We start from the raw sequence: 72089 nt of genomic DNA on the forward strand, positions 1-72089 counted from the left end.
TATTAATACTGTATGATATTCTACTAGTTAATAACTTAATCAAAAGTTAGATTATTCAATAATATATAGACATTTTATAAAGTGTACGAAGATTTTTGTGAAATAAAATTTCCGACACTTTTTAGTTTTTGATTTTTAAAAAATTAAGTTTTAATATTTTTTAAAAACTTTTCATGTAGTTTTGTTAAAAATTGATCATAGATCTTATAATTAAATACCTGTTCCGAAATATTAATTCTAATCAATGAATTGAGGTCTATTTCGTTGAAAGTCGTAGGTGTACGAAGACTTTTGGGAGCCACTGTATATAAAACTCAAAGGTGACTGACTGACTGACATAGTGATCTATCAACGCACAGCCCAAACCACTGGACGGATCGGGCTGAAATTTGGCATGCAGGTAGATGTTATGACATAGTCATCCGCTAAGAAAGAATTTTGATAAATTCTACCCCCAAGGGGATAAAAGTTTGTTTACCGAAGCACTCATGCAAAAACAGAGTCAAAGGGCAAAACGAAAATCAAAGTGAAAGCCTTGCTTGAATTAGTTACTCAAGTTTTATTTATCAGCGAATTGAAAATGGCAACAGATAAAATTTTAACTCGTTAAAAGTTTTCAGGCATATTTTGGATTGCATTTGCTTTGTTTCGGTTTAGTTGTTTTGGTTATAGACTCTGTATTTGGCATTTGTTAGGGACATTTCGATAATTGGGAATCTGGCGCGGTCGTCTCCTTTTTTGGTGTAAATAACTTTATTTAGGTAACCCTGTTGATTTATAGTAACCCTATGTCAATAGATGTTTCCGGTATCTTTGTTTAGCTTCACAAAGAAAAATACCTCTCGATCAGGAGCTGGAGCCAAAAATTGACGCCAATGAAGAGAGATCGCCAGATTCCCAATTATCGAAATCTTCTCAATTTGTTTTGTTTTCGTTTGGTTTAAGTATAGGTTTTGACTGTTCGACTTTTTAAAAATGGCTAAAGAAAATCTGAACGTTAATGGAGAAGTTGAAGAATGTACTGTCGTCCCTATTGTTGGTGACGGTGCATGTTTGTTTCGTGTTTTCTCTTATTTAATGTACGGAACACAAGATAGAGCGATGGAGGTGCGTTCAGAAATTGTCAGATATGTGGTTAATGACTGGAGCAAGTTTTCAATTATGACCTACGACAGGAATGGTGATAACTACTTAAATACCTGACGAATATTTTGCTGATATGATGAAAAATGCTACTTATGGCGGACTTAGTGAGTTAATAGCAGCAGAATTAATATTCCCGTTTAAGTTTGAGTGCTTAGTTACTACGTTTCAAGAATTACTGTCTAAAGTTTATCCAGACAGTATTTATATACATGACAGGCCTATTCAATGGTTATGTGAGCGTGCCATACTCACTCCAAAGAACGATCGAGCAGCAACTATCAACGATATCCTGCTCATGTCGATTGAGGGCGAGGAAAAGGTCTATACTTTGATTGATATTGTGGTTAATACAGATGACGCTATTAATTACCCTGTAGAATTTTTAAATTCATTGAAACCGCCAGGTTTGCCTTATCATAAGCTTATTCTGCGTGTGGGCACTCCAATTATGCTGTTGCGAAATTTAAAACCACCAAAACTTTGTAACGGTACGAGACTGCAAGTGAAAGCGTTACATCGCAATATAGTGGAAGCCATTGTATTAACTGGGTGTGCGAAAGGGAAAACTGTTTTGTCCGTTCTCGAAAGCGAAGACTACCACTCAGGACAGATTCCATTTCAAAAAGGGGCGATAGGTTGAGGATGGGCACTCACCGCTCGCAGTTGCTGTTTTTCAACACGTTATTTTGCACCTTTTACTTCCGGGTTTCCCTCCCAATTTTGATAAATCACAGCAGACCTGACGCATGCGCAAATTGGCGCTAAGTCTCGGTTTAGGAAAACGAGCAGTATTTATACCACGAATCCCATTAATACCGAATGCAGGGTTCATACTCTATTTGGATCGAAAAATTCCATGACTTTTTCATGACTTCGTTATACGAAGAGAATAGCACCATTTAATCTCAATTTTGGTAATATTTGGAAATGAGTATTAGCAAAAGGTCTATATGAATGCCACAGCCTCATTGAAGCACTTACTCGTAATGGAAAAAATGTAAATGCACACTTAAAAAACGAAACTGTTCTTATTTATCTTCATCATATAAATTTAAGTAAAGTAAAAATGCAGTGAAGCGAATATGATGATGCTTAAATGTCTGATATTTTTTAAAAAACAGGCAGAATGATATAGAAGGGGACAAAGGTTGAATGAGTCATCACTAAGTTTCAATAAATTTGCTTCAAAAGTTGCTTTAAGTGCAACAGTGCCTTAAATCATCCATGTAACTTGACAGTATTTTGGTTCTTTAAAGTAAAGCAACATAGTTTAGTTCTTTATGTTTCTAAACCAGATCTTTCTTGAAAAAACCATTTAGTAATGAATCAATCTTCTTATTCAAAAGTATATTTGTTTTGTTTACAAATTTGCATATTTTCAATTGTATATAAATTAATAGGTTCATAAATTCCAGAACACGTTTAATTCCCGACATTGAACGTAGCTGTGGGTCGCATGGATTAGTTTTGCTTGCCGTATGTTGGGCAGTACTGTTTTAGAGTATTAGAATTCCTCTTTTTTCTGTATTCTATCGCCTGACTTAAGATTTTTATTTTCTAAAACATTCAACAAATTAAGATAAACTCTGATAAATTTAATAATAAAGTCCTTACGAGTGATGCAATCGAACTCGCATGCAACTGAATTGCTTTTTTTTTTTTGAGTGGGCGTGGCAAAACTAAGAACGTGAAATTTTGCTGCTACAAAATATGAAACATAAGAAGTGTTGAAAATAACAGAAAATTCAAAATAAGGGATGTCCAGGCAGTAAAATCACATCGCAAAAAATGGCAAGCGGCTGCGACACAAGTGGATGCAATGAGATTTCAAAATTCAGATTTGATTTTTGAATCGTTCAATTTTCCACTTTTAATAGCTCTTATGTGCTATACTGTTAAATCACTCAAGATTTCTAATGCTCCTTTAGCTACTGTTCCTTTCTCTTTGTCCAAGACATTTTTCCATGACGTGAAATAAATTTCCATGACTTTCAATGAAAATTTTAATTTTCCATGACTTTTCCAGGTCCGAATTTCTGTCATTTTTTTTCCATGATCCGTACGAACCCTGGAATGATATCCCGTTCGAATTTAAACGATTACAGTTTCCCCCTAAAAGTCTGCTTTGCCATGACAATAAACAAGTCTCAGGGGCAAACCCTCAAATTTGCGGGTATTGACTTGAGAGAACATAGCTTCTCTCGTCATAGACAGTTTTATGTTGCTTGCTTACGAGTAAGTTCACCCAGTAGCTTGATAGTTTTAGCGCCTAATGACAGATTAATTAATATTATGTACAAGGAAGTTTTGTGAGCCCTATTTTTTACACACGCTAAACAAAAGTAAAGCCGGAAAACCTATACCTAATTAATAATACTTGCGGGCAAAAGCTAATTTTTTCATATAAATGCTCCGTAATAAAGGGAAAAACCTCTATACGTGTCTAAAACTTTAAGCAGTTGACACTAAAATTTAATCCTTGTTCCTCTCTAGGATTTATGCTTGCTTCAGAGAAGCCTTGATTTAAAATTTTCATTACGATTGATTTTAACGTTACTGTTGCAAGGCAACACAATTTGTAACAATGGGTTTTATATTTAAACATTTAATTCGCAACTCCAATAAACTATAGGGAGCACTGCAGGCATGTTCCCGTAAGAACGCTTACAAAAAGGTTGCCATTTTTTTTGCCGCATCCTGTAAAAAATATACGTTAAAGCTAATATAGGATTGCACTAAACACGCACAAGCGACTGCGGCACGAAAAAAAAAATCTTGAGAGGTTATGAGGCGGGGCAGTTAAAAGCTTTTTTTTTTTTTTTTTGTAAAATAGGGCTACAAATTCGAATTTTAACGTTAATGATTTCTAAAAAATCCTGAATGTGACCTCAAATTCAGAACAGATCGCTACCGCTAAATATCCCCCTTCATTTCAAAGATACATGCTTAGGAAATAATGCAAGCTAAGCTCATTTATTAGGAATGTTTAGCTTTTATTGTAGTGAAATAAATCAATTCATAGAGTAGAAAATCATTTTTCAATCTATTTACAATTCTGAAAAGTACGAGCCGCCTATGGGGAGGAGTAATAAGAATTTTTTTTTTTCAAGATTGGTCCAGTGACTCGTTTACGAACGTAATAAGTATCGACTACATCCAAAAAACAGAATTCAGTCTGCTTTTGTTGACCCTAGAAGGTTTAATGTCATTGGAAAAAGAGGGTGTAAAAAGAAGTTTAAAATGAGATTTCGGCACTTGTCAAGTTAAAATGGGTGCATATATCTACATTCAGTTAATTATCGCCCGATTATTTATTTTTCTTCCTAAGTGCGAAAAGCCGCAGACAATAACAATTTTACAGTAATTGAGTCTCAATTTGATTGAAATTGAACTGCACTACAATAATTTGACAGTAAATACAGTAGCTATGTCAGAAAAATTATTGAATATGATTAAATTGAAGAAAGCTGTGGTAAATGGTCATTTTTTCGTAACTGTGTCTTAATCTACAAGTAAGGTTTGCTTCGTTTCGAAAGTTAGTTTTCTGGACTTGAGATGTGAATCAAGTTATTTTATCCGCTTGCGTCAATTGAACAATCTGCGATGTGAACAAATCTTCATCACGAGTTTTAAAAAAGTCTCAAGATGTTTTTTTGAGCATTAGGATTACTGAAAATTAATGGAGAACACAAGGCTTTGAAATAGAAAAAAATACTTTATTAACTACAAATAACTCAATTTCAATTTCTTCTGTTGGTAAAGCAATTTCCTCTTTCTGAAACGAAGCAGAAAGGAATTCTTTTCATGAAAAGTCAAGTTCATACTTACCTATTTTAACTTACTAGATAATTGAAGAGTCGAAATTAAAAAATTTTTTGAACAAATAAGCAGGTCATTTTACATTTGCAGCATAACTTTTTGGACCTTCGTATAAGTTTTTACATAGTTGAATTTTCTAATTAAAAACGACACGTTTTCCCCTGATAAAAGTTAGGAGAGAGAAATCACAAAAAAACCCCTCATAAATTACTTTTTTACAGATTAGCTTCAGAAAATCTTCATTTCCAGGATTTTTAAAGACTTAGAGAAAATACAACGTCGTTCAAAATTAGAACATTACTGCCGTGAGCAGGTGAAGGGCAGCAACTGTAAATGTTTCATTTCTTTTGTCGATTGAATTTAAGTTCTGTTGTAAAAGCTTGTTGTAAAATTTCTGCTGAAAGAACAGTCAAATTTCCCAATTGTTAGTTAGTACTGAATCCAAAACTAGTTTCTTCAAATATTTTAAAAAGTCATTTCTGCAGGTACTGTCCCACTGCAAATTACGTATTTGAATAATGTGTCAAATTTAATAAACGCAATAATTTTTAAAAAAAAGATGCGCAAGTTATTAAAATTATGTAGAACACTCATTACAGCATTTTTAGCACTTTGGCGGACGACAAAGCATTGGTTTGCCAAGACGTTGGTTTTCAGACAAAATCCTGGTGTCCTGGCTAGTTTACTTCACGTCCCAGTGTAAAAGATAAATTATGGTTATAGAAAACCAAAAACGTCTAATCAACTAAGAAGAATTATTGAGGGTAATTAGTCGTTTGTAACATTTACTTGAAAAATCAATATCGGATCAACTTCTGGGGTTTTTTACAACTAGATTAAAACCAAAACACTTCCTAAACAGCCCTAACCAATGAAAACTGCATGTAAATATTGTTAAAATTTTTATTTCTCATACTTCTTACTAAATAACAAATAAATATTAACGTGTAGGAAATAAAATGTGTAAATTTATCTGTTTGTGTCATTATTACCCCTGGTTAGGGTCATTTCTTCACAGCATTCAGAATGAACTACCCTTACCATATGGAACACTCTTGAAAACCAGCCTGGAGTGTGCTCTTTTGAGTACTCACTACGCAGAGGGGAGGGGGGATTCCAGTGTCCCTGTTTAACATTTCAGAAATCTGGCAAGCCTGGTTAAGCACATCTGAATAAATTATGCATAATTTAGCAATCGAAAGCATTTTATTCAGATAGGAAATAGGAAGCTGAAGAGGGGGGGGGGGGCTGATAATAAAAATTTAAATATTTAAGATAGTGAACATTTCAGTTGAAATCGAATTGGAGTAGATGACAGTTGCTATGCTATGATTAAAAGTTTTACTTTTGAACAATGGTTTCCAAACTTTATACACCTGCACCATTTTCTTCATACAAAAAGTGTCCCTCCCTCCTCCAATTTTATGCACAGGCACACAGAAGTTAACTTAATGGGTTATCATAGGTTACCACATTTTATTAAAATAGAATAGATGCACAAACCTTAATTTATTCTTATAATATGAGCATCAACAATTTTACCAACTAACGAAAAATATTGTACAGAATTACAGAAAAATAGATATTAAAAATACTATATTCATGTGATGGTTAAGTTTGCTTTTTGAGAGCTATTTTTTTCAACTATGAAGCCTCTGAAATCATATTGACGCATTTATAATTATCCATACAATTCACAACAAAACTTTCGGATACTACGATTTTCCGGTTTTGCTGCCATCCTGCTTCAGTTTCTTCCATTTTAACATGATTTTTAAGATTAACTGCTTTACCTTTAGCTGCTGTTCTAGGGAAAATTTATTCCTACACGAAAACAAATGATAAGCTAAGAGAAAGTTTAAAATAAGTGAACACTGAAAATATGTTCTGTATTCTTATTTAAAAAAATAAATTTTTTTCATAATTCCTGAAAAGAAAATTTGTAATTATATACAGATCATACATTATATATCAGGTGTAATATTTTAATATTCCTAAATATCAACTTTTTGCAAAAAGAGCATTCATTGATACAGATGCACAGTAAAATATACTTTTGGAAAACTAGATTAAAATTTCAACAATGGTAATTTTGACACTAACTCAGGACTCACACAGCTCTAAAAAAAAATTTAGGCCCTATTTTTGAAAATCTGAAAATTCACTTCAAAAAAAAGTTTGAAGTTCAACATAAAAATGTTTTTTTTTTTTTTTTTAATACATAAAAAGATTTAACATGCTAAGTTTCTTTGAACCCAAGCCTGATCAAATTCGCTATACTTTCCCTTTGTTTAATTTTACACGGTATGAAACAACTAAAATAGTTTTAACATTTTTTTTTTTTTTTTAAATAAGGCCGATTTTAGGTATTAAATAAAACACCTTCCAACTAAAATATTTGCGGAATTCAAAAGGATTGAAATCTCAAGCAAGGCATGCTATTTCTTGCGGAGTACTCTGGCATGTTTATGGCATACCTGCCAACCTCCGAGAAAAAAAATCCGGAAGATTTTTTTGTTTTTATCCACAAGATTTTAACACAAAATAAAATCAAACAGGACACCTACCCTCTTTACATTTAACAATATATTAGTTATGAATTTCATATCAATTGAAATTACTTTCGTTTAGTAAATATTACTTTTATTGCTTTCTTTAAAAGTTTGGAAATAACATTTGTTACTCATCTTAAAAAAAGAACGAAGCAAAAACAGCTCGAATTGAGAGAATGAGAAGATAATTGGCGCCGAAATTGTGCCCCTAGTTGCCCGCCGCGACGCTTGCTTTGATTGGATCCCGATGAAGTCATGCGCTGTATCACTCAGTGATGACATAATCTTGCCTCGCTTCTTCTCGTGCCATTCTCTTACGGCAACCTTTCCTTGGCTACTTGGCCTAAAACACGGTGCCGCGTTCCACAAAAGTATCGTTAGCGCCAAAATTGGCGAGATAATTAGTTTTCCTACAAAACGTGAAAAATCCGGAAGATTTTGCTCATAACCGGAAAAACGGAAAAGGACATAAAAATCCGTAAAACTTCCGGGAAATCCGGAAGGGTTGGCAGGTATGTTATGGTATAAATTGTGGTTGCTGAAATAGGGGAGGAGGAGGGACTATAGGAAAAGAGGGGATTTTTCCTCTCCAGGTTTGTAAGAAATATAGGATTGCTAGGAGACTTGAAAAAGGAGACGAGGAACATTTTTCAAAAGAAACACAAAAAGGAGGAATTCCAGCAAAATCCTGAAAAAACTCATCCCTGTGGACAAAATTTAGAACATTAAGGACTATTCCACTCATTAAACATAATTTTCAATAAAAAATAAATTTAAAAAAAAAAAGTGGCTGAAATATAAAATATGATTAAACAACGTTTGAATGCAAATTAATCGCAGACATTTGTTTTGAGATTACAAGGAATTCCTTTTTCAATGTCGGAAAAGATAAAGAGCCAATTCAGGATTTTATTATACATCTTGCAGTGTATCTGCTACATTTAGAAATTGGAAAACCATAACTTTCCTTAACTCACGGGAAACAATTCCTCCATAAGAAACATTTTCCGCAAGAATCGCAATGTTCTGTAAATATAAAAGTGCAGCCATCTGATCTATGCATTTACACATGTTTCTAAAAATAAAAATTAAAGCAAAATGTAACAAATTGAGCTAATACTATATCTTAAAAATAATTATTAAAACAATGACTAGTGATTAACGTGAAATAATTAGTTTAAAAATTAAATATTTTGCTACCTAGTAAACACCACTATAAATCTATATATATATATATATATATATTTTTTTATCTTAGAATAGATTAAAATAATGTTAGACACATAACTAATTTATGTCCAAGTGGTAAAATCACATTGTAAAAAAAATAACGAGTTATATTGAAACGGATTTTGTAATGTGTAAAAAATTGGGGCTGATGTGTAAAAGCATAACAAACAGCCAAAATGGGTGAATTTGACAACTAATCTGAAAACCTAGTGTAACACATTACGAGTTAAAAAATAAGCATAGAATCATAAAATGTAATGAATATTTAAAGGATTAAAAATATGAAATTTTAGTACTTGTATTTGAAAACAGTTTGCCACCTCTAACTGCATCCTTCCTAACAATATTTAGTTTGAGGGAGGGATAGGTATTCGATTTTTTTCCATCTATTTTTGATTTTACAATAGTAATAAAATTTTCAATTTTATGCACTGTTTCATATACTGAGCTGCCTAAAGTTTGAAGATTCTAGAAATGCTAAAGACCAAGAAGATATCTGAAGTTCTGTTTCTTTAAGAGTATATGCCGTAAAAAAAGGGGGACACTACTTTACCACACAAAAAATACCAGTACAAATGATAAAATTAAAAAAAAAAATTATGGTTTTTATCTTTTTTTAAAAAATCTTGTTAGAAGTGCTATACTTACCTCACAATTAAGTACACAATTTAAGCAAACTTAAGTCAAACAAAACTTTGAAACACACATCTACTGCATTCTAAAAAAATCTTAAGATTATCTAATAGAAAGTATAGATAAGAAAGTAGAAGAAAAAGAATTTGGAAAGAAAGACCACACCAACTAGAAAAATCTTAAATTCTTTTAAGATTCTTTTAAAAATAATTAAATTCTTTTTTAAAGATACTATTTAAAAAAAAAAGATAATTATGGGGAAAAGAAGGTGTATTAGAAATTTTTAGAAATCAATATTAAACCACCAAAAGAAAAGTATCCTATCAGTTTAATGGTTAATTTTTGAATGCTTAGAGAATAATTAGTGAAATCGAAAACCCTTTCTATAATAACATAAATCTAACGATTTTGGAAAAAAGTTAGGGAACAAAAAAAAAGGTTGAAAATGCTCACTTGATGTTTGGTTACTGAGTGAAGCAAACATCAAAGAGTTTTCATTTCATTCAGACCTTCATAATACTTCTGTCTTCAACTTCAAAAAAACTTCATTCTTTTTTTCAAGTCTTCCTTTTCAACTTCTCAAACTACCCAAATGCCATTTCTTTCCCATTCAAATTTTCTTTCAAAAAATTAAAGCTTCTCTATTTTACTTCAGTTTTCGATTGTGCAAAATCTTAAAACCTGAATTTTCTGCTTCATAGCAATTTTGAAATTCTTCATTATGAAGAAAATTACTCTTCATATTTCTTCTTTAATCCAGTGCCCTTAGAAATTCAAAACAAAAACAAAGATCAATATCAACTCACAACTTTATTTAGTCAAGTGAAAGATAAATCTTGTTCATTACACAAATAACAATAAAAAATAAACAAGTTCCTACACCAACATTATGCAATGAAACAAAAATACAAATTTAAATTGCATGGACTATAGCATAATACATTTTAAAATGAGTTTATCTGAATGAATTTGCATATATGTACACACTATTAAACTGGAAAAAAAAGTAAAATGGAACAATCACAGTGAATACAACAATGCTAGTTAAATGAAAAGTACATTATCAAATGGCCATTAGCCTGACATCTAATCTAAATATGTTTATGAGATAATGCATGTCAGTTCTCTCCCTAAGTCCATCAGTAGTACCCGTACTTACGGGGAGAATAGGAGCGAGATCTTGATCTAGAGTATCTATGCTTGCTGCTATAATATGGTGAGGGTGAATGACCTCTGTAACTTCCTCCTCCATCTCTATGGCCAGCAAATTTGGGACTGAAATAAATAATTTTAATATTAATTTCAAATAACATATTTACAGGAAAGAAGTGAAACACAAAACAAAATTAAAATTTTAGACTAACTTTACCTCCGTTGAAAAATAGTAGATACCGTGATTTGGAGATGTCGGCAAATCACAGAATTCCACTAATTAGAGGAATTGTTTAACTCCAGAGGATGGTTTAAAAGGTTATCAGTTTTTATCACTTGATTAGTCAAGAGGAACTGCTTTTTCTTCTGTTTATTTTTATTACTGGTTGTTTGAATGCAGGTTATCTGCTACATTCAGAGTTCTAAAATCCACGACTTCTGTATTTCAGTATGGAAATTGCCAAGAGTATTGGGGGGGGGGGGGGGAGACTCAACAGAAGATCTGTTCCACAACAGCAAATTTCGAGCAGAACAAATTCTATTTTCCCAGGGCAAAGGTGATAAATACAAGGGCTGGGTTTGTACTCAATTTCAGAAATAAAATGAAGGAGTTTTGAAGGAGTAAAATGAGATTTTGAAAGAGTACTAATGGGCTATCCTTAAATGAAGTCTCATTTCCCCCCGTCATATTTGAACCCCTTCTCCTTTGTCACAAAGTGTCACACTTAATCTAACTTCTCATTTCATGTCATGTTTTTTACAAATATATTGTTACAATAAATGATGTCACTTTGTCACCCTCTCTCTTCCCCTTGTCACTATTTCATGAACTCGTCTCCCCCTCAAGACATGACATCACTTATCAGACATGTGACACACTGAGGAAAAAAATACTGAAATACCACAACGTCATGACATACTTTCATAAATCAAATAAAGTAACTGATATAACCAGAGTGGATAATACCAGGGTGTATTAATTTTTTCAAAACAATAAAAAGAGCTTAGGAAAGTTAGTTACAGTAAAACCCCTCCTAACGGACACCCCTCTTATGCGGACAATTTTTAATTCCCCAGTTCCAATGCAAATATCATTATTAAATCCCTGTCTTGCGGACACCTCTTTATTGCGGACAAAAAAAATTGTACCGTTAGTGTCCGCATTAGAGGGATTTTACTATATTAATTTGATACACTAATAATCACTGAAAAGATTATTAACAAAGCTAATCTATACCCTTCTTAAAACTATTGGAAAATTTCAGGCATTACTGCACCGAGGTAAATTTTTTTTAAATATTGATACATATTTTTCAAATCAAATTTAGTAAAGATGACAGAAAAATAGGGGAAAATAAACTCATCTTACATAAGATGAAAATCAAATGGATTTTTTTCAATTAAAAAACAGAATTTTAAAAAAAAAACTGATTTTTAAAAAAAGTTCAACTATAGTTAATAAAATAGAGCTGGTAAGTAAACATTGATAGTAAAAATCTGTAAATAAAATCTTATTTGCAAGCCATACAAATTACAATTCATAAGTATTACGTTCCATGTGTCATCATCCACTTCTGGAGCATAGGATTGGAATCCATCCAACACTGTTGAAATTTAAAAAAAAAAAAAAATCTTTTATCAAATAAAGGTTCCTATTGGCAAGAAATTCAAAAAAATTAGGCAATCAAGTTCAAAATTGCTGCAAGAGTATGTTCAATGCACAACTGAATTTTTTTTTTTTTTTTTTACCTTTTCTCGAAAGGATCTCTTTCCCCACTTAATTCAAAAGATAGTATTTGCATTTGATCAATTACAGCTTGGGATTATGCAGATGCTCTAACTACTCAAGCTGCCCATTCGTTAAGTAGAGAATGGGCTCATGCGCATTAAGCATCACTTTACAGATTGGAATCAAGTTAAACAAATCACAGCGCAGGAAAATGCTGCACCCGTTGGTTACGTAGCTGCATGCACGGAAAGTATTTTTTTGACGGGAAAAAAAAATATAAAATAACGGATTTTCACCAAAATGAAAGTTTTGCTTTTCAAAATTACCGAAGATGCGAAATTCCGTTAAAACACAGAAAAATCACACGTCTGCTCTTGTGGATGACCCTTTTTACAATATCATTACAACGATTTACTAAACAATTGTTTTTTTTTTAACACAATCACTTTATATAGTACATCAACTTATGTATTTTTAAATATTTAAATAATAATTAGACAAACTGGCTTTTGCTGCTGAGAATATGGTGGAGGGAAAAGCAACAATCATAATACTTGCGGAAATAGCCTTGCACTATTTAAGCATGTTTTACTTAACTTCTGAAATGTCTTAGTCATCTAATATTTTCACCTTTAATTTTTACAACTTCTATGCTCAATTTGTAAATCACATCTTTGAAAAATATATATATATATATATATACACACGAAATTACTGCATCAAAATTGTCCTTATACCATTACCCTTGTGTCGAATTATTTTACGTCACTATCGTAGAGGAAAATTATGTAGTCTTGAACTAAAAACAAAGTAGTTTTGAAGAAGTTAAAACTAAAAATGAAGGAGTTTGAAGGGCCCTTCAAAAAAATTTACTGAATGAAGGAGTATTAGAGGAGTTTTGAAGGAGCGTACGAACACTCCTTCTGTAAACACCACTTACAGCTTTCCACTGCATTCAATGGATTTAAATACAGTCAAACCTTTCATTCGAACACTGTTAAAACAAATGCTGCTAAGACAAACTACAATAAACTATGTTCAGTAAGTTACTGCCCTATAGTCAGGGCTAAGGCAGAAATACATGAAAAAATCTGCAGTCATCGGCTGGAATTGACTGAGCTGGCGGTGTTTTTCATACAATAAACTAGTATGTTGCGGCCATCACGAAACTTTTTTCTATTTCTTTCTTATGAATTCTGATCCCTCCCCATGCTTGATGAAAAAGCAATATTCCCTGCAAAAATAAAATTATGCACACAAACACTTGACGACCGTCCCAATTTCCGAATTAACGCAAAAGCAAAAATTATAAAAGCCTTGCTTGAATCAATTACAAATATTTTACTAGTTAACAAACAAAAGATGACAACAGTTTAAAATTTTAAATCATTTAAAAATAATATTTCAGGTCATTTCCAATAATTTAAATAACGCGAAATACGCCGACGACAGTCTATTACGATTTATCTTTCTTATTGTTGCATTAATAATGCTATTTTTATTCGCACAAAAAAAAAATGAAAAAATCAGTCCCTCTTGGAGTGATTGGCGCCAAAATTGAACCAACACCTGTTTTCATTTAGGTACACATTTCTTCCAAAACATAGCTTTACTTCTTGAGATATGGCGGTTGCTATAATAAAGAAAGAACGTTTTATTGCAAGACCCCCTTTTCAGCTATTGACACCAAAATAGAATCGGCTCTTATAACTGCTAAGGGTTTTTGTCGATACATTTTTGTTTGATTCCGTTTATTATTTTTTGAGGAGATGTAGCAGTCACAATTGATGACAAAAAACATTCCATTGCTCCAACCTCCCTTGGAGGAATACACACCAAAAACCAATGAGCACAAGTTCATATAGGGACTTACATGTGTACCAAATTTCGTTCAATTTCATTGAGTAGTTTTTGCTGTAGAACAGCCACAAAAAATTGGTCACACACATACAGACATTTTCCAAAAATGGTCGAAATGGACTCAACACACCTCAAAACATTTGAATCTGTCAAAATTCACACAAATCCAATACTTTCTTCTATATATTAGATATAGAAGAAAGTAAAAAAGATCACCTTCCTGTTGAGTTTAAATAACGTTACTGCTTTTAAGATAAAACAAACACTAAATGAAAAAAGTATTATGTACATGCCTAACAAGCACTATCAGGAGCCAGGGTTGGCAAGGTTTTTGACACTACAGTAAAAGCCACAGTAAATACTGTGGTTTTTACCGCCCTATCCAAAACTACATTTTGAGAGAAACTATTTTGTGAGAAAATACCAAAAACAGAATCAAATGTCAAAGTTATGTTTTACATTGAATATTTATTCAATGTTAACACTCCAGTATAAATATATAATTCATGCAGCTGATTCTAATCTAGTTACCTAGAAGTGGAATTCTTCATTAAAAAAATTCAATTTGTACGCATGTAAAAATAATAATGATTATTATTATTTTTTCATAAAAGTAAACAAATTTTTTGATATTTAGGCAAATGTAAAAATGAAAGTGTTTAAAATATAGTGCAATAATTAATTTGGAATGTAATAAATGACAATTTTTGAACTGATGGAAAAATATATATATATTTGAGTCTTTTACAGCTTTATGAAGATTTTCTTCTTGACTATGGTGCCATTTTAAGATCTAAAACTAAATTACCACCAAACTACTTTAGAAAAATACCATAATAATAAATTGTTTCTAAAAATTATCAAGCTTCTCTAATTTGTTTATTGTAATTACATAATATATTATTTTTAAAATATGAATTTAAAAAAAAATTGCACTAGTTTTAAAATAAATGTATACCTAATCATCAATTTATTGTTCTTTAATCTATGATTTAAAAGAGAGTTTTTGTTAAAACATCATGTAAAACTTAGATGCAGAGAAATTAAAGCTTTTTCTTTGCACCTAAATATTACCTATTTAATAAAATTCCTTTGTATTATAAATGGAACTGAAATTCATCGTCTTGGCAGTGTTGTGAATGTCTTTTAAAGACACAACTAGCTGTTATATAAGAAAGTTTTTATGTAATAGTTGTTAATTTTTTTTTTTTTTTTTTTTTTGAGTTAAATATTTTTAAACGAACATTTTGGAGATAAGTATTATCGTATAGGGTAACGGCACCAGTAACAGACATTGCTCTCAGGTTAATTCAATTTTCTGAGCCTTTTAATGTATTTAGATTTTTAAAACTATTTTCCTCTCATGCAGCTACAACTCATATACCGTTTGACTGCTTCTAGTTTCTCTGAATTAGTTTATTCTATTTTTCTCTGCTCAATTCCAAAAAAGGGGCCGAACCGCAGTGACAGACACCGAAAACAGATAACCAGTAACAGATAGGATAAGGAAAGGATGAGTAATGGATAAAAAAAATTCCCCTTCTCTTCAAAATTTGGAAAATTTCTTTATTTTTAGATCTAAAACTTTATTAAATTCAAATGAACATGAAACACTGACAGACCTCGTGGTAGCTGTTCATAACCTTCCACTACTGCCACGTAAATACGAACTGGCTCATTAAATTCATTCTGATAACACTAGATAGTTGCATCGTATTCATGGGTCACAGCAACGTCAGTTTTACCTGCCTATCATTCTTATTTAAATCCAAACTTATGCCTGTCCGTTACTGGTACTGGTGCTGTTACCCTTCTCGTTAATTAAAACTTTTTTTTAAATTTATGCATTAAGAATATTGGAGTAAATACAAACTGATTTGCTCAGATTCCTTTAGCTAAGCATACTTTTGGACAGTTTAAAACACTTTCGGACAGATTTGGACCGTAAAAACCACCTGTCCTGAACCAGTTTTGGACAGTCTAAAACCTAACCCTGAAAAAATAAGCAAAAGAAAACTTACTATGTGGGTTTCCCCATGTATATTCCAGGAGTTGGAGTATGAGCTCTTTTTGTAATTGAAAAATCTACTCTTATTTTTCGCCCATCTATTTCCTGGCCATTGCAACGCTCTTTTGCCTAAAAATTGAAATAGAGAACAAATTAGGGGGAAAAGTAACTGCGTAAGATTACTAATAAATATAGAATATTAAATGATAGTATATACCATTTTTGCATCATCTGTTTCTTCAAAATAAACAAAAGCAAATCCTCTTGATCTTCCACTCTGAAAATACATAAGAACAATGAAAAAATATCTCTCTTAAAAAAGATGATTTCTTAAAACTACAGAATGTTTTAGTTTAATAACATGCCTTCATACATAGTCATTACAAAGCAATGGTAAATAAGCATAATCAGGAGAAATGAAAAAAATTTTCTAGCCTTTTACAAAATAGGAAGCTCTGTATTCCCGAAAAAATTTTCACTGAAAAATCGACCTTGATTTCCATTTTGCTCATCCCCGAATGAATGTTTTTTTTTTTTTGGACCCGACCACATGTGCATATTATAAAAGGATCGCTGGTGAAAATTAATTAAATTAGGTTAGTACATTTGCTTGAAGAAAATTATCAATATATTAATTGGGAGTTTAATCCCTTACTTGTACAAATGTTAAGATTCATGTCAGAAAACTAGAAAAATGCAAACTGTAAATTTATTACTATAATGGCATTTAATTTTCAATCGTGAGATCAAAGATAAATTGGTTTTTATTATTGCAGATATGAGAAACTAAGATGCATCAAGTTGAACAGAAATCTCCATAAAAATGGAGACTGATGGTGCTGATTATTATCCAGATTGATCGGTGTTGCACATCATATCAATTGCACACAAATAAGTATCTTGATTAAAATAACATTGAAATAATTTGTTTTGAGAACTATTTTCGTTTTTTTCTTTTCCTTTTTGCCTGGCGGCCATTCCTAACTAAGAATACCGAATACTTTCTCTAAGACATCTTTGTCTCTTGCCGGCACGCTAACTGAAATTTTCACAGATACATACATTATCACGTGGAAAACAAAACGGCAAGTAACGCTATCGTTTTTCTTGAATTGGATGAATTCAAATGTGACAGGTGGAAAGCACCGCCTTCGCGTTTAACTTCGATTACACCAACGTCACATCCAGTGTAGTGCTGACATCTGTTCATGCAATGAGAAACAGTTCTATTTCACACAAGTGTTAAAAGACCGACCGTAAAGCATCTATACCCAAGAATGTATAGATGCCCAAAATATCCATTTTGACAATTTAGGAGTTAATTACAACAAGCTTTTTTGTGACGCCTGTATGTACATTGCATAACTCAAGAACGGTATGTCCTTGAAAGTAGAAATTTGGTATGTATACTCCTAGTGGGGTCTAGTTGGGCACCTCCCCTTTGGGTTGCATTTGAATGTTCCAAAGGGGGTCTTTTCCACCTTTTTGGGGGGAAATCAGTCAAACTCAAGTGGTGTTATAAATTGGCAAACACTTGGCAATATATCACCAGTGTTTAGCTCACCAAGTTTTGTCACCAACTTGGTGATTTTTTTTTAAAAATCTGGTTTCAATTTGGCCACTGTTGCGTGATATTTAGAGAGTGGACTATTGAATTGCATTAAAACTGCCAATAATGGGGAAATAACATAAAATTGGTGTAAAAGGAAGTCATGTGATGCAAACATCAGCTCGTTTATAGCTATAGTAGGGTCTGTATAAATCCGAGTCTCGAAAGTTTGAGGTTCTGATTAATTTGAAGTGCATAATTTATATACAGGGTGTTCCGTTTTTAACCTGCAAGACCTTTATTTTCGCAACTGTTATTCCTAGGTGTATACTTCCAGTTGCAAAAATGTACAAAATCTGATGCAAAGTTAAGATATTGAAAGTTTGAAGCAAAAATAAAAATGAGTCAAAAAATAAAAAAAAAGGGGCCTTAGGTCCCCTAACTTATATTTAGGGAAATAATCTCCATTGAAAGATATTAACAAAAAAAACTTGACATTTTTGCTACCAAACTCACGGAGATATTCCTTTTTAAAGTTTTACGGGACCATACAAAAGATAAGAATGGAACTTTCCGTCTTTTCAGAAGAATAACAGGTCGGCAAAGTAAGAAAAACAAGGTATTGATCTTTTTCATTGCTATTCAAAAATAAACGCAAATGTTATGCCATGATATGCAAAAACACTACTATCAAACTATTTGTGTTGGAATTATTTCCTTAAATATAAGTTAGGGGACATGAAACTCGTATAAAAAGTTAAATTTTGTATTTTTTGACTTATTTTTATTTTCACTTCAAACTTTTAATATCTTAACTCTGCATCTGATTCTGAACATTTTTGCAATTGGAAATATACATCTAGAATTAATGGTTGCGAAAATAAAGGTCTTGCAGGTTAAAACGGAGCACCCAGTATCTCGTCGCCTCAGGGCAATAGTAAGGTATCTGAGCGTTATTTCTGAGATTAGATATCTTCCTGTTGCTCTGAGGCGACGCTATATCCAATTACATTTTTCAGTTCTAAACAAATATTTTCAATAAAATCTGAAACGAGAAACAGAAAACCCCCTTCAAAACGCTTCTGACAATTTGTCGGCCGATTCTTATGTAAAATGATCCCTTGAATCCGAATATGACCTCCGTTTTTTCCCCTATACGTACCAATTTTTTTTAAAGGCCCCCCAAGTCTTTTCCAATTTTAATTAATTTCAGAGAAGTTTTTTCTTTTGGAGCCCTTTCTCCGATTCAGAGACTTTTTTAATTTCGAAGGGGGAAAAGAGCATTACAATAACCGTAAACATTACTCTGAATGACTAGTGATGTGCAAAGCTCAAAATCTTAGGCATATGAAGCAAAAAAAAAACTTGCCCCCCCCCCCTCCCTTTAAATTAAAAAGAGGGAGAGTGCTTTTCTACAAAAATCGGTTCGTGTAGGAGGAAAACGGAGATCATATTCAGGGGGTCAATTTGCAGAGGTATCGAATCAGCCAAATATACTTAGACGCATTTGAGCTTTTTTTTTTGCTGTACAATGTATTGGGGGGGGGGGCATGTTTTTTATTTTGCTACATGTGCACAAGATTTTGAGCTTTTCACATCTCTAGTCATACAGAATAATGTTTACAGTTATTGTTATACTCTTATACCCCTCCAAATAAAAAAATGGTTCTGAATCAGAGGAGGGGGGGGGGGTTCTAAAAAGGAGCATAATGGGGGGGATAGGTGGTCGTATTTGGAAACAAGGGGTTCATTTCAGATAAGAATCAGTCAAAAGAATGTTTTTTTGAATGAAGACCTGAGATTCACAACTTGTATGCAATGTGCAACATTCATTTTTTTTTTAAAATTTTACATTGCGAAAGTTTTTTTGGAGTCCCCCCTTTTTGCGATTGGTGTCCATGATCTTTAACTTCTCTTGCCCAAAAAAATATGTTACCAGTTAATATAAAGCTCTTTTCATCTCAAAAAATAAATAATAATAAGTGCTCTAAAAGTAAGGAAAATTGAAAAAACTTGGGGGTGCCTTTAAAAATTGGTATGTATAAGGGGGAAAACAGAGGTCATATTCAGGGGGTCATTTTACATGAGAAACATCCAACGAGATGTCAGAAGCATTTAAGGATTGTTTTTGCCGCACAGTGTTATGCATTTCTAAATTAAACATTAAATTTATCCCTATCAAAATATTTCTTCTAAAAAAACGGTACAAAATAAAACGAATAACTCTTTTAAGTATTCTTTTTTTTTACCTGAGCATCATAAACCACTTGAACATCTTCGATGGGACCATATTTTCCGAACACCTCTCGAAGTTCTCGTTCTTGCGTATATAAGCTGAGTCCAAAAACGCCAAGACATCTACTTGGTTCCGGGTTGTCCTGCTTTGTAAATTAAGATCACATGGTATACTAACCCAATGTTAATAATGAAAGTTGACAATTCAAATACAAAGCACATTATATGGCTACTAGCAAAAATACCCGGCATTGCCTGGGCCAGTGATAATTATGAGAAACAACCATTATTTGCTTTCTGTTTTCAGGGAAAGAATTTAAAACACACCTTTTTGACGTGATAAAAAATAGAGCTTCTTCCTCACTCATAAAACTAAAATAGGAATAAATATAAAGAACAAAATAGTATTTATTTAGAAACAAAAGACAGACATTTAAAAGCCTATATAAAGAATTTCCAAAATATGAAATTAAACTTCATATGTTAAAAAAATTTATCATTATTATTTTTTTGCAAAAAGAAAAATTAATGGAAATTTTTGTGCTCTTTATGGATTTGCCTAATTTAGTTGGTGGATTATTTTACATAGTAAAGATCCTTTTAATGGTGATATTTTGTTTACATGGTAAAAGCCGAGAAATATTGGCTTCAAAAACAGCGACAGATGAAAAAATTTCCAAACGGATCAGCTATTGAAATCGTTGCAAAAAGTTTGGCAGGATTTCTAGAAGTAGATTGTATAATGAATAAGTGTCCAATCAGCACATTATGAATTACCTTAAAGTTCCGTTTAAATAGAAAATAAGCAGCCAAATCCATTTATTATTTGCCAATATTACTTAGAGATTTGACTTGAGAAAAACCTTGAACAGGCATACGAAACGCAAAAATATTCAACAATTCAACAGTTCTAGCTGTCAACTGGGAGTTGAGAATGGGTGGTGACAGGAACTGTGAAAAAAAGTTCCCTGACTTTTCCCTGATTAAGTTCACCAAATTTCCCTGATTTACGTTACCAATGATAATGGTTTTCTTTCTTTGCTCTACTTGAAATCCATTGTATGTTTGTATAAAATGCAGTATTTTAAACGTTTTAAGTTGTTGAATTAAAGATATATTTTTAAAAGATGCTACTTTTTAAATAAAATTAAAAAAAAAAAACATATTAAGTCAATTTTTTTTGGGGGGGAAAACCTACAAAATAGTATATTAAATTTTTCTATATGGAAAGAATATAGAAAATTAAAATAAAAACTTTACTTCCAGAAACCACTTAGCATAAGAACTTTAAGAAGAATAGAAGTAATGTAGTTATTCTTATATAACTGACATATTTATGCAAAAAAGATGAAACCATTTGACATCCATTCATAGGGAGCTTTTCTCTAATCAAGAACATAGGTTTTAAATGAATGAATACAGCATTTGAACAATAAAAAAAAAATAAAGATATTTACTTAAGTACACAAGTTAACTCTATTTCAAATGATTTCAGTATGTAGCGAAAAAAATCTTAGATTGCTTTTGTAACAAGCAACTTTGAAATGATAGAAAAAAAAAAAAGAAAAAAGCAATTAGGTAATTTCAAAACATATAAAAGAAGAATACAACTAGGTTATAAAATAAAAGTATCATTTAAGACTGAAGAAAAGAAAACCTTTATGATCTGTGGTGACTGCAAATAGTATAACGGCAATAAAAAGTTTTTTTGATTGAAAGTTTAATTTTAGCAATTAAATTAAAAACACGAAGCAATAACTTTTAATCTTTTGTAGTATTAATTCAAAAACCAAAGACTTCTTCTTGAAATTGCGATTACAGTATGCTAATTACTTCGAGACAATGGAATAAAGGCAAAGGACCTAAGGCATTAATGAAGGCTTCCTCTTTGCCTGTAGGGTTGTTTATTTTACGTAGCATTGAAAGCGTGAAAGGAAATTTCAAGCTAGGTAAAATAAACAACCTAACAGACACAGAAGCAATCTTAGGAAGTTCATCCTGTGGTTAATAAGTAAGATTCAATATTTTGACGTTTAGGAAAAAAGATGTGCAAATATGCGGCAGCGTATAGTTGCACCTCATTAATTTTACTCTTTATTTTTTGAACAGATAATTGGCGGAAAATGCATAGGGAATTAGAGAACTTAATTTTGTAAAGCAAAAGAAAAAAATTTTTTTTTGATAAAATCAATTTTCCCTGATTTTTTGTTATTTTTTCAAAATTCCCTGACTTTTCCCTGATTAATAAAGTTCCCTGATTTTTCCCTGATCTGTCGCCACCCTGTGAGATGATACACGAATTAATGAATTGGGTTTATGAAAGCCTTCGAACATGGCACTAAAAAGCTTATAAATCGTTTTTTATACAACTTAGAACCAGTGGAAAAATCAGCGATTTCAATGGACACATAATGTTAATACGTGCAAGTATGTGTTCACCTCCATATTCGGACATTTACACAAAAATTAAAACTTAAATTGGAATAAAAAAGGAACTATTAATCTGAAACTGGTCGATAAACCTTCATAGTATCAAAAAGAACAAATGGTGAAAGTCACAGCCAAATATGCTGGGTAGTTTCCGAGATCTTAGGGAACACACCCACACATTTACCAATATCCATTTTTATGTATACAGATGACAAAAACTATTGATTCAGGATGTGCAACAATGAAATTAGACAGGGTTCATACTCTATTTGGATGAAAAATTCCATGACTTTTCCAAGACTTTTTCATGACTTCATAAAATTTTATGACCTTGTTACACGAAGAGAATAGTTCTATTTAATGTCAAACTTGCCAATTTTCGGAAATAGGCATTAGAAAAACTTTTACGTGAGTACCACTACTCCATCGAAGCACTTACTTGTGACTGAAAAAATATCAGTGCACATTGCGGAAATTAATAAATTACCTCACTAATAATATAACTCATCCAAGCGCGTACTGGTGCTTGTGATTAAAAAATGTTAATGCACACCATAGAAACTAATTATAAACTGTTCTTATTTGTCCTTAATATATAAATTTACTTAGTAAAAATATTGCTCTTAGGTGTCAACAGTGCATACTAACCGTCCATGTAACTTGACAGTATTTCGTTCTCTAAAGCAAAGCCACGTTTTTCCGTAAATTTATTTACATAAACCAGATATTTCAGCTGGCCACATGAATCAGTTTCGGGAGCCATATGTTGGGCATCACTGTTTTAGAGTAGTAGAATTCCCCTATTTTAATGTTCTATCCCCTGACAAAAGTATTGATTTTCTGAAACCTTCAACAAATTAAGATAAGCTCTGATAAATTAAATAATGGAAAATAAAACTGTAACCATCTTTACAAATGTTTCAGAAAATTAAGTTCAAAATATAATGTTTTGATTTTTTCCAAATTTTAGGGTTAATTTAAGATTTTGTTTGACTCAGGGTTCATACTCTATTTGAATGAAAAAAATCCATGACTTTTCCAAGACTTTTTCATGACTTCAATAAAAATTCTCATGACATTGTTCGCAAAGAGAATAGCACTATTTAATCTCCAACTTGCAAATTTTTGAAAATGAACTTTAGCAAAACATCTACATGAATGCCACAGCCTCATTGAAGCACTTACTCGTAATGTAAAAATATAAGTGTACTCTTAAAAAACTATTCTTATTTGTCTTCATCATTTAAATTCAAGTGAAGTTTCAGTGTTCAACAGTGCATTGAATCATCCACCTAACTTGACAGTATTTTGGTTCTTTAAAGCCACATGGTTTAGTTCTTCATGTTTCTAAACCAGACATTTTATTTTTGAAAAAACCATTCAGTACTGAATCAATCTTCTGATTCAGTACTGAATGTTTTGTTTACTTATTTGCACATTTTCAAATGCATATAAATTAATAGATTCAGAAACTCCAGAACATGTGTGATTTCTGACATTGAACGTAGCAGTGGGTCGCATGGATTAGTTCTGCGGGACGTATGTTGGGTACTACTGTTTTAGAGTATTAAAATTCCCTATTTTCTGTATTCTATCACCTGACTAAAGATCTAAAATCTTCAACAAATTAAGATAAACTGTGATAAATTTAATAACAAAGCTCTTACGAGTGATGGAATCGAACTCGGATGCAATTAAATTGCTTTTTTTGAGTGGGCGTGGCAAATCCAAGAATGTGCAAGTTCGCTACTACAGATCATAAAACATAAGAAATGTTGAAAATAACAGTAGTTCAAACTAAGAGATGTCCAAATAGTAAAAAAAGGCAAGCAGCTGCGATACAATGATTTTTCAAAATTCAGATTTAATTTTGGGATCTTTCAATTTGCCACTTTTAATAGCTTTTATGTGCTATACTGTTAAATCACTCAAGATTTCTAACGCTCTTTTAGTTACTGTTACTTTATCTCTGTCCAGGACATTTTTCCATGACCTGAAATAAATTTCCAAGATTTTCAATGGAAATTTCAATTTTCCATGACTTTTCCAGGTCTGAAATTTGCTTATTTTTTTTCCATGACTTTCCAAGATTTCCATGACCCGTACGAACCCTGTTGACTACAAACAGGTAGCCTGACCATAGTTTTTTTACATCACGGGTTCTCAAACTGACTGCTGCAGGGAAAGGTGAGATAGAAAGGTCCACGACATCAATACATACAGTGAAGCACCGGTTATACGTTTTTATCAATTATATGTTTTTTAAATTGGTCCCTGAAGAGTCTAATACGTATTAACCCGTACCTATTACACGTTTTTTCATGTGTATGCTTTTTTCATACAGTCCCTTCAGAAGCACATAAATGGTACTTCACTGTATAAACAGAGATAGGCTAGGGTGCTGTGAGAAAATTCTAATTCTTCAAAAGGGTGCCATGAATCGAAAAAGTTTGAGAACCCGTTTTATATAACAACTGTGTACCCAAATTGAATAGATATTTTATCCCTTATGGCTAGGATTCCTAAACTAGATGCCGTAAAAAAAAAGAGGAGTGGCACAAAGAGTCCATGGTATTAATGTGTATGTATATGGAAAGAAAAGGGGGAGCCATGAGAAAATCCCAATTCTTCAAAGGTGCCACGAACTGAAAAAGTCTCGGAACCCCTGCCTTGTAGCATTCATTACAATCTTCAAGAACTTTCACAAAGAAAGAATCAAAACAAGAGCATTGATTTTTCAATACCAGCAAACTTGGGGAAAATCTTGATGCGTAAAATCATTATTATATTTCATTAAGTAATGCTATAGCTTAATACATTCTACCAACTTCTCATTGTGCACTTTTATTTTGATTTTTGAAAAAACTTCTAGGTTTTTTTTAATACCTTTGTCACTTTCAAAATTACCAAATAAGTTTCCAATGCAAAAAAATTCTCAGACTCACAACAATTCTTTGATTTGAAATTAGTGTTGCATTAAAAATATTTAGCCTATTATTTAATATTTAGCCCTAAATTATTAGTTAAAAATATAGCCCACACATTTGCTTTTTCAATCTGTCTCCTCCCAGGATTTTACATTTTTTTTAAAGTAGCATAAGTATTTCTGAACATTAAATTAAGCTGAAGCTACAATTTTACACATGCTAATAAATGAGATGTGATAATTTATCTGACAGAAGAAAAGGGTACTGAAAATAATCCATTCTTCCATAAAAAATTTCAATCCTCATGTAAATGAAAGCAGATTTATTACAAGATCTGTAGTAAATATTCTTCCTTTGAATATTACAGATATTATAACTGAACTTTTAAAAAATAAACTAAAAATGTAGCAAGTCTTATCTTAGTTAAAAGCAAAGTAAAAACAGTGGTCTTTAGAAGTTCTAATCCACAAGGACAATTAGAAATTTTTAGAAGTTTTAACTTACAATGTGATATCAGTGCATCAATAATACAAAATAAATTTAAGATTCATATCAAATACAAACCCTGTTTCCAACGTGTCTTCTTCGACTAGACATGGGTGATCTATTATATCTAGAAGAATAACGACCTCCTCCTCCACCTCCTTTTCCACCACCATATTTATAATACCTATCATCATAGTATGAGTGTCTAGGGCTGTATTGTGGTGAGTATGAACGTCGAGGAGAATATGAACGGCTGTAAAGTAATTTAAAAAACATTAAACATTGTCGAGAAAAGTACATTTAATGATTTGACTTTATGACAAAAGTACAATTAGACTTACCTTCTGCTACGGCTTCTGGAGCTTGGGGAAGGGAAAAAAAAGTTACAGTTAAAACAAATGCAAATATATAATAAACACACAGGAATATTTGAGGAAAACAATAGAAAATTTAGGAATTATTAAATGAGGCTAATATAAAGTACACTTCTGCTAAATTCTTACAGCAATGACTAAATTATATTAAGGATTTAATCCTTAATGTATTATTTTTTATGTTTGTGATTCTATTTTAAAAGTATCTGAACAAACATCTTATTTAAATTCAAAAATAAATGAAAATTCAAACCTATTATTTTCAAAATCTGTTCTTTCCTGAAAAACAGCAGCTACCAAAAATATATTGAGTAAATATTATTTCAAAAAAAAAAGTCCTACTAAGCTAACTTATTATGAATCTACTTTCGAATTTCAAAATAATTGTAACAAGTGTAGGATGCAAAAAGACTGAAAGCGTAAATTGAGCTAGCAATTTTCTGCTAAGCAGATGGTGAGTGATTACATGTCTAAATATTATATTTTTCCTTTTTTTTTTTTTTTTTTTTTTGCATTTGGCTCTATTTTTAAGTTTGTCCACAACCATTTTACTTGAATTAAAAAAAAAAAAACTAATGGAAAATTAAACAAGCGACTATTTGGATCTTTTCTGAAAAATATGAAATATATATATATATATATATATATATTAATAAGCCAAACAAAATATTATTTTTTAAAAGAGCTTTTTTAACTGGCACATAATAAAATAACTTTCAAATTTAAAACTAACTGAAATAAAAGCTGGATGCAAAAATAATGGATATGTGCATTTAAGGCTGCAAGTCTGTGTGAGAGAGCTTTTCCCTTCTTGGCTTCCTGAGAAAGGCAAGAGAAAACATGAGACTACACATTAGGGTGGGCCGGAAAAACTTTTTTTGGAAATCGGTTTTTGGATAGTGCGGAAAAGTTGCTATATGGGCCCGTTATTACCCATAAAAAATTTCGCTAAATTTGTTTAATATTTAGCCGACGCTATTTGACCTCAAAAAACGGAAAAAAATGGCAAAAATGCACTTTTTTCAAAAAAAAAAAAAAAAAAAAAAAAAGAGGGGGGGGGGGTCGAAAATAAAAGTTTGAAGCTATTTTCAGCAATTATTAGAAGTATCTGTCAGTGAATTAGTTGAAATCCTCAAAGATTTTTATACATTTCGTAGAATATTTAGCTACGCTCCTTTAAGACTAAAACATTGGAAAAATGAAAAAAAAAATAAATAAATAAATAAATAAATAAAAGTAGTTTCGAAATAAGTAAGTACTGAAATGTTACGCAATAAGTTACTTAGAACAGTGAAAATTCAATCAATTTTATGCGATATTTGTACGCCAATTTTAAAAAATGCACACACTCAAATAAAAAATATTTACATAAGATGCTAATTTTTTAATCTTCGGTTCCAATTGTTTCTCTTGGATAATAAATGGCGCTCAACTACTTCTATTATTCCTAAGATTATTTTATAATTATTTTATATATATTTGACAAATAGAGCGCTTGAGTATTAAAAAAATGTGAATCCTCTGAAGTCCTTTAAACTGATTAATGAATTGAACGCAAGTATTCTTCTTTTTCTCAAGCCATTTCTTCCTCTCGACTTTATAACCCTTTTAAGAGACAAAACCCCTCGACAAGAACAGGGTTCATACCCTTTAGGCAGAAAAAAATTCAAGCACTTTTCAAGTACTTTTCAAGGTAAAAAATTTTGTTTTCAAGGCAATATCATAAATTTGTACTAAAAATATTGTATGCAGATTTCATTTACTACAAACACATAGAAATAAGGCAATAATACAAAAAAGTATAGGGAAACAAAATTGCTTTTTCTACAACGAGAGACGCTTTGATGAAAGATCTACTGCGTTGAAAGTTTTTCTGAAAATGTTTGAAAAGTTTGGTCATAAAGAGAAGCAGATACCAAGAGGTTTAATTTTGAGGTTTTTCAAAGGTTGCAGCAGTTAGATGTTTGTATATTTTCTAGAATCAGCAAATTAATACTTAAAAAAAAAACCTTTCATAAGTGCTTTTAACTTTTATGGGAAGAAACTAAAATACCCAAGTTCAATGGCATTGCCAGAGAGGAGTTTTTGAAGTCACTCCCCCCCCCCCCCCGGTTTCAAAATTTATTTCCAATAGTCTATAAAGTGGTTTATTACAATATGAGGGCGGTTAGGACAAAAACACTAACCAGAAAGTTATTTCAGTTTGCACTATTAAGTTCTAAAAATATTAGGTTTGCAAATCATTTATAAGTATGCAAATCAATTATTCGTATGTATTTATTAGCTGTTCAGCCAATAAGGCATTTCAACTGTCCTCGAGTAAATTTAAAAATTAGGAAGTAAGATAAGTTAATGAAAGTCCACAGTCCAGTCTCTACACCTCAAAATATATAAAAGCAGCTTAAGCAGTGATAAATACTCTGAATGTAAACTTGAGCCTATTCAGCTTTCATTGATAAACTTGCAATAGACAATAAATGTGAAAGTTCAGATTTATAGAGCCATATTTCGAAATTGAAAAGATTCACAAGAAGTTGACATATATTATGACAAAAGTAGTTTTATTTTGGGAAAAAAAAAGGGTTATTGTTGAAATTAGAATTTAAATTTAGAAAAGCAATAATATTCAGGTGTAATTGTAATTTGTGAGTTCATAAAAAATTACCTGAAAGTTTCAAAGAGCAAAATGGGGCAAGGGGGGGGGGAATAATTTTTAAAACTAAGACCCTGTTACTTGAATATACATATGTACAACAATAACTTTTGCTATGCATACAATTCATAAAATAGTTTATTAAGTCAAAATATTCTGCATAGAAATACCATGCCCAGTGCCTGTTGATAACCAGCAGCAGGCACTGGGCCTAGCTAGGCTGGTACTGGTCAATTTATTAGATCCAAATGAAGATGAATGACCCTCCTTAAGCTATCTACCCCTTTGCTGATTAAAGCCTCTTTCAGTAAGCTCCAAGTACCCACAACCTTAATAAAGTAGTAATTTTGAACATTTGAGGAAAAGGGGAAAATTGGAGATATAGGGAGGTAAAAGCATAAAAACGAGCACTACTGGATTTCATGTGAATAATCATAACACAACCACCCCTGTTATACACCTTATTTATTTTAGCAGACATAAAAAAATGATGTACTTATAAATAAAATTATATAAATCAACTTTATATTTAAAATACAAACTTTAAGTTAATTTGTTAGGTGCTCAACTGCTGAAATTAAAATTTTTTTTTTTTAATCTGTTATGACCAAAAATTAGGTAAAGATAATCATTCAAAATTGCAAAAATAAATAAGCAAATAATTAAACAAGACCAAGGTAATAAATTCTTTAACTCTTTAGTTATTAAAATAAAAAATAAAATAAGCTAATCTGATGTAGCAGTGTCAAAATAACTACTAATTGCCAAAAACATAAAAATATTTACAAAATGCAAAGGGATTGAAATCTCATACAAGGGAAGCAAATTTTCGCGAATTAAGTTTAATGTTGTCATGTTTCCCATAAAATAAACTTATATTTTACTGAAATTAAACATAAAATATGCTAATCTACGGTAGCAAATATGAAAATAACATCCGATTAGTGAATATATTTAAATATTTGCAAGATGCAAAAAGATTGAAATTTCAAACACGAGAAGCAATTTTTCGCAAAGTCTGAGCTCGTTCGACGTGGCATGTTTCCCATGAAATAAATTTATTTGTTTTTTATTAAAATTAAACAAAAAATATACTAATCTAAGGTAGCATGTGCGAAACTAACATTTGATTAGCCAAAATATTTAAATATTTGCAGGATGTAAAAAGATTGAAATTTCAAACACAAGAGCAATTTTCCGCGAAACCCGAGTAAGTTCAATGTTGTCATGGTTTCCAAATTAATTTCTTTGTTAATTAATGAAATTAAACAAAAAATAAACTAATCTAAGGTACCATATGTCAAAATATCTTTCGGTTGTAAAAAACATCAAAATATTTACAAGATGAAAAAGGATTGAAATCCCAAACACGGAAGCAATTTTTCGCGATGTTGCATACTGAACACATGTTCAGAAAATTGCATTGGTGAAATACTTTTTTAAAACTTCTAAGCACAATTCGTTGATTTTTGAGAGAATTTAAGCACTAAGAAACTTTTTCAAGGTTTTAAAACTTTTTCAAGGTTTTCAAGCACTTGAAAATGAACTTTTTTTTTTCAAGCACTTTTCAAGGTTTTTCAAGGGCGTACGAACCCTGAAGAAATGCTGTAATTCTACTCCTCCACAGCTGGGAATTAAACAATTAAAGGGGTCCTCTCTTGTGTCTAATGTCCACAATGAGTTGCCACTGAGGAATCTTATACTGGAATTGGACGGTTGCACAAAGTGGCCACATTCATATTCTGGAGCTATCGAACAACTTCTTAGAGATTGTGAAAAAAATCCGGTGGTCAAATTTGATAAAATTGACTGCAATCTTCTGGTTTTGGACATGGAAGATATAAAAAATTTAAGTACTGAACAACAATATTTGTATAGAATCTGTCTTGCCGTAAAAGATGGTAGTTGTCCTTCAAGCGTGGCTGACAGTAGCCCAGGCAAACTCAGTCAGTCATGCGCGATGGCTGACAACTACAAACCGTTTGTTACGCTTGTATATAGGCACTCCAACTCCATCAGAAAACCTTACAATGCTTGTAAAGTATGTAATTTTAGTTTATGCTCCAATGTGGTTTGAGATAAAAATGAAACCGAACTGCCAGTACCGCGCCCAACATTTTTGGAAAATGATTTCTCTTGCAAGGCAGTTTCCAGACAACGTTAAGGAGATAATTTTCAAAGTTCTCTCAAGTAATGCATATTTCGCTCATCCTGAACAGCTACTGTTGGCTCGGATGGTGTACGATTTTTTGAGCGTCCTAAACTCAATTTTGAAGCCGTTGATTATGTTGATTTAGTTGATTGGGCAAACTGTGTTGTAACAGAGCCACCTATTACAATGCATCTAAAAGACCAACAATGGAAAGAAATGTGCAAAGAACATTCTACAGAGTTTACTTTCGAGAAATTTCCCTGTCACACGCAAGCTGTGAAACGTTGTGTGAAACTAATAACTGAAGCTGCAATAAGAGTTCGTGGTGAAACTGTACGAGATGGATACATTCGTGCTAAACTTCAAGCTAGGAAAGAACTTCCATCTTTGATAACAAGGGACAATATTATTCCAAAAAATAATATTCATTATGCATGAGGTATTATAAATCAAATTTGAAGATTTCTTTTTTAAAATTTTATTATCCATATATGTAGTTCTCGAAAATGTATGACACTATTGCGTGATAATAATTACTATGATTAATGACGCTATTTAATTATTTAGTCTATGATTTAATTTTGAAAAATAATTTTCACATTGGTTTTTAAAGAAATTCAATATTTTTTCATTTTTCTCCAATTTTTGATGTCAGAAAGGAGCGGTTAAATGCTCATTAAAATCAATGAAACATTTTATGGGCTCGAACTGACTCATTATATAACATTTTCGGCGCATTCCAGCAAAATATTTGGAATTTAGTTTTTTAAAAAAAATTTCGATAAAAATTCATTTTTCTCTTTTTTTTTTCGGTTTTTCAGTGTCAAATAGCGCCGGCTAGATATTTTTTAATATCCAAGAAATTTTTTGTGAGTGCTAACTAGCTCACTACGCAACTTTTGCGCGCTATCGAAAAATTGATTTCGAAAAAAAAATTTTTTCGGCTTATTTCGGCCCACCCTACTACACATGATCTATTGATGCTTCCTATCCAACTGGCTTACTCGGCTGGAATGTGAGGACAAGAGGGGTAACTCTCTTGTAGAAATCATAGTTTTTAGACTAGACATCAAAATTTTCAAGGACTTCATGTGCCTTTCAAGTACTTTTGAGGGCCCTTGAAAATTGAAATGAAATTCAAGGACTTTTCAAGACCATGGTAACCTCGGATTTGAGACCAAAATCTTACAATATTTAAAAATCAATTTTAATTACTTTTGATTGACCATAATAAAATCAAAAAAATAGTTGTAGAAATCAAAATATGATTGAAATCATTCTATATTAAATTAACTAATGAGTTGTGCTACACCATTTTTGATGAAATATGGTATGTAATATGTACTAACCTTCTGTACTCCAAAAGTTTTTTTTTTTTTTTGCTTGGCACATTAGTAAAATTTGCCATTTGACCTTTCTGAGAACTCGACTAATTTAGTTGGTATGAGTAGAAATATCAAATAAGGCTTAGTACATAAGAAATTGAACCTGTCTAGGAAAATTTTAAGTTTAAAAAAGTTGTTGCAAATGAAAAAAATTCCTTACTATCTACGATGTCTAGGAGAACGAGATCTTGATTTACTGTAGTGCCTGTATCGATGGCTGCCGCCTCTGGAATGGCTTCTAAACAAAAATACAAAACATGAAATATAGATACAAATGACTCAAATTCAATTACAAGCAACAAATAAAGCTGTAATACACAGCACTTACAAAAACTTTTCAAATTTCAACTAATTTAAAGAAGATACTATGAGAATTACACTTAGTATATGCACTAAACAAAATTTCAAACACTATTGTTAAAAATTTGATCTAGATTTAATTTTTTCATTCATTAGTTCTTCAAAAAAAAATCTTATGCATAAAATTAGCATGAATAAATTTAATGACAAAAATTCGAGTCCAAAAAGGATCTTTAGTGAAGTAAGGATTTCTTAAATTAAGCTAGTGTATAGGATACCAGATTCAGCATTCAGAAATCAGACAAGACTTGACATTCAGAATTATTACTATTAATACTTTCAGAAATGATAATTTTAAAAAGAAAGAAAATTAAATCAACCTGTTTCATAAATGATCAGACATATATGATTATCATACTCAAGCATGAAATTTGTTAGTTTTGGTGGTCATGATCAATTTACCGCAGTGTTTTTTACCGAAATTCTAATCAGTGAAAAATCCCATCTTAGGGAATTTCTCTGTTCAGGAGATTTTTAATTCACTAAGGATTACAGGAGAAGGTATCAAGTCTCCCAAATAAATCAGCAGAGTTGACAGCTATTGCTTTTTATTAATAAAAAGGAAAGTATTTTCACTTCAAATTAACTTGCGTTATGAATTTGAGAACCACAAAAAAGACAAAAGTTTGTTCAAATATTGGTTCTAGTTTCACTTTCAGTACTTTTATATTTATATAAGAACTTGAAGAAAAATCTTTTATATCTTGTATCAGTAGCATTTTATTGAAGTGATGCATTCATAACTTTTTTGCATGGAACATTAAAGGATATCAGGGTTCGTACTCAATTTCAGAAATTAAATGGAATTTTGGAGGAGTACATACTAATGGGCTGTCCTTAAATGGTGTCGCTTTTTTTCCCCCAACATCTTTGACCTCTACCCTCTTTGTCACAAAGTTTCACACTTCATCTTACTCCTCATCTTTTGTCACATGTCATTTTTATAAATATATTGTTATAATAACTGTGTGATGTCACTTCTTGTCATCCTCTCTTCCCCTTGTCACAATTTCGTGAACCAGTCCCTCAAGGCATGACATCACTTGTGGATGACCCATTTTACAATATAACTGCCATTTGCTAAACAATTATGTTTTTAACACAATCACTTAATATAGTACATCTGCCTATGTATCTTTAAGTAATAATTAGAGAAACCGACTTTTGCAGCCGAGAGTGTGGTGGAAGGAAATGCAATAATCATAAAACTTAAAAAATAGTCAAGCACCCATTTAAGCATGGTTTACTTCAGTTATGAAATGTCTTAGTCATTAATAATATTTTCACCCCTTCATCACCCTTATACCTTCTCCCTTGTAACAAAGTTAAGTTGTCGATCAAAATATATATTTCAAGTTACTGTCATAGAGGAAGACTATGTAGTTTTCAACCAAAAAAGGAGTTTAAACCAAAATGAAGGAGTTTGAAGGGCCCTCCAAAAAAATTTCCCAAATGAAAGAGCAATGGAGGAGTTTTGAAGGAGCGTACGAACCCTGGATATTAAAGCACCGTTTATATGTTTCTTTTTTATACATTTTTTAAATTGGTCTCTGCAGAGTATAATACATTTAACATTATGTGTTCACAATAATATCAACATATTAAATAATGTAACTTAATGTCAACATGTAACAACTATGTTTTTTCTGTTTTATGCTTTTTTCATACAGACCCTTCAAAAAACGTATAAACGGTGCTTCACTGTATTTATTTAGGCATCTAAAAAAGGATAAATTTTAGTTAGACCTAAATTTGAAATTTGCAAAAATAGATTATAAAAAAAATTAACTCTTTAATGAAAAATACTTCAGCTCAGGTTTAAAAAAAAAAAAAAAAAAAAAAAAAAAAAACCATTCTCCAATTATAAAAACACACATTATCTTAAATGACCTATCCATTAAGTCATTTTTCACAGGATGTAGAAGGAATATGTACATTCTGGGATTCTGGCATTGATTTTACCCTTTATACAATGACATAATACAACATGAATGCATTGCCTATGAATTTAGTGCCACATAAGCCTCATTGGAACTACAGATAGGCATCTCTTAACCCCTTCAAGAAAACCAGTTTTAACTTCATCCATTATAATGGGCCATATATGTATAGGCAGGGTTCGAAAATACAGTAGCCCCTCGTTATATCGCTCATTTGGATATATCCCTCTTTTCTTTTGTCTCCGGAAATATTAAAGCTTAAAATAAGAAATAAAAACTTTGCTTTAAGTTTGAAACCATTTCTGAAAACATATGGTATTGCTCAGAGAAGGTATCTTTCTTCTTTATTTTGTCATTGAACAAAAGCAAGCTGTTCTTTTGAATTCGCTGGAAAAGCAGCAGCACTTCCTGTCATCCGAATGTACATACCAGAGCAGTATATTTCAGTTTCAAGTTTATAAACTACTTGACATCTTTTGTATTGATACATTGCTTTTATAATGGGTGAGAGACATCAAGCAGGTGTCATACTAGCCCATGTAGAACAGAAAAAGAGCCCTTCTTTTAGCACAGAAAAGATTTTTGCTTGGTTGCACAAACCAGGTTTTGCATCAAAGAAAGGAAGAATGATCTGGACGGGCAAAATAGTTTTCTGTAAACAATGTGACCTCAAGTCAAACAGATTAGAAAGTCTATTGGGAATAAGAGGGTATTGAAATGCTCATTGCTCACTCTTATCTCAAGGTAACTCAGAAAGATTGTCTTCATTTGCCATTTGATGTTTTAAACTTTCTGACAGTGAAAATTTACTTAAATTTCAATCTTGTTTAAATATTAATAGGTGTGATAGTATATTCGTGAACTACATCGAAACATTAGAAAATCATTTCAAAAAGAACGAATGCTAATTTACTTGTGTGTTGGACTTATGACTACTTTTAATGACCTCCGTTATACCACTCTTTCGGATATATCGCTCTTTTTCGTCCCCCGAAAAGCGTGATATAACGAGGGGTTACTGTATCATGATTTCGAAAATATCAGATATTTTGATATATATCTGATATTTTCAATCTGCACAAACAAAAGTCTTCAAAATAGTAAATGCATCCACAAATCACTCTTTATTTTCTTACATTATTAGAACAATATGTAGACTTAAAATTAATGTTTCTTTCATTATTTATAACCTAATATTTCACTTACACTTTTATCAATTTTAATAGGGTTAATTTAGAATTGTTTCACTCATTTTTCTTCTGTTAGCTACTTTTACAGTTATATGATTCAGAAATAAAAAAAATGCATTAGTAAATGCACAGTCATAAGACATTTTATTTTTTTCTGACCAACATTTAACTAGACACTCATAGTATGAATTAAAATTATTACTTTACTAAAAATTTTATGAATATAAAATACTAAATGAAGGAATAATATATTACTTTTATTAATGATGTAATAATACATCATAAAAATATAGTACATCTTTTTGGTTATTTTTAATAAAAAATAAACAATATTACTATGTTTAATATGATTTTTAAATTAAAAATAATGTAGTTGAAGAAAAATATCAAAAATATCATTTTCAAAATAATTATTGGATATATATTGCAATATATATCATGATATATATCGGCCAACCCTGTGTATAGGACTGGAGAATTTTGTTCCCAAGTCAGAGAAGTGGCATCATGAATCATACCTCAACTTTCTTTTTCCATTTTAAGTCACTCACATTATATTATAAAAGGCTAAAATTCATGGAAGGGTCGCGAGATTCCCGCCAAAATATTTCAAAAACTCTTCTTTAAAAGAATCCCCAGCTGGAAGACAGCTGCCAATGAAAGATTCAAAAATCTTCCTTGAAATTGAAACGCTTTTAATTGTCAGTAAGCAAATTGGGAAAATTGTACAAAAAACACAACAAATCAAAAACTTTTCCAATTGGAATGCATAAACAGCAGCAACATTTTTCTGCTCATCCCCTCCCCACTTCCTTCCTTAAAATTGACAACATTTTAACAAACTACTCCAGAACTAAATGAGTTCAATGCAAAAATCTATTCTTAAACAAATTCAATAGGGAGTAAACAGCTTTACGGTTTTTACAGGTGAACTGCCAATAAACAAAAATGGCAGATTCACTCTTGAATAATTATTACCTTCATTAAAATTTCACTACTGGATGCCCCTCAAACACTGGCAAAACTACTGAAGAATGAACTGCTCATTTTTCTCTGATAAAATGAGTTTTTCAGAACCAAAGATAGAATCAATTTTTATAATTTCCAAAGGCTAGAAATTTGCCAAATGATAGATATCTCACTCCTGCATAATACATGAGAAATTTTACTTACTTATTTAAGATAAAATAGAATCTGAGTTTGTTTATTTTCTTTTCTTAATACAAAACATGTATAAAATATGAAGATCATAACAAAAAAGGAAAGAAAAACAAACATTTCTTCAACTCAAAGCGATCTTTAAAACTATCCATGCTCGTAACTTTAAAAACATGCTTATTTCTAATTAGGCTATATAAGGCCAAGTAAATGTAACAATACATCACTAACCTTTGATGTTCATTTTCAACTTCATCAGGATTTTCATTGTTTCTACTACACAAGAAAAAAGTTCATATACAATTCTTTAGGGGAATATATAAACGAAAAATATTAATTTAAAGCGCAATAATTGTAATTACATATGGCTCAAAAATGAATTAAGTTGCACCATCTCAGGGGGAAGAAATACAAAAAAAAAGCTAACTTGATCCCATTAAACGCATTAATAAGAAATTAGTCTAATAATCAAGCTCATATACCTGCCAACTTCTTCAAGCAGAGAAAAAAAAAAACTGGAAAATATTTTACAAAAAAAAAAAAAAAAAAAACCCACAGGATTTTTTTATTTTTTTTATTTTAAAAACAGCTATGTAATTTGGAGGTTAAAAGCTTACAAATTACAAATGAAAATAACAAAGTCAATCTCATATCTGCATATATATTTCAGAGGACCATAACTCGGATTTTAAAGCCCATAAAGCAGATTAGGGAAAAAAGATTTTAGTTTTTTCCCTAAAATCATTTAGGGAAAAAGGGTTCAGTGTAAATTTTTGCGCTGAAGGTTTATTTCAAAGTAAAAACAGAGTTACACACTCAAACTTGCTTATAATGATCCCTGATTTAATGGAAAAAAATCAGAAATATTTAATTAGAACAATGTTAAGTTTATAGGAGCATAACTTGCTTTCGACAAGCAAATCCAGTTTAAAGCAAGTATCTTTTCTAGTTTACAAATGTTTTAATTGACTTCCAGCTGAATCATCTCTTGGGAAAATTCCTTTAGGATTTTTAAGACAGCCAAAAGTTAGTGGTAAGTGAGAGATCCTATTTCTAATAATAAATTCAAAGAGAAATTTCAAATCAATTTGCCATACTTGAAAAACAACACACATCAAACTATAAGATAGGGATCAGAAATTTAGTTTACTTTAGCAGTAAGCCTTTTTTTAAGCCTGTTTGAATTAACAAGGTCTGACAGTATTTGAAATATTAAATATTTGTTGATGACAATGTTATCACTTCAAGAATGTTGTGGCTGGGCTTAAATTGCATCTTATGCAGATGAAAAAAATATACAATGGAAGCAATGACTAATGACTATCATGACAAATGTGAAGCTGCACCACAAGTCTCTATAGCTTTTTATGTGCAGAAAAACTTCCAAGGTTTTTCGAAGCCAGAGGTGCAAATGACAATATTGAGTCAAAAGACACCCGAGAAAGAGACAAATAAGACAGTTCAAAGCCAAGAACGGGTCCAGTAATTTTTCAAGGAAGGACGGTTGATTTTTTAGCTTACCTATATATTTAATTAAAACATGGGAGGGGGGGTGGCACAACATTTTTTTTTCCTATCGGGGAAAATCTCCATACTCTTTTTTCCTAACATTACCAAAAATCGTCTGATATTTTATCTTTGAACTTCAACTCTAAAAAATGTCTCAGAAGGAGATTCGAATTTGAACAGTATTGCTTTCCTTAAGGTCGTCAAATATGGCCTACATTTGCGTTTTTGAGACTTCAACTGGGAAAATTTGCTGGTGCGGGGTCCCTTAAGGGAGGTGCAATCACCCCTCCTTTGTATCCCTCCTTGTTCAAAAGCAAATTAGCCACCTTATTTGGTACTGACAGAACTGATCATGATTGGCAAGTTTTCACCATCCAGGAAAAACCATGGGAAAAAACAAGTCCCCCCCCCCCCCCACTCAGCAAATGGGCTTCAGGCTAGATAGGAAGGTTTTTTGCAAAAGTTGTCTTCGTCAAAAAAAGAGTTGGCAGGCATTACAATGTTTTTTTTTTTTTTTTTTCAAATCATACTTAAAAACTTGACAAAGTAAATATATTAATTAATCTTACATTCAAATCAACTTATTAATCAAAACAATAAGGTCAGCCCATTAGATTTCTTGAATATTGAAAATCTGATCTGCCATGACAAAAAGACCCACTAGAGAAATCTTTGTGGCAGCAGTGATGAGATAATTGCTTAAAATTTAAATATAGGGTTAGACCTTGGGAGAAGAAATAAATCAAGGAGTTCAGAAAAAACTTCAAAGAATCTATAAAACTAAGTTTTTATGATGAAAAAAAAAAGGTAGGGATGGGGGGAAACTGATCTTATTGGGATTCAGGCGACGAATCAGCAAGAAATGTATTAGAAGCATTTGAGTTTTTTTTTGTCATGCATTGTTATTAGTTTATTTTGATATTAATCACCATTTTTGCATAAATCCTCTAGTATGAGGAAAAAAAAATTCTTGCAAAATTAGAATTAAATATCTGCAGAACCCTTGATTTTCATGCAGATAAAAATTTGTTCCAATGTTCCAAAGTAGGGGAGACTTCAAATGAAATTTGGTTGTCATCACTGGATAATGCTTTTATTAAATACAAAAATTTCAAAGCAATATAAATATAGCAAATGCAAAGCACATTACAGATTGGCAAACTTTCAATGCAAATAAAATGTTAGTTTGAACTGCAACTTTTTAAGCAGATGTTATTTTGGCTTGGCTCTGGCAAATTTTTTTTAATCGGCTATGCGTCTCCAGTTCACATGCAAAGAAATTATCTATATATTCTTCGTTTATATTACATTAAAAATTTCTGCTTGCATTAAACTTATGCTGTACATAGAAACTTTAATAAAGATAAATGTTTTCAGATAGGCAATACTAAAAACCAGAAAAATAATTAATGAAATAAAGTTTTAATACACCATGTTTTGTACATGAACGAAAAAAAAAAAAGATAAAATAATTGCTCTTTGCTTCATGTAGATTAAAAACCTCAGTTTCAGAATTTCTGACGGATTCTCTGGAAAATTTGCGATTGTAATTTTTTAATAGCTATCAAAATACTTGTAATATTTAAAAGGAAAAACATGGCACGTATGTACTACATAACTATAAGTAAGCAGGATAGCTAATAATGAGAAAACTTACACCTCAGTTCATATACTATTTGCAGAGTGATAAAATTGTTAAATCATAAATGCGTCAATTCTCTGTTGTCAATGTTCCCCTATTCTCTTACCCCCCAATCCTCTATTCTCATACTTTCCAGGAAAAAAGGGTGAAGGGCTACATGCAAATGTCTCCATACCTGGTTCTGCTACAAAATTTTCCAATGGAAAAGCATCAATTAAACCTTGCTTCTGTGGCAAAAATTTCGACATAGCGAGGGGTTCCGAAAAATAAATTTTGAAATAACTATAGAAAAAACCCTTGAGAGTTTTATGCAAAATGCAGGGGGAAAACTTTTTTCGAGACATCAAGGGTTTCGAGATAAGGAGGTTTGAGATATCAAGGTTTGAATGTATCATTTTAAAGTTCACTAATATTTTAATAGCCATTAAAAACTTATAATCAAATTTAACAGGCAATCTGTAAGAAATTCTGAAATTGTAAATGTACATGAAGCAAAGAAATTATTTGATACTAAAAACATGATATATTATTTTTTTTTATTTCATTGATTATTGTAATAGAAGGCCACATTAAATTTGTAGTGTATCACAAGGTCCCATGAGCAAAACCTTAATGATTGTGAAACCCACTCAATTTATTAATAGACACTAAAAAACTGTTAGTAGCCAAGAAGCTTTTTTAGAACATTTGATATCAATTTTATAACTTGATATCTGCTGGAAATTTTGATTTACTTGACACAAATGAAGACTTACCTAAACATTAGTGAGAAGCCTTATACATAAAATTTTAACTAGTATAGTAAAATACTATCATTTTGCACATCATCAATTTCTAGTAAACCACCATGCAATATTTATTTTATGACTTGAAGGATTATATCGGCGCCTCAGCCCAACAGTAAGATATCTTAAGTGTTATTTCTGGGATATCTTATTGTTGCTCAGAGGCGAGGATATGTCATTACGTTAAATTTTTATAAACTTATAACTTTGATTTAATGCTTTCCAGAAAGAACCCAGACATGAAAGCAGACCTAGTGCCAATGTTCTTGACTCTGTTTAAGTAATAGGACATTTGTAAATATTTTAGAAGTAATGCTTCATTGGCGACTTTGCTCTTGGCATCAAGATAGCGCCATCGATACATTAGCCAAAATTGAGATACACAGCCAGATTGGATAATATTAACCAGGAATCTGTCCCAGAGGAAATTCTCGAGTCCTAAACGATTCTTTACAAAAGAAATCAAAATCTGATCAACCAATACGAACCTTTTAAATTGTATTTTTGAAAGTAAATTTGGAATCAAAATGATGTATAATTCTGTGTATCAGCTGAAATATTTTAAATGATTAAATTAGGAGGATCTTAAATGCAGATCTGCTAATTTCACAAAAAAAAAAAAAAAAGCCAGCACACTTCAGTTGATGCTTGCGCAAACGATAAATCACTAAATCTATGCAAAAACTGTGTTTGTTGTTTCAATTTCATTTCTTTTTTTTATCATGGTGGAATCAAATATCAAGATCAACAGTAGTCTGTAGCATATTTGTTTTAGGAAATGCATTCAACTGCACTCTTTTAATAAAATTAGCATTATATCAGTGAATTAGACTGCAAACAAATCGCTGGTAAGAAAAAATATAATCACTTTAGATGGGATAGGCATAGGCGGATTTAGGACGGAGTTCCTGGGGGGGGGGGGGGGGGGCAGGATTTTTTTTAGCAACATTTTAAATTGCCCTCCGCCCCCTGTTTTGGTCTGTTTTCCTGTGATGCATAAAGCTATGCAGGGTTTGCGTTTACGCGCTATAGCGGGTTTTTTACGCAAATTCGCGGGAAAGGGACGCAACTTCCGCGAAAATTCGGGTCCTAGGGACCCAGAACACCCAAAAGATAAAAACCAGAAAAAAAATTGTGGAAAATGCTGAAGATCTATCTAGTGAATGCTTTTAAGCTTCAATGAATCAACAGAAAAGGATTAAAATGACCCTATCTCTTTATCAGCTATTCAAACATACCCCTACTGTTGACCAGTGGATGGAATTTTAGTGATAAGACTGGAGCTTACAGTGACCTCCTGGGCAGAGCTCAAGGAGCAAAATATTGCAAGTTCATAAATAGCCCATTGTACTGTATTCTAAGAATAAGTTCTCCCTCAACTTTTATCTTGGGGAAATTCCTGAAAACAACAATAAAGATCAAAAGTAAGAGTGGTTTCAATGCAATCTTCAGGATTGATACAGGACAACTGAGTAGTAAAAGCTTATCTATTTTGCATTCACCTAACCAGAATTACTTTTGAAAATTATTATCTTGCATCCTCAATAAACGGATGGGTGAAAAAAAAAGGCAAACATTTTCCCGATCGCGCAAAACACAAAGTTCTGAACTTCATTTTTCTTGTTAAATTACTTATGAATATGAATTTTATACAAAAGCACTTTAACCTTGTTCATTTTCTAATAATTCACCTATTCTGTAGGGCTATTTTTATTTGGACTCGGGTCATTTTGAAAATGGCGAAATTTTAAAAGTAGCACCAAAGCCAACACAGATATTTTAAAAGAGTCAAAATGAAGTCAAATTTTCTAATTTAAGATTGCAAATGGGCAATTTTCATACTCATGTGAGAAAATGTTTCGTTTTTGCGATCTCGATTTTTGCGTTGGGTTAATTCGCTTGCGATTTTTTTCTATTTCTATGAAATTGCCATTGATAATTGATGGAGGGGGGAGGGGCTGTTTGCTTTTTTTCACCTAGAAAAATGTCCATGAAAGCAAAGGTTAAGGGAGTGCTTTCTGCTTGATCAATCAAAGGCATTTATTTTTTATTTCATGGTAAAATCCAACTTTAAAGTAAATTTTGAGTTTACCTCATTGTAACTGACTAAAGAGTTTCTCAAATAACTAAATCTTGCAAGTGTATTATTTGAACATATGATAATCACAGAAAAAAAGGGCAAAATTAACCAATTTAGTTTATTTCATACCTTTTTCAAATAACTATGTGGATAGTTTCTTTTCCCTAAGTATAAATAGTTGTATATTATTCAATTATGTGCTAAGATTTTCTGTTTAAAATTTAAGGGACTCATTTTTTTCCGCCAAAGGACCCAAATCTATTTCATTAATGGGTCCTTGGGACCCAAGTTACGGATAGTTGAGCGCAAACACTGGCTATGCTTTACTTTTTTTCGGGTGTCGTTTTCATTACTGTCTGTTTTCATGCTGTCCTTCTGAATTGACCTTAAGAGAGGTGACTGGTATCAAGAAAGTGACTCAAGGCTCCCTTTTAAGTGGAATATAGAATATCTCCAATTTTAGTTGGTTCGGGACTTTCTCCCCAAAAGAAATTTTGTAAAATGGATATGAAATTCTGCATTTTGAAGCCTTATAAGGGTTAATTGGATAAACAAAAATCTCGGGGAAAAATAGACAAATATTTTTTTAAAAATAGTTTTATGATTTAAATGCGCTTTGTGATGTAAGTTAATACTTTAAAAGAAATGCTGAAACTAGTTTTTTCAAGCACTTTCCATTTTTTAAGGAACAAATCATGCAATTTTTTACAAGTTACGGACCCACTTCAAAGCAGTGGCCCGAAGCTTTAACTTGTTTATCTTATAGGCAAATCCGGCCCTATATGTAATTCACTATTACCTGCAGAAATTTTTGTCATTTTTACGAAATTCTTCAGTTTTTACGGTTAAAGGATTTTTACAATTTTACCAATCTGAACGTGTGAATTCAGAAGGCTCTTCAAAATCTTTCATCTGTAACACAAAATATCTAGTTTTTGAAATCATACAAATTTAAAATAAACATTCTGAAAAGAAAGAAAACAAATCATAACAAGTAGATCGTTCTGTAAGCGCAAATGGGGGTGGGGGGTTCCCTTTTTTTAGGTTCTAATTTAAAAATAATTGTCAATTATTATAAGTGTTGCAGCTCCCAGTAGCAGAATCTTTCTAGCCAGTCTGCGACACTATTTTGGGCAATTGAAAATAATCTGCAGCATTATTATTAATTTTATTTTTAAGTTTTCATAAAATACAGAAGTCTCTTGTAAAGGTTAAGACTCGGAAATTTTCCAACGGGCCAGCGGCCACTGACCCGAAAAGCTTAGTGTCGGCTATTGTCGCCGAGTTTTAAAGCATAGGGGGGGGGGGGGGGGCAGTTTTCCCTACTTTCATAAAAATAAATAGAACTCTGCATGCTATGAGAAACAATTATTCAATACATATTTATTCAAATAAAGTAAATTTAAGTTTAAATAGGTTTTTGATTTTTTTTTTAAATGAATAAACAAATAAATTAGTAAATGAGAAGGCAGGAAACTGCATTTTAGATCAATGTTTCAGTTTATAGCAAACTTCCAAATCAATGAGGATCTAATACAATTGTGCAGATAACTTACATTTTTCATGAAAATCATTAAAAAAAAAAACATGATTTATTGTACATTTTATGTTGTCTTCAATAGTTTGTTTTGAGGTAAACATCCAATTCTGTTTTTGGAAACTTAGGTAAGTAATAATCTCGTCTACGCAAAAAATTCATGATTATAAATAGATTTTTGAATTTGTTGCATAAAAGTAATAATAAATTTAAAATCCTTAAAAAACTACAACTTAGATGAAATAGTCAGTTTTTAGCACATTAGCATCTAAAGCAATGAAGATAATATTTTAAAGATAAATTTTTGTATTTTTAAAGACAATAATTAAGAATTATCCGAAAAAATGGCACATTTTGCCTAATTTTCAACAGTTTGCATTGCAATAAACATCCTCTATTCTGTTTATGAAAACGTAGGCACTTAAAGAGCCTTGCACGCCAACATCTTCGGAAAGACTAAACATGGCGACTACGCCAAAATTTAAGATATAAATTTCTGAATTTGTAGCAAAACAAATTTTAAAATAAAAATCCTTATGAGACTACACAAGTTGAAAAGTTATTAGCACTTTTGCGTCCAAAGCAATGAGGATAAGGTGAAGTTTAAATATAAAATTTTTCATTTCTCAAAAAAATGTTTTAAAAAAGAAAAATAAAAACTATTTGCTGCACTTTTCAAGTTATTTTCATTAGTTTTGCAGTTATAAATAAAACATCCAATTCTGCTCCCGTTTTGAAAACTTTGGCACTTAAACATCTATCTACTTCGATCTTGTGAATAACCAAATATGGCGACTATGTTTCTAGCTGAAATGCTGTTAAGCATCCATTGCCTTTTCCGGTCAAAAAACGATCTTTGAAGAGTTGTATTTCTTTTTTTTTCTTTTATTTATTTATTTTTTCTTTGTTTCTTTTTGTTCTTCGGTAAAATTATCTGCAGGCTGCTGAAAAATCTGCGACGCACGTCTCGCAGTTTCTGCTACCGGGTTGCAGCTGAATGCATAGCTCGTTTAGCCTATATTTTCATTTTTATACTTGCCCAAATGGTTTTCAGTCCAAAATAGTGAATTTAGGCATATTTTCAGCACCCCAGTGACAGCTGTACTATTTGTATTTCTTTTTTTTTTTCTTTTCTCCCATCAGAAAAGGACATTTGCTATTCTCTTCATTTTCATTGAACTATTCGAAAGAGAAAAAAATAATTTTTTTGTTTTAAGATTTTGGAAGATATGTTGTTACTATTTAAAGTCTTCCCAAAACTGGGGGGCATTGCTCCCTATGCAACCCCTCCTATAAATCCACCCATGCCCTTCTGAACTAGTCAAAAAAAAAAAAATAATAATAATAATAATAATAACAATAATGATTTTTTTTTAAAAATTTGGAAGATATGTTGTTACTACATAAAGTCCTCCCAAAACTGGGAGGGGGGAGGAGCATTGCCCCCCTCTGCCACCCCATAAATCCGCCCATGGGGATAGGGTTATCAGAAGCGGCATTTAGCCTAAGGCATTAACCAAGTGTTGATAGCAGACTCAAGTAAAATTTTCGAAAGCCATGAGTAAGCTTGAGCTCTGTAAAAATTGTCAAATATGCATACAGAAATAATCGAAAAAAAAAAAAAGAAAATTAATTTTAATTCTGAAATTTTGAATTCAAATTATGTTTTTCGCAATCACGAACTGAGACAGGACCCTATCCGTTGGAGTTATTGTTTCTAGAAACATCTCCTGTCCCCCCCCCCCCCCCAAGCCTGTCTCTCCTCCTGGGCAGTTACGTGTTCATAGTTGTGTAAGTGTAGGCTTGTGTGTGCGTAGACCTGTGCACAGGGATCTGGCCAGAGGATATTTGGGTCCGTTAACGGACCCTTCACAAAAATCCGATCAACCAAAACCAAAAATCCGATCAACCAAAACGGACCTTTCACAAAATCCCGACCAAACAAAACGGACCTTTCACAAAATCCGGATCAAACAAAACGGACCCTTCACAAAATTCTGATAAACAAGATCGGATCTGTCACAAATTGTTTATTGAAAGAGCAAATCTGAAAGCAAAATAACGCATATTTCTGTGTATAAACCGATAATTTTTGGAACCTTTTTTTAAGTCAAATTAGAGGGATCAGCTTATACAAAATCGGCTAATTTTGAAAAAAAAAAAAAAAAAAAAAAATTGGCACTCTTGCGATTCTCCTGCAAGCGATAAATAATTGCTACTGCCAAATAAATATCATGGTTGTTTTGTAGTAAGTTACAGGCCCTAAAGCTCTGGATGGAATAACTGAGCTGGCAGTGTAGTTTATAATAGTTGTTTGTTTTTATCACAGCTAATTAGCAGCGGTGTTGTAAACTTTTCTGAAAAGGCATTGGTAAGCATTTTTCTCCACGCACTCATGATTTAACAAACAATAATAATATGTATCTGCGAAATGAACTTAGAACTGCAAAGGCATAGTAAGGGTGAGGAAAAAATATGATCGCTTAAGATAGGGTTACCAAATTCAAAATTATCACCACTTAGCGTTTGGCGTTGAACCTTTATAATGACTTGATTAGAAAATATTCTCATCATTTTGCCAGCTTGTCAATAGTTGCGTTTTTACGGTGGGTGCGGTGTGATGTTTAATTGTTATTTTGGAAGAAAATTATATGGGTTTTGATTTTTCGATGCTAACAAGGATGATTAACTTTAAATAAACTCTTTTAATTACCGTTTTTTTTCTTTAGATGTCTACATTTTGAAATATGCAATCTTTTAACATCCGATATGAGAATCATATTTTGTTCTTTTTTCAAGCTAACTTCGCTTTATTAGGAGTCAAATAAATGAAAAGTCTCTTTATTTCTGTTAGAACTCTCATTTCAAGTTTTTAAAGCAAAATTCCATTTTCTGTTATGAGTCAAAAATGAAAATGCTGAGATGGTTTGTTTTATTTTATTTTTTGGGTCAACTGTGTCCACAGATATTAATGAAATGGTTATCATAGGACTCTAAAATGCAATTTTAAAATAATTTTATCAAAAATATTTCTTTTACAAGCCGTTTTTATACTTTTGATGCCTTCACTTTGAGAATTGCGATCTCTTTGCATCCGATATGGGATTCCGATTTTTCGAATTTTCGATGATTATTACGCTTTTTTAAGAGGTAAACAATTGAAATATCTTTTTATTTTTGTTAAAATCAGGGAATTTATAAGTTTTAAACGAAATTCTGTGCTTTTTAACAGTGTCTTGGGCCAAAAAGTTGAATGCAGAACCCTATTCTGTATTTTATTTCATTTATTTATATTTTTGTTACAATTATTTTAAATACTATACAGAAATATATCTAGTATAATTTAACATAATGTAGAATGTTAGATAAATATTGATACTTGAAAGAGCGATGCCCCCCCCCCCCCCCCCGCCAAATGTCAGAAAAAAAATCCAGTATGATTTTCTCGACATAGAAGAGGAAAACACTCAACTTTAAGTTTAATTGATGCAGTTTTGTGCCATCTCTAGTTCTAAAATTTCGTTTTAACAAAAAAAAAATTTTTTTTTTTTTTTATTATTTATTTATTTATTTTTTTTTTGCGAAATTTTTTTGATTTTTTCACAAAATTAATTCATTTTTCACAAAATTATTTGATTTTTCACAAAAAACGGACCCTGTGAAAAATCCTGGACAGACCCCTGGTGCATATGCACGTAGGCGTGTGTGTGTGCGTAGGATATGGACGCTTCTGACAAGGAGAAGAGGATAGCTTAGGACCGGAGAAGCCGTGCTGCTCCGCCTGCAGAGGACGGAGGGTAGTGGTGCTGCAAAGGCTTCTGGTCCAAGCTGAAAAAGGCACGGACCTAAAAAACGGTCAAATGAGAACAATAAGCAATCGTGATTGCTCAAAAAAAATCTAAAACTACAGTGGGCATTCTGGAACCGATGAAAAGTAAACCTAAACATAGAAAGAGAAAGTCGTTAAACAGAGAGCCGACAGTATATATAGCTTAGTGAATTAACGAACGAAGTCTGATGAAGAAAAATACTTTTTGATGGAAAAGTTTTCTATTTGTATAATTATAATAAACAATACATTCAGTTTCTTTTTTTGAAGCAAATATATTAAGACAAAATTTAAATGTCCATGAAATCACTTGCTAGAAATAGCCATTTACAGGGAAACTTCATATTCTACTGACCTAGACCTTGAGTACGATCGCCGTCTTCTAAACGAATGTGATCGGGAACGACTGCGGCTCCGGCTGTGAGTTCTTCGCTCTTCCTCTACTTCCTGCGGCGAAGGGGATCCTTCAGCAGATGGGGTTTTTTCTTCTAGAGACTGCCTTTCTGAACTATTTCCAACAGCATCAGGGCTATTCTATAACCGTATAAAGTGATAAAAATTAATAATTTGCAGATTCTATAGCTAGGGCAAACCTAACCTGGCATCGTCATTAAGCTAGGACCTTCCTAGCCTTCACAATACTGCCAGGTTAAGTTTATCCGAACTTTATTTAACGCATATAGTCAGTAATCTAATTAGACAATAATCCTTAAACATGCTAAAATGTGAACAATTATTAAATACATCTAAATCATGTAAATGTATCCACAAGAGTTCCATAATTTTCGAACCCATATTAGAAAAAAAAAAAAAAAAAACAAACAAATATACGACTTTGAAATTAAATTGCGATTTCATAACCAAGTATAACCTTAGTTGTGATTTCATCATCCAAGTAAATCAAGTCATTGTTTAAAACTTATAACATTCATAAAATATAATCCTTATATTTTGCTGCATTGATTATATGATGCAGCAACATAAAACAGTCACACGTTCTCAGAAAATACAATTTTAAGTCAGAAATATTTAAAACATTACAATACAAACCTCACGATCACTCATATTTATTGTTTAGCAATCTCAAAATAAAAAAAAAGTCTAAAGAGACTGAACTCCCAAACAATTTCGAGAATCTCCCACAAAGAACAAAACAACAAAATGGCTTCGCTTCTTAGAAGACTTGATCAGGACAGGACCGCACTTGTAACGCGGGTAATTTTTCTTTCTTTTTTTAAAAAAAATATTTTCTCGTCCAAAAAAAATCTTAAAACAATTTTTTTTAATTTAATAACATTTTATTACAATATTTTACTGACTGCGTCCAGTTGAATAGTTTATTACATAAGAATAAAAAGTTTGCTGTTACTGCCAGATTCGAGGCTAATAATATGGAGAGACGTCTAGTGGGGAATGTGCAAAGTTTTCCTTTCTGATAGCGGCTCGGTTAACAACAACAGTTGATAATTTTTACTGTGTACTATTGCATTTTCAGAACTCGATGAGGAGCATTTTTCATTTATAAATTAAAAAATTCTCCTCATTGAGTTCTGAAAATACAGTGAAACCTGTGTATAAGTTTCAGAAGTTAGTTTTGCTTGTAAATGGGTTTCAGCCCGTAATATTTTTACTCAAATGAAATAATTATCTAAGAATAAAATGTATATTGTTTGTCAGAAAAAGTAATAGGGCCGTGGTAGCCCGATCGGTAGAGTGTCGGATTCGGGGCCGGAGGGTCCTGAGTTCGAACCTCGATGGTCAAAGACCCACCGTTGTCATTAAAGGGGACTGGGCGACGTTAAATATGACGTCCTCCAAGTGAAACGATACCTCTGAGGGTGCTAGCACCAGGTAGCTATTAGCTCCTGGTCTAGTTTTAAATTCTCATTAACTGTTCGATCCGGTGATGGTGCTGCTATCTATTGGTATAAAAAAATAATGGAGGCAAGGCACTTAGTATGCAGTCCTCGACATAAAAACAGTTGTAGTCAGATGTGACTCGGAATCGAAATCGAAATCAAAAAAGAAATATACAAATACAAATACAAAAGTGACGACCAGCAACAGGCTCTGGGCCCAGCTAGACTGGTCTTAGTCAATTTACAATCCCCAGTGATGATCAATGGCCCTCTTGAAACTATCTACTCCCTTGCTCATTACCACCTCTTCCGGTAAACTGTTCCAAGGTTCCACTACCCTGCTAAAATAATAATTTTTCCTAACATCCATGTTAACCTGAGATTTAAATAGCTTAAAACAATGACCCTTTGTCCTGTTTTCAGTGCTAAACTTCAGCCCCGTAACATCTTTCATTTTAATAAATTTAAACAACTGAATCATGTCCCCTCGGTTTCTTCTTTGCTCAAGGGTGTACATTTTTAGCCTGCTAAGCCTGGAATCATACTCTAAGTGAGAAAGTTCATTTATTAGCCTTGTAGCTCGCCTTTGAACCCTTTCCAATACATTAATGTCTTTCTTAAGATAAGGAGACCAAAACTGAACAGCATACCCCAAATGAGGTCTTACCAAACTTCTATATAAGGGCAGAACTTCTTTAGATTTGTTTGAAATAGATCTATTGATAAACCCAAGCATCTTATTGGCCTTGTTACTAGCAATGCTGCACTGTTGGCTAAACTTTAAATCCTGACTTATTAAGACCCCCAGATCAGTAACTTTGTCTGCCTGACTTGACTGAACCTTGCAAATAATAACTTGTACACTTATTCCCATGCCCTAAATGTAGCACTTGACATTTCCCAACATTAACAGCCATACCCCCATTTATCAGACCACTCCGTAATATGATCTAGATCCTCTTGCAGCTGTTTTGCTTGTTCTTCATTTTCTACAGTTCCCATAACTTTGACATCATCTGCAAAACAATTCATGTTCCCAGAAATATTTTTGTGAATATCATTCATAAAAACAATGAACAAAACAGGCCCTAACACTGATAATAGAGGAACCCCGCTTAAAACCTCACTCCAATTAGAATAATTTTCCCTTTACAACTACCCTTTGTTTCCTTCCGGTCAGCCAGTTTTTTACCCAAATGAAAGTTTTCCCTCCTATTCCTATATCAGTTAATTTGCTAAGTAGAGCAACATGCGGTACCTTATCGAAAGCTTTTTGAAAATCAATGTAAACAACATCTACAGGCTTCTTATTGTCCAAAGCCATGGTAATTTTGTCATAGAAATGTAATAAATTAGTTGCACAAGATTTACCTTTCCTGAAACCGTACTGAAAACTAGTCAATAGATTATTAGTCTCTAGAAAATTTACTATCTTAATTTTTATCAATGTTTCAAAAATTTTGCAAACCACCGAAGTTAGACTCACAGGTCTATAATTTGACGCACTCCCTTTAGACCCTTTCTTGAAGAGTGGTGTAATGTTAGCCAGCTTCTAGTCCTCAGGCAATGTCCCCGAGTTATAAGAGGCATTGAAAATATTTACGATTACATCTGCTAATTCCTCTGCACATTCAACTAAAATTTTTGGATAAATATTATCTGGTCCCGGAGCCTTAATCTCTTTAATTTTTTTCAAATGAAGTAAAACGTCATCCCTGGAAAATACAAAGTCCTCAAGCTGTACTATAGCTTGTGTCTGGTTGATCCTTGATGTCAACTGTTAAGATACAGTTATCGTTAAAAACACTTGAAAAAAAGTTATTAAGAACATTTGCAATATCACTATCGTCCTGAATTAAAATTCCGTGCTCAATATGGCCAAACCAGTGGCCCAATATGACTATTTCGAACTTTCCCCGAATTAGTGTATGCAAAAAAGCTCTTGGGATTCCTGTTTATGTTATCTGCCAGTCTTTGCTCCAACTCTCTTTTCTGAATCCGTACCAAATACTTAAATTTACGCCTTGCCTTACAATATTGGAGCCTATCTGCACTGTGACCAGTTTCTCTAAACCTATGAAAAGCAGCTTGCTTGTAATTTAGAGCGTCTTTAGTTTCCCCGGAGAACCTCATTGGCCAAATTTTAGTGTTGACACCCTTTCTCCTAAAAGAAACATAATCCCCAACCGTTTTCGCTAGCTTTTCCTTAAACTCTGCCCACTGAAGATTCACATCCAGAAGATTCACCAATCCAGAAGAAAAAACTACTTTCAAACTCTGCCTAAGTGCCACAAAAGCAGTATTTCTGAAATTGGGCACAAACCTAAAATTCTCTACTTTGTGCGTATCAAATTTAATCCCGAACCTAATACTGTTGTGGTCACTGTCTCCGATGTGTTCCCCTACACATAACCCCTGAACCTTCAATATCACAGAAAACTAGATCCAAAATCACGTCCTGTCGAGTACCCTGAGTTACAATTTGATCTAAAAAAGTCACCAATTACTTTCAAAAATTCCTCTTCTCTGCTATTACTATGGTAAAAATTATCCCAATCAATTCCTGGAAAATTAAAATCTCCCATTATAATGACTGACCCCTTGCTTGAAATGTCACTAATAATACTAAACATCTGTTCATCTTGACCCTGGCTTAAGTTGGGTGGCCTATAAATGTTCCCTAAACGTAGTTTATTGCCCTTATTGCTCATCAACTCCAGCCAAATCATATCAATCTCATTAGGTTTATCATTAATTACCAATTCATTGCAAGTTAAAGTATCTCTGACATAAAATAAAACCTCACCACCTCTTTTACCTACTCTATCTTGTCTAAACAAATTATACCCAGCAATAGATAATAAATCATCATCACTTTCGGTAGCCCATGTCTCGGTAACTCCAATAATATCCAACCTCTCGTCTATTGTTATGCTTTTCAACTCTTCCATCTTGTTCCTAATACTACGAGCATTTGTATAAAAAACCTTAAACAAGCCCATCTTACCTTTATTTAATGCTGCGCGATTATTTGAATCCCAACTGTTAAAATCTTTTCTCTTACTAGCCACCCTATTTCCGTTTCTACTAAAATCCCAATAGTTAGTACCCATTCGAATTCTGCTCCTTAAAGCATGCCCCCCATTCCATATATTTTAGTTATTATGAAAACTATTTAAAGTTTATGCTCTGAAGCTGCGTATTATTTATGATTCATTATTCGCAACTCCAGCGCTAGAATACGCTACCTTGAGGTGATTTACAAAATTAAAGAAAAAGGTAAAACAATGTGTTCCACGTATATCTGATGGTAAACATACAGTGACTCCCAAAAGTGTTCGTACGCCTACGACTTTCAGTGAAATAGGGCCCTATCCATTGGTTAGAATTAACATTTCGGAATAGGTATTTAATTATAAGATCTATTATTGATCAATAATCAATATTCAATCAATTTTCAACAAAACGACATAACATTTTTTAAAAACATATTAAACCTTAATTTTTTAAAAATCAAAAACCAAAAAGTGCCGGAAATTTTATCTCACAAAAGTCTTCATACACTTTAAAAAATGTCTATGTGTTGTCTAAAGGCAACACAGTATTCTTCTTGGATACAACATACAGAAGTAATAAATAGAGCAAATAAATTTGTTTCATGTTATCAAAATTAGAGGATCATCTTACAGACTGATTGTTTTGTTAAAAATAAATGTGACATTGTAAATAAAAAATGATGCATAAAAGTTTTATTTATTTTTTCTTATGAAGCAGGGTTGAGTGATTTAAATCAATTGATTTAAAAATAATTTATTAACTAACAAAAATCATGATTTTTAAAAATAAAATTTTTAAAAGTTTAAAAGGCTGAGTTTGATGGAAAATTTCAATGAACTATCAAGTGTTTGAACCGTTCTGTTGAAAAAAATAAGTAAAAAGAAAATGTTTTAAGCTGCTTGGTGTCGGAATGCGTATATTTATTACAATTTGATTTATCTAATGCCCACTGAGCAGTTGTTTTATTAACTATTTTTTCTCCCATACTTGACGGTTTGTTCCTTCAGCAGCCATACTCAAAGGATAAAAACCGTCCTCAGATATTAAGTGCAAAAAACTAACTACCCATCTAGAACAGACGGGAAATCCCGCTGCAACAGCCCACATATGAAAAAGAATAAAACAATCGAAAGGATATCGTTTTAAAAAATGATAAAGGTAAAAACAGTTCTTTGAATAAGCGAAGCCCCCCCCCCCCCTCCCGATGTAAAATAAACACATTATTCAACTAAAATGACTAAACTCTCTTTAAAAACGAAAAAAAAAATTCTTTGCAATTTGAAAAATTTTGCCAAACAAATAAAAAATACAACAAATTACATTAACAGTAAGTAGCATTAAAATGTAAACAAATGATCACGCAACTGTATTGTTTATAGCCAAATTCGCCAAGTCACCACGTTACTGTAATCCAGCCGATATTTCGATGATTGGGAATCTGGCTATCTTTCTTCACTGGCGTCAATTTTTGGCTTCAGCGGCCGCGCGAGAGTTGTTTTTCGTTGCTAATCCAAAAAAAGAGAACGGAAAACATCTATTCACATAGGGTTACTATAAATCAGCAGGGTCAGTGGCGTACTGGGCCGCCGGGATACCGGGAAAATTCCCGGTGCGCCGGTGCCGAAGTAGTTTTTTTTTTTTTTAATGATTTTGTACTAAATATTATGACGCCCAAATTCCACAAGATTTATTGTGTGATAAAAACAAATAAGACGACTTGACGTCATAAAACTACGTAATAGGAGTTTTTAAAATCAAAGTTTTATTCATCATCGGTTTCTGTTTTTCTCATTCTCATCCAAATTTTCCTCCTTTCCAAATTTACCTATTTCCCAAAGAAAAAAAATGGTAGCGGAGTTTTTTTCTTCCTTTTCAAAATAAAAGTGACATATACTACTTCATAGGATTTCATTTTATTTATTTATTTTTTTAAGTATCAATTCACGAATCGTAAAAACAACCATAAGTAACCATTCAGCGCCGATTTGAACTCAAATGAAACAAATAAACCTTTGCATTAAAAGTCTTGGCTAATATGGGCGCCTGTATGCAAAATTTTAAGGGAGGCTCAGATATTTCCCCCATGGTTTAGCAGGAAAAATTCCTCATGGAAACCGATTTCGGTACAGATCAGAGTTATTAAAATTTGAATTTTCTAATAACTTATTCATTAATGACTGATAAATAAATGTTTTTACATTTTTGCAAAGAAAAAGAACTAACAGCAAGGAAATTCTAATTTCTGGGGTGGGGGGCTTGATCCCCCACTTGCCTCCCCCCATATGAGCACACTTGTTGACTAATGCTATGGTTCCAAGATAATTTTTGAACCAAGGCGCCTATTTTGGACATCTAACTTTCCCATGGCGCCTTTCTCTCAATAACTCGGTGACAAGCAAAGATTTTATTCCGGGGGGGGGGGGGGGGGGAGTAGTGAGGGACTAAGGACGAAAAATTTTTATATCGTCTTGGGATCGCTTCCAACGATATCTCCTTCTCTAGATTCACTACTGATATAACTAATCATAACTAACAGCATTGCATAGCACTTTAGTGTTATTCATGATTCAGAAGCGCTGCGGAATATTCCAACAGTTTCATAATCTGCGTTGCCCGGCTTTGCGAGGTCCACCTTGAAAATAAAAATTGTATCAAGTGACGCATATTCAACAATCATGTTTAAATAAATAAATTAAAAGAAAACATCATGCAAAATTTCTCTCCCAAACAATGACGACAGATATTAAAGAAATTAAATCGAGAAAGATGGATTTTAAAAGCGTAACCATGGAAACACAAAATAAAATAAGTTTAAGGAATTGAAATGCGAATGAAAATGTTTAACAGTTTGAATGGGAAAGAGATTTTTTGAACTTGATTTAAAAAGGATTGTAACTTTTTTTTCCCCTTTCGAGATAGAAGCTTAGTTTTTCGACCATAGGTCGAGATGGATCTGGAGCAAAAAATATCGCTTTTTCCAATGGTGTCAATAAAAAGTGAAGGAACTGTCCCACAGTTCATTTTTTTTAACTGTGTTTTTTTTTTTTGCTCTAACTTAATAACTCCCGCCGTAATTAAGTTAGAGCATTGAAACAAATTGCGTAGAACGCGGAACATTCTACCCTTTCCAACGATATATAATATTAATATATGTGCATGCAATTTTTCACCCCCATATTCGGGATTTTATGTCAAAATAGGGACTATATTGGAATTTAAAAAGAAACTACTCGTCAAATTTTTTTTTTCAAACCTGTCTGTAATCCTTTCCGGGGTTAAAAGAAAGATGCTGCGAAAATTTCAGCGAAATCGGCCGGGTAGTTCTCGAGTTTACCGCGTTTAAACAAACAGACGGTTTTTGGAAACTTTATTTTATACTATCTAGAAGGATGTCTGGTATGCGACCGCGTAGGGCGCCGAGCAGAAAGGGAGGGGGGGGGGGCGAAAAGAAAGGCGAAGGGAAATTTTTTTCTCGAAACAATCTTTTTTCCCAAGCTTGTTTGCATTTCGCCGCCTCCCCCCCCAAAAAAAAAAAATTAAAATGTTAAAATATGTTTCATGATATTCTGAAGTATACAGTTGCGCGGCGATTAGTAGCTCTCCTTCCCTAACATCACTGCAGATAGCCTAAATGCGCTTTTTACAGCTACAATTTTTCGGGGAGAGCACAGCCCAACACACCCTCTTTCTAAGAAAAATTGGATATTATCTACAATTGCGTTTTTAAAGTTTCAATTTTAAAATATGGTCGCGGAGCATCAACGAACCTCTTCAGCCCCATGGGCGGATTTATGGGGGGGCGAGGGGGGTCAATGCCCCCTCCAGTCTTGGGAGAACTTTATACATGGTAACAACACACCTTCAAAAATGTGGAAAGAAAAAATCATGATTTTTTTTCTTTTTTTGGAAAGTTTACAAGTGAAAATTAAGAGAATAGCGACTTTCCTTTTCTGATGTGTGTGTGTGGGGGGGGGGGGGGGGACACCGTACACTGTATTACAAAGAGTAAAGCTGTCACCGGGTTGTTGAAATGTGTTGAAAACGACTACTTTGAATTGAAAACCATTAGTATATGAGTGAAAATATGAGTAATCAGCCTTTATACTTAAAATAATCAACGACTGTTTCAACAAATTGGAAACTAAAACAAAGATTTAAAAAAGAATCGGATTTACCTATAAACTAAACAAGCTAAAGTTGACGGCACACGCTTTGTTGAAGGCCCCCAACTCTGGAAAATTTCATGATTTGTTCTTTAAAGAAAAGAAAAGTACTTGAAAAAATAAATTCTATTTTAAAGTGCTTGAAAATCTTGAAAATTTTCAAAAGTGTGGATACAAACCATAAAAATTTATAACAAATGATGAGGGGTAGGGGGATAAATGCCGAAATGTGTCAAATTCAGCTCTTTGCCACATCTTGCATCAAAAATATAAAAATCATGGTTCTCTCGTTTCTGTAGCATATTACTTGAGATAAATTTTTGTGGCTCGCATTTTTCATATATTGCTGTTTATTTAATCCCGAATGTAGTAATTTTGGAAATTATTTTGCAGTACTTGCATTTATCTTACTTCTTCGGCACATTGTTAATCTGTTCAGTCCAAAAGGAAAAAAAAAACACTACCTCTATTATTTTTTTTCGTTTTTTGTACTTGTAATTGAAAATAAAAAGTTGTTGCAATGAGAAATCAATAGCTTTTTCTTTTTTTTTAAACTTATAATGTTGTTGTTGTTCCTGATGCCCCTTGGAGCACCCAAGGTAATGAATAACGAAGGCGTTAATCCACTTTTGAGGCTAATATGAGCGGCTTTCGTTTGACTGAGCCCCATTTTAGGTGGAAGTCCGACGTTTGCTCAGACACGTAAGACAGATAGCACAATTCAGATTTATTACAATACAAGGAAATCAGAAGAACACCCAGGGCAGTAGGCGGGAATCAAACCCATGCCTCTCTGCATGCAAGCAGTTGCTGAGCAACACCACTCGGCCACCGAGACCCCAAACTTAAAATAGTTGCTTCTTACAAAGTTAGAACAATACTGTAAAACAGTGCAATCAAGTACTAAATTTCAGAGACTGGAAAGGCCAATTTAAGTGCCTTAAATAATTTTAACTGTTTTCAAGTCCATGAAACGGATTAGATGAGTCTTTGAAATTCCTAAGCAAAGTGTGCTTCAACTTTATTTCTTATGAAGTGTATAAATTATGAATTGTCCAAATGGACCTATTTTCTAAATCCATACACCATTTCTTTTAAAACATTTTTTTACTATTGATCATTTTGCATTTAATTCCTTGTTGTATTTGTCGGTGGGTTGGAGGCGTGATCAAAAACTGATTGAATTGAACCGACAGCCAAAGTAAGCGAATAACAATGCATAATCTTCTATACTTTCTCGCTTTTTCTCTCTGAGAACTGCTGCAATTGATTTGTCAACCCAAAAATAATTTTTACTGTGTATTATCGTAATTTGCAAAAGAGTATTTTGCTATTTGTCTCCAAGATTTTAGTAGTTCCAATTGCCTAAGGCGTCAAAATGCAGAGTTTCATATCCATTTTACAAAAAATCCTCCAGGGGAGAAACCCCCGGACCCCCTGAAATTTGAGATATTCTATTCCCTACTTAAAAGAGACTCCATTTTCCACCGTAGGCCTTATGTATAATGCATGGGGGGGGGGGGGGCTTTATAGAATGGCCTTTTTTTGCAACCGATAGAAAAGTTGATCACACTACCAAAGAGACCCAAAACCTGAAATAGCTTAGGGGCACGCTAAGCCTAAATCCAGCCAGTTGTAATCAATACAACTAATAATGCTAAAAAAAAAAAAAAAAAAAATGCTGCCCCCCCCAGGAACTTGGTTCTAAATCCGCCTATGTTCAGCCCCTAAGATTACCTTTGACAATCTAGAATGCACTTTTAAAATCACAAATTACAACATTTTCCGGGATGAGCCTCGATCTCCTTTCCATAGTACAACCAAAGATCGTCTAAAACTGTGTTTAAAGAGCTAAAATTTCTAAAAAGTTCAGGGGGGGGGGAACCCCGGACCCCCTTTCATTATCATAATTGTAGATAACAATTTAATTTTAAAGTTTCAATTCCGGAAAATAGACAAGGGAGCGCTCCCTTTCCTTTCCTGCTCCTAACATTACCAAAGAGCGTTCAAATGCATTCTGAAAACGAAAGAAACAAAAAAGTTCCGGAGGAGAAGCCCTCACACCCCACACTTATTTTTGATTGAATATTATTCTCATGATTAGGTTCATATTGTCAATATTTAGATGTAGTAATGACCATACTCTTAAACTAGAAGATGAAGACATTCTCTTTCTCTTTATTTAAAACTAACGGTACCCGCACGGCGATACCCGTAATAGGAATGTAAAAAAAATCCGTAGAGGAAGAGAAAAAAAAAAAAAAAAAAAAAAAATCCACGCCTCCCCCCCCCCCTTCTGACGTGAAATGATTATTTTTCTTCAACTAAAATGCGTACACACCTTTTCAAAAAACCTGTTCAAGTCTCTTTGGAATTTAAAACTATTCGCTAAAATACATTAAAGAATAACAGTAACTATACAATTCAAAATAATCCTCCAACTGTATAGTTCATCGCTTAACGCACTAAGTAACCACGCTACCGTAGCCCTGTCCTTTAACGATGTTTTTTTCTGCAATTTAAAATGTTTCGCCAAACAAACAATACTTAATAAAAACTCTGTAAAGAACAATCACAATTGAATAATACGACAAATCAAATTATTTACTTACATCAGTAACTATCTTCAACTATAAGAACAAAAACAGACGTTGAAGAAATAAGGAAAACAAAACCCAATAGAAAAAGCCTACAAAATCAAATTGTGTACCTGAACATGAAAAAAAAAAAAAAAAACAAAACGCATTTCAAAATCAGTTTGTTGACCACTACAGACCCACAATAGCGTAGCATCTGAGCAGTGCGGCATGATTCCTGGTAGATATCGACACTTTCGGCCAGCGCCAACTCGATGAGTTAACTTACTCCGCCATCTATTAGGAATCCATAGAACTAAACAATTAAACATTTAATTTGCAATTACAAATATTTCGGTTAATCTGATTAAAAAAAAAAGCCTATAGCCTTAATCAATAAATGGAGTATTCAACACAAAAATAATTTTTCAATTTGAACCAGTAGCTCCTGAGATTAGCGCGTTCAAACAAACAAACTTTTCAGCTATATATTATTAGTATAGATACGTTTGAAACAATTAAAGGGCCGCCATTTTCATACACCTGCAGTAGCGCATTTTAGGGGGGGGGGGAGGCACAAATGGAACACTTACGAAGCTTAAAATTGTATGAGCGGAGGGGGGAGGGAGGATTTTTACTTTACCGTTGCCCCCTGAAAAAACGTTCTTTGTATCCACCCCTGTACTTACCCTACTTTTTTGACTTCGCGGGAGACCTGGGGGCGCTCCTGACTGTATCAACAGTCCCACATTTATAAACGTATAAAAAACGTTTCCAAGTCATCAATTTTAAAAATTTTGTGGGAAAGCTTCCTCTTCCCCCGTCCACGAGAATCCTGTCACAAAGTTATAAAACCTGGTCTAAAGTTTAATTCTTAGAAGTTAGAATTTCGATTTCGAAATATTGCCGGGGATGAGTATCCGATCTCCATTTCTTCCTTACAGGTTATCAAAGATAGCCTAAGTCTCAAATTACGTTTTGATACTTCAATTTCAAAGAACTTTCTTGGAAAACAAGAGAACCCTTCAAACGCAATGTCCCCCCCCCCCACCCCCTATTAAAGATCGTTTAAAATTTCCGATTCAAGACTTCCATTTTGAAAATTTCCCAGGCAAAATCCCCGAAATGCTTTCACCTGACGTCATCAACGATGGCAGACAAAGGTGTAATTAGAATTTCAATTTTGAATAATTTCCGCCCCAGACTCTTATCTCTGCCAAACATTGTTAAAAAATAATCTTTTTTTATTTTTTATTTTTTAGTACTTGAATTTCTAAACATTATCAGACGAGAATGCACAACTTCATTCCTGAAATCATCACAGTTGGTCTACAGGTCTACAGCTACACGTTTAGGGTTTTAATTTCAAAAAATTTCCGGAGGAAAAGTTCTGAACAACTCATCTCCCACTTCATTAATTTAGTTTTCAGAACCTAAGTTTTTTTAAAAAACATTCTGGAGGAGAACCTCTGACCTCAGCATTGCTCCAAAATTGCTAAAAAACCATCTGAGTTTTCGTTTTTCGGACTGTAATATCGCAAAACTTCTGGGGAAAAATTTCCGAACCCTAACCTATCTAACTTCATCTAAAATGGCATACTGTATTGCATATTTGAGACTTATTTCGAAAATTTTCTAAGAAGATTCCCAAACCGCATTCCTTCCCCGTTCACTAACGTTGTCTCAGATTTTCCTACAATCGTGTTTTGGACTTCAATTTCGAAAAACTTCTGGTTGAGCATATTTCCTCCCCCCCGACTCAGAACATCCCGTTTTCTAACATCACCGAAGGTGGATTAAAAAGAAAAACTTTCTCTCATTTCGTCAAACGGGAGGCGAGGGGGGGGGGGGGGGGAATGGGATTATGAAAATAGAACAAGGCGCCGGTCAAGTGTATTTCTCAGTACACATATTGAACCCAGTACGCCACTGAGCAGGGTTACCAAAATAAAATTATTTATGCCAAAAATTAGGCAACAGCGCTAGATTCCCAATTATCGAAATATCCCCCTCTAATCGGTCGGAGTTCGCTTCGCTCACTGATAGGCTGGATTACAGTAACGTGGTGGCTTGGCGACTTTGGCCATAAACAATAGAGTTGCGGAATTATTTTTTTGCATTTTAAAGCTACTTTTAATGTAATTTATTGTGTTTTTTTTGTTTATTTCGCGAAATATTTTAAATTACAAAGAATTGTTCTTGGTTTTTAAAGAGTATTTAGTCATATTAGTTGAATAATGTTTTTTTTTACATCGGGAGAGGGGGGGGGGGAGTGATTGGTTTTCGCTTATTCAGGGAACTGTTTTTACCTTTATCATTTTTTTTTAAAAATGATATCCTTTCGATTGTTTTATCCTTTTTCATATGGGGGACGTTGCAGTGGGATTTGCCGTTTGTTTTAGATGGGTAGTTAGTTTTTACCTTTAACATCTGAGGACGATTTTTATCCTTTGAGTATGGCTGAAGGAACAAACCATCAAGTACGGGAGAAAAAATAGTTAATAAAACAACTGCTCAGTGGGCACTAGATAAATCAAGTTGTAATAAATATACGCATTCTGAAACCAAGCAACTTAAAACATTTTCTTTTTACTGATTTTTTTCAACAAAAAGGTTCAAACACTTGATAGTTTATTGAAATTTTTCAACTTTTCAATTTACAAAGTTTGTACAGAACAACTTCTGTCGGTTCCTCTAGTTATAATATGTAATGCTTCTCTCTTCCTAAAAATTCCTACAGAGACAAACGTCCCTTGCCCTCCTCTCACCCTTAAAGTTCGAATTCGTATGGTCAGACCTGAAACAGAAATTTATCTAGAAACCTCTCATTCCATAATATCTCAAAACATTGTCTGCAATGGCATTTTCACGCCCTGAATTTCTAAAATTTTTCGAGGATGTGAGCCCCCGAGACCTTTAGTCCATGCCACCGAAGATAGTCCAAAATTTTGCGTTCTGGAGCTTCTGTTCGAAATACGGCCGAATAAAAAAGATAACTTGAATTGAATCCCATATCTTTCCCTACATTACCTAAAGGTCTAAAATTGCGTTTTTAAAACTCCAATATCGAAAAACTTCCAGGGGAGGAAAGATCACAAGATCTCTCCTCTCCTCACTAACATCACCATTTTTTTTTTTCTAAAATTGCGTTTTTTTGAACTTGAATATCAAACATTTCTGGCGGTGCTGAACCCCAAACCTTCGTCTAACGCCATCAAAATGACCTACAATTGCAATTTTAAGGATTTAGAGCGAACCAAATCCCCTCTATCGAAACACGAAGATCGTTCAAAATTGCGTTTTGAGAACTTCAATAACAAAAAGTCACCGAGGAGGGGATCTCAAATTCAATTATTTCTCATGAAACTACTGAAAACGGTTAACTTCCACATGTTTAAAATTTTAATTTCGAAAAATTCTGGGGGAATGCCCCAAACCTCCAAAGATTGCGTTTTTGGAACTTAAATTATGTAAGTTTTCCGGGGGAAATTCCAACAACTCCCTTCCCGTAACGTCGAAAGATGGCTGGCGGTTACGTTTTTATGACTTCAATTTCAAAAAAATTCCGAAGAGCTCTTAAATTCAAAATCCCCTATTCCCTAACATCATCGAAGATCGTCTAATAAAGCTACGTTTTTGAAAGTTCTGTTTTGAAAAGTTACGGGGGGAGCATACCTGAACCCCATCTCTTACTCAACGTCATGGCTTCTAAAAATCCCGTTTTTAGACCTCAACATTGAAACATTTTTGGGAAAGGTTTCAGAAACTCTCATTTCTCTAAAATTATTGGAAAACGAGCTGATGTGTGCATCACATGACTTCCTTTTACTCCAATTTAATGTCATTTCCCCATTATTCGCTATTTTAATGTGATTCAATATTTATTCTCTAAATATCACCAACAATGGCCAAATTGAAACCAAAAAAAAAAAAAAAAACTCCGCCAAATTTGTCGCCAAGTTGGCGACAAAACTTGGCGACCAAAAGACTGGCGATATATCGCCAAGTGTCCGACAAATTATAACGCCACTTGAGTTTACATCGAAATTAACAATGATTTCCCCCCAAAAAGGTGCAAAAGACCCCCTTAGGAACATCCGAAAGCAACCAAAAGGGGAGGTGCACAACTAGACCCCACTACGAGTCTATGTACCAAATTTCAACTTTCTAGGACATACCATTTTTGAGTTATGCGAGATACATACGCACATACATACAGACGTCACGAGAAAAGTCGTTGTAATTACCTCGGTGATGGTCAAAATGGATATTTCGCGTGTCTATACATTCTTAGGCACTTTTCCGCATGTGGTCGAATCGAAAAAAAAAACTCAACATTCATTTGGGGGTGAGCAAAATGGAAATTAAGGGCGATTTTTGAGTGAAAATTTTTTCGCGAATACAATACTTCCTTTTTTGTAAAAGGAAGTAAAAATGTCTAAAATTGTGTTTCTAGAGCTCCAATATCGAAACATTTGTGGGGGAGAGCTCTGAGGCCAATGCCTTCTTCTAGCGTCATCAAAAATGGCTCACAATTTTGCTTTTTGAACTTAAATTCCGAAAATATTCCGAGCGAGATCCCCGAACCCCCCCCCCCCTCCTTTTTACTGTTACTGAAAGTGGTAAAAAGAGATGTCATCCTGATACAATAAAACCTCTTAAGTTGATTACCTGTTTAAGTTGACCGCTACTTTTAGGCACAGAATTAGATCTTATCATAAAATTCAACCTCTATAAGTTGACCACCTGTTTAAGTTGCATCACATGACTTCCTTTTACTCTAATTTAATGTCATTTCCGCATTACTGGCATTTTTAAAAATTCAATAGTTTACACTCTAAATATCACCAACAGTGGCCAAATTGAAACAGATTTAAACGAGCTGATGTGTGCATCACATGACTTCCTTTTACTCCAATTTAATGTCATTTCCCCATTATTCGCTATTTTAATGTGATTCAATATTTATTCTCTAAATATCACCAACAATAACCAAATTGAAACCAAAAAAAAAAAAAACTCCGCCAAATTTGTCGCCAAGTTGGCGACAAAACTTGGCGACCAAAAGACTGGCGATATATCGCCAAGTGTCCGACAAATTATAACGCCACTTGAGTTTACATCGAAATTAACAATGATTTCCCCCCAAAAAGGTGCAAAAGACCCCCTTAGGAACATCCGAAAGCAACCAAAAGGGGAGGTGCACAACTAGACCCCACTACGAGTCTATGTACCAAATTTCAACTTTCTAGGACATACCATTTTTGAGTTATGCGAGATACATACGCACATACGCACATACACACATACATACAGACGTCACGAGAAAAGTCGTTGTAATTACCTCGGTGATGGTCAAAATGGATATTTCGCGTGTCTATACATTCTTAGGCACTTTTCCGCATGTGGTCGAATCGAGAAAAAAAACTCAACATTCATTTGGGGGTGAGCAAAATGAAAATTAAGGGCGATTTTTGAGTGAAATTTTTTTCGCGAATACAATACTTCCTTTTTTGTAAAAGGAAGTAAAAAAGGAAAAAAAAAATTGCCAGGTTGGCGACCAAAAGCTAGGCGATATATCGCCAAGTGTCCGCCAAATTATAACACCACTTGAGTTTACATCGAAATTAACAATGATTCCCCCCCCCCCCCCCCCCCCGCCGCCAAAAAGGTGCAAAAGACCCCTTTAGAAACACTCGAATGCAACTATCAAAAGGGGAGGTGCACAACTAGAAGCTGCTAGGAGAAATTTCAACTTTCTACGACTTACCGTTCTTGAGTTATGCGACATACATATGTACATACAGAAGTCACGAGAAAATCCGTTGTAATCAACTCGGAAATCGTCATTACGGATATTTCGCATGTCTATACGTTCTTAGGTACTTATCCACGTCTGGTCAAAGTTGGGGAAAAAAAAAAAATCATGCGGGGGTGAGTAAAATGGAAATTAAGGTTGATCTTTGAATGAAATTTTTTTTCGCGAATATTTCCTTTTTTTGTAAAAGGAAGTAAAAAACGACATGCTTCATTTCTTAACTTCTCTTCTTTTTAATTTTATTTGTCACCCCCCCTCCCAATTATTGTAGGGATACACCCCTGATTTGAAAATTCAGGCGCCCAACACGGGCCTGGCCCTGCTTAATCAAATACCGTCGGTTCCAAGAAATATTATTCAATTAAGTGGGGTACTTGATAAAGCGGGACATTTTCTTTACCTTTCTAAATTGACAACATTTGTCTCAAAACGTATAATAATTGTAAATGAATAGCTGTACAAAGGAAATAACAAGTGTTATTAATAAAAAGTTATTTAAATAAGCTAAGTAAATAGCAAATTGGTTTACTAATTTATTTATGTATTATAGTACATATAAAAATTATAAAAATGTAACTTTCAACTTGAGTTATGACTTATGAAATGTTTGTCTTAGTACGTTGTTTCAGTAGAGTATTTTTTGAAAAAAAGAAAAAAAAAAAATCTGTAATAGTGGATTGCTTGTTCCATGGTCTTTTGGGAATACTTTTCCAAGTCCTTTTCTCCCTTCTCATCTGTAGTGTTTTACATTGAATATTTTTCAATTCATTATCACCTGAAATGTGTATATTTCTATGTGTTATTTAATTTAATTATCCACTGCGCTGTTTATTTTTTTTTAATGGCAAAAAAAAAAAAAAAAAAAAGATAGAATGGAGGAAATGTTTTGATGAAAAATAGAAATTGTTTCAAGCCCATTGAAGGCAAAAGATGTTGTTTTATATTTTTATGTCAACAATTGTTCTTGCTAAACCTATTTCTAATTTATTCAAAATTTTTTTAACAAAAATATTTGCGAAAGCTGATAAATATTATTCGATTTTCCGGGGAAATATTTGATTAAGCGGGGATCTTTAACATTGCGTCTATGGGGGAAATATTCGGTTCCGAGAGGTTTTATTAGTATAAGCGAGGTATTTGTTTATCCATTACCTGATTAAGCGGGGCTGACAGTAATTAGATGTTATGTATGTACAGAGTTGCCAACTTTTGAAAATCCAAAATCGTAGCAGCATTTTAAGGCGTTGCGGGAGGGGGGGGGGGGGGCGATGCCCGCTGAATGTGAGGCCGCTAATGTGATGAATTGTTAACATTATAAAGAACAAAAACAATGATACTTAACAAACTTCAAATATGATACAGAAAATATTAATATGGAAATTTTTTTATACACAATTTAAGACTATAAAATATTGATTTAAAAAATTGACTCTTGATTATTAGCTGTACCTTTCACCTGGTCATCATGTCTTTTTGAAGTAAAATGCTTGCGGCAATCATCATGACCACCACGTTCAACTGAAAAATCGCTATAGCAAATAGTGCATGAACCTCTTTCCTTTCAAAAAATGAAATGTGGAATTTCCAAGTGCTTTTACATTATTATGTTTTCTTTTTTTTTTTTTGCGTTGGGGGGGGGGGGGGGGGGAGAGAGAGAGAGAGAGAGAGAATGAAAATTGCAAAACAAAATTTAGTAACTGAATTTTATGAATTATTTGCTTGGAGTCAAATTATATTACATTGACAAACAGTGAAAATATTCACAAGCAAGTTCTGAAAAAAATGTTCCGTAAGGACTTTTAATATAAGTACTCTTAAGTTCGTCATAGCATTTAAGTAAAAAGTTTATAGATCAATATAAGACACAAATTATGCATTCAGATTATCAACGCAAACTATGTAATAACACAGTTTTTAGACTGCTAAAGTATCCAACACTCATAGGCAACATAATCATGAATCTAAGTTGTCAAATGCAATTATGATAATGGTTAACAATGACAATGGTCGCTGTTTCTACGCTTACTGCTTGTATCGTACATGCTGGAATCATTCACTGAATCAATTCACGCAGTGTACAAATTTAAAAAATGATAAAATCTTCTAAACGTTGATAGTTATATTTTTCATTCATGAGATATTTATATTTTGGGTACAAATAAGAATTTACACAAAATAAAATAATTCATTTCTAAATGAACTGAAAACAACTATTTTTTGCAGAACAAAAACCATTAACTTAACTGATATTCTCTTTTAAGTTGAACTGGGGAAAAAAAATTATTGTTTAAGTTCTGATATTTTTAAATTATCAGTAAAAGCATACAACTCCATTTGCCAGTGTATTCAATGAATAAACTAGACATGTTTCTATACCATAAGATTCTTTCTACTTTTTACTATTAAAACATAATTTCACTTTGTATTTGCATTTGGATTTTTTCCTTGCACTCATTGTAGAAAAAAAGTATCTAGGTAACTAAAGTTAATATCATAATGAAGTACACTATATGACCAAAAATATTGGGACACTTTCGAAAATTCACATTTTTACGGATTTCTTGAGAAATAAAAGACCAATTGCTCTGTAATTTTTTTCACATAAAAAGTATACTCAAGTCGCCTTTTTTCAACAAAAATTAAGTCTACTATTCATTTTGGGGACGAACAGCAAATTGAAGAAACAAAAAAAGGTTTTTGATCATTTTTCATTGTAAACAGCTGGGAATAGCCTTGGGTATAAGAGATACTTTCACAAAAATATAAAAATAAACTCTAGATAGGTTTTTAACTTATTTCTGAAATTTATAGCTCATTCCCAGCTATTTACAATGAAAAAAGATAAAAAAACTTTTTTTGTTTCCTCAATTTTTGTTCGTCTCCAAAATGAATAGTAGACTTAATAAATAAAAATAATCGCAATAGGGTCAATCACAATGTGTAGCTTGAGAAGTTATCCACAGAGAAGAATATGACTGACATTATTTTTGGTGTTTTGTTCAGTCAGATTTCAGAGAATAAGTTAACAAAGCACTTGAACATCTTCTCTTTTTGTACAAATTATTTGCGTCAGAAAACATTTTCAACACCTTGTAACATAAAAAAGCCTAAAAAGAAATTGACTTAAAATCATTGAACCTGAACCAGCCCTGAGGTTGAAGTTATGACAAGAGAATAAATGTGCACCCATCCCTACTGGGCCAGCACGATAAAAATAGAAAAGAGTTAAAGAAATTTCAAAGATAACTCACATAATTCAAACAACAATGAAAAACATACATATAATGTTAAAAATGACAATTTTATTTACAGCTGCTATAACAGGACATGAACTCAGAATATTATATACGTTTTCATTATTTTTAAGTTTTGAATAATTCATTATTTAAACTAAAAATATTTTTAAAACAAAAAATACAACAAAACATAATTACACAAGAGCATTTTTCAGTTATTGATTGAAATAGATATGCTATAAATATACCGTGTTATAACATTTCATAAGTTTTTTTTAGAGCATGAATTGATGTACAAAATAATACAGAGAAAAAAAAAAGAGCTATTGTTCAAAATTATTCAGCATCATCTTTTTTCTCTTCATCTGAATCTTCAGCATCAACATCACTGTCACCAGAAACTTCAGCATTTTCCATTTCTAGTTTGTCAAATTGTCGCGCAAGTTCTGCTTCATCTAAATCAGTTACAACTTTAGGCTGTAAAAAATAACATACATATAGTTAGATATTTACTACAAAGCTCAATGAATTCTATGGATAACACAACAAAACTACAAAAGAGCACTGTGTAAAACCTGATACATACTTCAGTGGTGCAAACAGGAGTTTTATTTGATAGACGTCGAAAAACGATATTCAACCTTGTTCTCACTCCTAATGTAGCATAATGTAATGAATCGTCTGTATTCAAATGAGATCTTAACTTTTCGGGCATGTAAAAGTTGCAGTTTTAGGTTGGCATCTCTGGATGCTCAATCACATGCAAATGAGGCAGTTTAGTATAAATAGTAAACTGTTACCACCGTTCTTTCTCTCTTAGGAGTTAGGTCTGGTTGGTGTTGTGAAGTTATCGAACTACGCCTCCGCTTATGACCAGGGTTACCTCTTAGATTGTTTAGTTAATATGTTATTTTAGTTTTTGAAGCACCAATAAGTCATTGATATGTTTTATAGAAAGTTCCCACTATTTGTTTGTTACATTGACACTGATGCTATTCTTCTGCCATGTTGTATTATCTCTGCTCGTATTAGCATTTAAGATAATTAACTTACGGAATTTAAGCCTTTCGGCTTCTTGTATTAACATCATAAGTTATCATTACTGGGGCTAGACACATGGTGAAGAGCTAAAATACATTGCAGTTTACAATGAGCTTGGGGAGCATCATCTCTTCTTTACAAATGTCTATGTGTGTTTATGAGATTCTTCTTTAGAAAATTTATTTTACAAATTTGATTAATGGGAGCACAGCAGCAAAGTTATAAAATCTCAGAGAGGAGGAAAGTGTAGGAGAATGAGTAACAATGAATCCAAAGTTGGGAAAATCTCAATGAGTAAAAAACTTATGCTGTTTTGATAATAACTGCAAACATTTTCTGGAATTTAAACCAAAAAAAAAAAAAAAAAAATGTACAAGTTGGCAGGGATTATGTGTATATTCCTCAACCATCACCACCATTTACATTATTTTTTTCTGCTCTCCTGTTTCCCAAGAGATACAATCGAAAATGTTTCTTGCATTTAAAATGGCTTTGCTGCATTTGTCAAATAAATATTTCACATATTTGTGTCAAAAATTAATTTCTAAAAGTTTTTAGTTAGCTTTAATAAATCAGTGCCCTGCATAATTGTAAAAGGTACGTAGCTTCACATGTTTCTGAAGTCAAATTTAACTTTGTTAGTAAAGATTGAAACTTGATAAAATTCCTAAGGAACTATAACAAACTCTTAATTATTTTATTCTTAGTCTTCTTTCTCTTTCAGAAATGAAAACTCCATACATACAGTCAAATCTCATTAAAGCCCCCCTTCCTCCCTTGACAAACCATCACCCTCTTAGTTTGCCAAGAAAAAAAAAAAACATTCTGTAAAGGGATGTCATATAAAGTCCCTCAACCCCCCACCCAACTGTCCACTAACTGTCACTGATTTTTGACAGAAACTGCATACTTAGTATTATAGGGGAAGCTGCTGTACCCACGGACGGATGTACGTGCAAACGTTGGTCTACAAAAAGTTATAAAAGTCTAAGTGGTAGGATGGCATAATAGACAGAAATGAGCGAGTGTTATGTAAGTGAATGCAATTGGATTTCGAAAATGCGTAAATGCTGACGCTTACTACTTCACTCTTGAGCCTTCCCCCCTTTCCCCACTCACGGAACGAAGTTCCCCTCTTCTTTCTACCTAGAAAGAACACGCGAGTCAGCAAAAATCCTGACAGGAAGATGGGAAGATCGCAATCAACTGCTTAACTCTCTCAACCAGGAAATAGAAAAAATACAAAAAGTGGAAAATCGCAAATCCGCGGAAGATTTTCATCATGGTAATCAATGATTATTTCATAATTAGTTTTCCAAAATAGAACAAATTGAAGTTCTCTCACCTAATTGTGAAAAACATTGACATCAAAATTTTTTTTAACAGGTTGAAACAGTGGTGTGCACGGGGGGGGGGGGGACACCTGTTGGCCCAGGCCCAAAGTGTGCCCAAGATGTTTAAAATGAGGGTTAAAATACCAGGCACGTTTTTAAAGTAAGTACCGCTTTCAAATAAAAAAAGAACAAGTACAGATAATGCAAAGAAATTTATTGGACAAAAATCTACCACCCTTACACTATTTTTCGACATTGTTCTTTGATTTCCCAACCGTTTGTCATATCGTGGTATAGGTCTTTGTATACCTATTCGTAGAAAGTTGCTGCTTGTGTAGACAACCATGAGGACTCTTACAGGACTTTGGCTGGGGCGTTTTTGAACATCCACCAGACTGCCCCGACCTCACTCGCAGCAACTTTCATCTGTTTCTGCATCTAAAATATTGCCTTGGCAGTTGATGGCGCAACATCAATGATGAGCTCAGAGGCCATGTTACCCCATGTTTGACAACACATCCTCAACTTTCTACAAATAGGTATACCATGTTATGACAGATGCTTAGAAAATCACGGGAACAATGTCGAAAAATAGCGTAAGAGTGTTGGAATTTTGTAAATATATATTTTAAAAAATATAAGAATATAGGAACAC

General features: G+C 32.8%; 2 protein-coding genes across 5 annotated transcripts in view; both read right to left on the reverse strand.

Moving 5' to 3' along the window:
• Positions 1-10187: 10187 nt before the first annotated feature.
• LOC129233144 (transformer-2 protein homolog beta-like) lies at positions 10188-49537 on the reverse strand. 4 transcript variants are annotated; one of them, XM_054867208.1, is made up of 10 exons: positions 49401-49537; positions 48706-48884; positions 37200-37244; positions 32481-32558; positions 26098-26118; positions 25835-26009; positions 19928-20056; positions 16347-16406; positions 16143-16258; positions 10188-10655 (listed from the first exon to the last, which is right to left on the reverse strand). In XM_054867208.1, the coding sequence occupies exons 1-10, from the start codon at positions 49413-49415 to the stop codon at positions 10520-10522; spliced, it is 954 nt and encodes a 317-aa protein (XP_054723183.1). In that variant the 5' UTR covers positions 49416-49537; the 3' UTR covers positions 10188-10519. The 4 variants fall into 4 exon arrangements, with proteins under 4 accessions (XP_054723183.1, XP_054723182.1, XP_054723185.1 ...); XM_054867207.1 differs by having other exon boundaries at positions 19928-20059; XM_054867210.1 differs by lacking the exon at positions 37200-37244.
• A 19604-nt stretch (positions 49538-69141) lies between these two features.
• The window catches only part of LOC129233145 (eukaryotic translation initiation factor 2 subunit 1-like), a gene marked incomplete at its 5' end in the record, with an annotated part of 15708 nt that continues 12760 nt past the window's right edge, over positions 69142-72089 (reverse strand). Inside the window, one exon of the mRNA XM_054867211.1 lies at positions 69142-69536. Coding sequence (XP_054723186.1) covers positions 69396-69536 — 141 coding nt within the window. The remainder of the gene's footprint in view (positions 69537-72089) is intronic.

This window comes from Uloborus diversus, unplaced genomic scaffold (genome assembly GCF_026930045.1).
Source record: "Uloborus diversus isolate 005 unplaced genomic scaffold, Udiv.v.3.1 scaffold_187, whole genome shotgun sequence".
Classification (NCBI taxonomy): Eukaryota; Metazoa; Arthropoda; class Arachnida; order Araneae; family Uloboridae; genus Uloborus; species Uloborus diversus.

Bases quoted from the DNA above. Each gene is read 5' to 3' on its own strand.
- LOC129233144 (XM_054867207.1), bottom strand. The intron at 37,245-48,705 runs GTCAGTAGAATA...TTTCTTGTGTAG, and splicing joins CGATCGTACTCAAGGTCTAG to TAGAAACAATGAAAATCCTG. The intron at 26,010-26,097 runs GTAAGTCTAATT...ATTACTTTACAG, and splicing joins TCCAGAAGCCGTAGCAGAAG to CCGTTCATATTCTCCTCGAC.